The sequence below is a fragment of the Nicotiana tabacum genome, chromosome 13 (genome assembly GCF_000715075.1).
Source record: "Nicotiana tabacum cultivar K326 chromosome 13, ASM71507v2, whole genome shotgun sequence".
NCBI lineage: Eukaryota > Viridiplantae > Streptophyta > Magnoliopsida > Solanales > Solanaceae > Nicotiana > Nicotiana tabacum.
In genome coordinates this window covers 1,355,338-1,406,803 of record NC_134092.1, presented here as the reverse complement: position 1 = coordinate 1,406,803, position 51,466 = coordinate 1,355,338, and the positions used below count along the sequence as shown (strand labels likewise).

Below are 51,466 nucleotides of genomic sequence, written 5' to 3'. Positions count from 1 at the left end.
GCTAGCATTTTCACAAAACAAAGAGAGAAGAGAATTAACCAAATCAAACAAAGATGCCGAAGAACAAGGGTAAGGGAGGTAAGAACAGGAAGAGAGGAAAGAACGAAGCTGACGATGAAAAAAGAGAGCTTGTTTTCAAAGAAGATGGACAGGAATATGCTCAGGTTTTACGTATGCTTGGTAATGGACGTTGTGAAGCTATGTGTATTGATGGAACAAAGCGTCTTTGTCATATACGTGGTAAGATGCATAAAAAAGTTTGGATCGCTACTGGTGACATCATCCTTGTTGGTCTTCGTGATTATCAGGTAAAAGATCCAATTTTTACCTTATTTTTTCCAATACCCTTTTATGGTAGTATTTGTTTATTTTGTGTATTTCCAGACCCACTTGTAAGATTACGTTAGGTTTGTTGTTGTTTATTTTGTGTATTTGTTTTGTGAAATTCGTTGGGATTTTTTAAGGTTGTCTTTTGTGGAAAGAAGTTTGGTGTATTTTTTGTTCGGGCCAAGATGCTTTTTTGGGATGATGGTGGTGTTCGGGATAGCTCGCTCCCACCTCCCATCAGCACCAAGACTTAGGCAGATGGGCTGTGGGCGTGCCAAGATGCTTTTATTGGATGATGGTGGTGGTCGGGAACTTGGTAGCTTGCGCTCACCTCCCATCAGCACCAAGACTTAGGCAGATGGGCGTGCCAAGATACAACGACAACAACAAACCCAGTATAATCCCACAAATGAGGTTTGAGGAGGGTAGAGTTGTCAAGTTGTGAGAGATGCTCGAGGTTGTTAATGGAGGAAAGTTCTAGAAATGAATTATGTTATTGAGAATGAGCAAGTCTGCTCTCCACTATCACATACAACTGATATATACTAGAGAAGAAGAAGAAGAAGCTAATGACTAAAACACCCTTACTTATAACAACTAACTATCTTCTTAACTAACTAACTAATCATGGGACTCTCACGTGCTTATATCATAATATGCCCCCTCAAGCTGGAGGGTGCAAAACATTGAACACTCCAAGCTTGCCAAGTAGATAATCGTGTTGAACAGTCCCTAATGCTTTAGTCAACAAATCTGCCTGCTGCTCCTTAGTGCTGACATGTATTGTCTTGACCATCCCTTCCTTGATTTTGTCTCGAATGAAATGGCAATCGATCTCTATGTGCTTTGTTCTTTCGTGAAGCACAGGATTAGCTGCTAGTTGAATGGCTGACTTACCATCACTAAGCACTGTGACTGGTTGTACTATTTCCACACCCAACTCCTTAAACAGACCAAGTAGCCAAGTCAATTCTGCAATGCTTGCAGCCATGCTTCTGTACTCTGCTTCAGCTGAGCTCCTTGACACAGTCTGTTGCTTCTTCGACTTCCAAAAGATCAATGAGTTGCCAAACTTGATAGCATAACCAGTGATAGACCTTCTAGTATTAAGGCAGGCAGCCTAGTCTGAGTCATACCAACATGTGAGCTCCTTTGCATATTCAGATTGCAGTAACACACCTTGCCCTGGATGGGTTCAACTTTTAGGTTTCTTAAGAATGAATCTATTGCATTTATTGACATTTATGTACATAAATAGCTTCCGGTGTATTAGGATAAGACTGTTGATTGCATAGTTTTTAGATTGAAGGTATAGGCGGATAGAGGATTTGAAGTTATTGGAGCACCTACTTCTTTGTAATAGTATGAAAATACTACTGTTACAAAGAAGTAGTAGGTGTAATAATGTGTGTATGTTTGTGTGTGTAGCAGGGATGTCAGAATTAGGGAAAGGATATACCTTTGCTTCAAACTCCTTTAGGGTTAGTTGGTTTTTAGTAAAATAGTGAAGGATATTCCATTAGTAATGAAAAAATGTTGTATTTGTTTTAACGAAAAAAAAAGTCCCCTAGGGCAAAAGAATGTGTGTGTGGAGCTAGAAAGGATGGTTCTAGAAAAAAATAAACAAGAGTGTGGGTATATATAAAAGGACATTTTTGTGGTATGGCAGCAGTAGAAAAGAAAGAAGCTGTTCAAATCATGCTTTACCTTGAAAGGGAGCTGTGAAAAAGGAACTAAAATGACTTCCCTGCAATACCAAGAACACAGAAAGGCTTCAAAACTTTGGGATGGAAGGAGAAAAGAAACTGGGACTACGACTTGCTTAGTGCAACACTGCTTGCTGTAATTGGCACAGCAGAAGCCGCTGTATAATTGACAGTTGTGTGCCCGCACTGCTGCCTATGATATACATCTGCCCTTTTTGAAGGGTAAAATAGTGTTTGTAGTTGCTATTGAGTTCCAAGAGAAGTGGCACCGGTGTGTGTCTGAGCCTGTGCATGTGCATCTCCTTCCTCTGAAAAGTTTTTATTTGTAGCGTTCTACTTGTGGAATTGATCATATTATTGGTTTGCTTTGATATGCTATCTTTGTTTCTTATCCAATGTGGATATTGCTCTCTTTTAACTTTTGTCATTTTTATTTTGCCAGGATGACAAAGCTGATGTGATCTTGAAGTACATGCCTGACGAGGCCAGGTTATTGAAGGCATATGGAGAGTTGCCAGAGAACACAAGACTTAATGAGGGCATTACTGGTGGGCTGGATGAAGAAGAAGAGGGCGGTGGTGATGACTACATTGAGTTTGAGGATGAAGACATTGACAAAATCTAAATCTGAACGCAAAGCTGCTGTTACTGAGGTCCGTTATAGGCCTTTCTAATGTTTTTGTGGAGCTTTTTCCATAAACATTGAGAGTGTATCTTGTGTATCGTTTGAAGTTATGTATCAAACTTTGTGCATTGTGAGTTTTGTATTAGATTTATGCTTCCATGAAATGAATGCAATATTCTAGCTGGTGTCTACTCAGTTATGCACGTAATCTTGTTGATTACACTTCTTAAGCTTGGCTTCGAGGGATGGGGATGAATGGACTTCGATTGTAGGACCCCCTGGCCTCTAGGTTTTGTAGGGCCTCTAGGTTTGCGGCTGGACCATGGTCAGTGAACTGATTTACTTCACAGGTGAGAGGTGACTGGGTTTTGAGTTTTTACCTTTTCAGCGTAGTAAAAATGAAGGATTTGGATTCAGTAACATCTACTACCCGTCTTGGGATAGTTTTGTCGGGTGTTGTATGCTATATGTTCGTCTTTTATGTTTGTTGAATGGGATGATGAATTTGGTTTAGCAGCGAACTTAAATGGTGTGACTTGATTTTCTCTCTTCTTTTTTGTCTGTGTATGTTAAAAGTGTTTAGTCTGAGGGGCGCATCCCGTTTGAACAAATGGCAGTTTGAATTGGACCCATTTTTGGGATAGTGGGATTGTAGTTTGTACTTTGGAGTCCTTGTAGTTTGGGAGTGGCATATAATTCACTCCACAAGGTCTATTCTGTTTTCTTGACAAAGGCCAGGGGTTCCTACTTGGACAAATTCAAGAACTCCCAAGCTGTGTTATTCTCGGCTATTAGGGGGTTTATATGACTATCGTCTCGTGTTGCTTAAAAATGCACTCTGATCATTGATTAAAGTTTGTGCCATCTGTAATTTTTTAATGGTAGAAAAAGTGGTACGGAAGTGAAACACCAAGGCCTCAAATTTGTTCACCTTCTGCAGTCCAACATCAGTTTGCCTGCATTAGTTGTGTTCAACCTTCTTCTGCTGAAATAGATTTTTTTCGGTGGGGTCTGGGGAGGGTAGGGTAGGGTAGGGTGTATGCAGACCTTACCCCTACCTTGTGTGAGGTAAAGATGATGTTTCCGATGGGGAGGCTGAATCAAAGTCTTCATGGTTTAGTGGTCGAATTACCTATATATTGATTGAAAGCTGAATAAATCGAACTGAATTAAAAGTCACTACTGATGGAACCAATTAAATGCATAAAATAAATATGTCAAAGCATCACTATCTTTTATTCATTTCTCCTAGTAATAACTCGTGGTTTATTTTCCCTACACTTACAAGAAAATCATGTATCAACCGATAGGTTGAATATCACAGAATTTTTGCAGTGAAAATGGAGGATCAAAATAAGAACCATTGAGAATGGCATATGTAGTGAATTTGTTTGCTGCTTCTGTGGCATGTATCCCATCCCAGCTTACATAATTGTATGGATCCTCACAAGCTGTGGCTGTCAATATTTGTCCATTTATCTGTTTGGTATTTCCACAGAATAGTTGCTGGTTGAAGTTGTAGGCACCACCTCCTTGCCCACAACATGCTTTGGTTCCATATTTTAACCCTATAAAGACAAACATCATTATGGTAAACTTGAGCTATGACAATATAAATAACTCATGAGATTAGCTTAAAGACTAAAAACTAAACCTCAAATAAGAAAAGAGGGAAAAAAGGGAAAATTCCTAAGTGGAGTCTTTTGTTTTTCGGCTAGCTAGACATTGAAGTCTAGTCAGAGCTACATGCAAAGAGTTCAAGTTTTATATACTGTTAGCATATAGATTTTTATACTATCACGTTGATTTGATCTACAGTAACATATAACTTTCCATAGTAAGTTTAATGTGGTAACTAAAAAAATATAGAAATAACCTACTATAACCGATTAAAACGTACCCTGAGAAGTGGGGTGTTGGAAAAGCTCCAAGAGCACAGCATTAGTGTCCACATAAACTACATTTGCATCTGAAAGTTGTTTTCTGATTTGTGTCAATGCTTCTTTAAGCATATTGTTATAATCCACCACTGCATTGTTGTATGATATCAAGCATCCAAATTGATCAATGTCTGAATTCTCATGAGGTAGCTCCACTAGAAACATTGGGTAACATCCAATTGGTGCAAGGTTAAGTACCAAAAATGTTCTTCCTCCTAATCCATAGATTTCCTGGTGAAAAATCCATTACATATCAGCATGATCAGGTATCACACTATTAAGTTATACTTCTGTCCAATTTGTTTGGTATAGTTTGATTCTCCACGAAATTTAAGAAAGAAATGAAAACGTAAAAAACTTGTGGTCTTAAACATGTTATTTATATTTGTGTAGCTTTAAGGCTTCTGATGCTTGTGGCTTTTGAACATGATATAATATTTCTGTGGCTATAAAAGCTGCTCACTAAGGGTAAGTTTTTGGTAGGACGGATTTTTAATTTTTTCATGTTTGATTGGCTTAAATATTTTGGAAAACAGTTTCCTTATGAACTCATTGATTTCCCTTCTCCCCCCCTTCCAACCCCCTACCCCACCCCCACCCCCTGGCGCACCCAACCCACCTCTAACATCGCCACCGCCACTTCGGCCCTAGACCTCAAACTACCTCTCTCCAATGCTCTTATCCATTTCTCCCATATAGTATGCGCAAATTATATATTTTTCAAAAAATATTTTTTGCTACTTAACCAAACACCAAAAAATAAATAAGAAAACTACTTATTTTCCTAGAAAACATTTTCCTTCATACCAAACACACCCTAAGGGTAAAATGTAAAAGTTCAAAGTTAACTACTTACAAACATATAAATGTGCCATTCTTTTTTAAACGAACTAATAAGGAAATATTGCCAAAACAAATTGAAATGTAAAAGACAGCTAATTATGCTTCAAAAGTTAGGACCCAGAAGACCAAATTCTGTTTAAATTACCTCGATGGTGCTAGTAATTTGGGAAACTACTTTAGGTAAGTATTGCTTCACTCCACTTATTCCTATTCTTGCCAAATTGCCAGTGAAATCATTCTGACCTATGTAAAATGTATAAAGTGACTTCCCAAATATGTCTGGGGAAGGCAGATTAGTGTTCCCTGGAAACAAAGATATATATAAAGATTATGATAAGCTAAAAAAAAATATATGAATATTTCTAATTTGGAATAATATTCATATTACCTTTACTCTGAAGTTCATCGACTTTAACCTTAAATTCCTTCATTTGTCTGAGCTGAATTTCAAGAGAAAAGGGGCTAACTCCAGATACAAACAATGAAGTTTGTGGCAAGAGTACTGTGGATGCTGATGTTGCAAAGTTGGCACCATGTTTGTAATCTGAGTCAATTGATTGCAAATATGGACTCAAAAATGGATAACCTAATGCTTGAGCTGCACATTACATAAAACTTTCAGCAATCTTATACGTATGTAATATTTCCCACAATAGCTGCAAGGGGGACAATTTTTGTACTAAATATTTCCCACAATAGCTGCAAGGGGGACACTTTTAGTACTAAATCAAGAGATTATTAAGGAGATACTTCTTGAAATGAGGGAGCTCAATTAATCCATAAGAAGTGATCTTTACACAAATAGCCAACCAAAATCATTGTTTATTTTTTCTAGTCGGTAATACATAAATTATATACTAATTATATGATTATCCTGATATAATAATGTACTCCCTCCGTCTCAAATTATTTGACATATTTCTCTTTTACATGACCCTTAAGAAATATTAATTAGGAGTTTTTGACTATTTTACACTTATTTATGTCTTAAGATATAATCTATCTTCATTTGAATATTTATTCTATTTATTTGCCATCTCCATCTTCAAGAACAATTACTATTAAGGTTAAATGAGAAAAAAAATATTTTTTTTATCTTGAACTTCTAACATGACAAAATTTTTGAGACAACTATATATTTTTAGAAACCACACCAGATAATTTGAGAGGGAGGGAGTAAATCAAATTAAGCCATATGAAAGGTCACGCGTGCAATATCTAGGACGAGGAATTGAAAATAAACCTATATATGGACAAAATTAAACAAGAACTTCCAAGTAAGGACATAGATGAACCAACTAACAGAAATGGAGATGCTAAGGCCATTTTTGTCTAGTAAGAAAAAAGACATTATATTCAACTAACAGAAATGGAGATGCTTCTATGCCTTCTCAAGATTATCTGAAACTTGTAAGCTAAGAGTTTCACCTTTATAAACGGCCGGTGCACAACAATTTTTTGCGTTATCAGATCACTTAAATGATAACCATAAATGACTATCTATAAAAAGTGAAATTAGTAACCAAAAAATCAAAGCAACTTACCTGCTACAACAAGTTAAAATACATATCAATAGTATAAAAGTTTTTTTACGTTGACATCATGTATATAATTTAAATCTATTAAGAGTTTCGCTACTATAAACTGTGACAGTGTAAAAGAAAGATTCGTCTGAGAAAGTGAAAGATAAAATACCAAGAAAATCAACTATGACTCTGCCATCAGTTGGACGTCCGACTGGTTTTTTGAAATAAGTCATTCCATAAGGAGAACCCTGAGATGGGAAAGCAGCATAAAATCCACCAGTATCAGTATTTGAATCCCCAAAATTAAAAATAGCCTCAAATGCACATTTGCTTTCCACCAAATTAGAAGTTGCTATTAATAGAAAACAAACCACCATTAATGAAGACCACAAACTCATTCTAAATAGCTTCATTTTTTCTGTTGTTTTTCTCTCAAAACACAAGTATAGTATAGCTTATAGTAATGGATTCTGTTAAAGAATTGTTTTTCATCTTTATAGAAAGTGAAGCCATGCATGTGGACATTATCAACCGCTGACGCAATGAATTATTGCATATACAAACAAATACTGTTACTAATACTTTCAAATCCTATCCTATTCTCGTACTAATAATTATTTCATCAATCTTTATTCTTTTTCGGAAGGGAACCTTAAAGCAGTGCAACGGTAAAGTTGTTTTCATGTGACCTATAAGTCACGGGTTCAAGAAGTGGATGGGTAACACATGATGCCTTGTACACCAGGCTATCCTACCACCTTTTATTCCCCGCACCCCCAAGCAGGGGCGGATCTATGTAGTGAGTTTGGGGTGCCACGCCACCCAGTTGATGAAATTTTTTTTATGTATATATTGATATTTTACACAAGAAAATCTATATAAGTAAAGAGTGGCACCCTCAATCAATCACAAAGTAACTCTAGGTGCTATAGTTAAACTACCAATTTCCCCACGCAAGATGCAATATCAAGACTCTGTTCAATTCATAAGTCAATTTACTTACCCTTGATCCCTTTTCTAGTCTTTGCTTTTTGTACCTTTTCTTAGATTCCTTTATTTTTCCATCTTTGTATTTCCTTTCTTTTTGTACATCCCCATTTTTATTATTTATTAAATTATATATTTGATTCCTTTTTTCTTTATTTCTACATTTTCTCCCCATTTTTATTATTTATTAAATTATATGTTTGATTCCTTTTTTCTTTCTTTCTACATTTTCAAATATTTGTGATTTTAATCATTTTTTTCTTTTTTTATCCATATAATATTATCTTTTCCTTGGATTCATGTGTTTGTAGAATGATGACATCGATAGACATAATATTAATCCTGTTGTGCGTAAATTAAAAGAATTTGTTTTTATTTTATGTTTTTATGTTACATTAACAAATAGAATTTGAATCGAGAGAATTAGATCGAATTGGACAAAACTTATTTTGTTTGGTGATAATGTATTTATTCATGCATAAAAATCTTGTAAATCGAACTAAATTAATTTAGAATGAATCGAACTGAACCAAGCCGAATTAATTCGAATGAATCGAAATGACTCAGTATACACTATAATTCAATCTTCTTCACTAATGATAGGTTTAGATAGTGGCATCCATAGTCATCAAATCCTGGATCCGCCTCTGCCCCAGGTGCTTGCTCTTTTGTTCTTTGGTTCTTGCCTGTAGTTCACTTACATGGTTAAAAACAAGAAAGGAACAACTGTATCCTTCGGAAAATGCAATGAACTTATGTACGAGGTTGATTGTATTCTTTGGATTTAGTCTAAAAGAGGGGTAGAAATAAACAGTGTTTTTTTCTAATAACATAGCTAGCTATTATACAGCTAGCAGCAAACAATATACTCCAATGTCGATCAACTGATGACAATGGCTAGCATTGGTCTTTGGAATAACACTCTAACAAAAAAGTGGAAAGACTACAAACTACTACTTCTGTATCATGTTATGTGTCTTAGTTTAACTGATACGGGATTTCAAAGTGGATTTTTTTTGTTGTAATCTTATTGTCTTAAACTAAAAGAGTGTATAATACCAAAAATATTATTTGACTTTTGTGGTCGGTACTCGTGAACATGTCATGTCATTCTTATAAGAGAATGTTATTAAGGATAAAAGTGAGAATATTGGAATTAAAAACATACTAATATAAAAGTGACATCTTTTTTTAAATGAACTAAAAATGAAAGTAAGACAAATAAATTGAAAGGGTAACGAGTTCGAGACCTAGAAACAACCTATTGCAGAAATGCAGGATAAGGTTGCGTACAATAGACCTTTATGGTCTGGCCATTCCCCGAACCCTGCGCATAGCGGGAGCTTAGTGAACCGGCTGAATTTTTTTTATAAATTGAAACGGTGGAAGTAATTAATACTTTGATCGGATTTTGGAGGGGGTTAACTTGAAAGTGTTTGATTTCATTTTGGCTTTCACCAACCAAAATAACGATGTATTTGGGGTTGGGATGTGGAAACACACATGTTATCCCAATATGTGTACAATTTTTGATTGGTTTTCAATGGAATTTATGAATTGAGACTCACATCTCGAATTTCATCAGGGCTATAATGTTGAATGCGGGCATCCCTTTCAACACAATTGATTAGTAGGCAGAGAGCCAAAGTAAAACGAAAGAAAAAGTAAACAGATGTGATATAATGACAATTCAAATATCGACCCTAACTTGAAGGATTGAAATACCCAAGAATAATTTAGGCATAACCAACAAATTCAACAAAGACTATATAGAAGAAATTTATTAAACTAAGGAGAGAACGTAATATGAGTCTTTTTCACAACTCATTAACTCTTCAATCTCTCTACATCATAGCTACCTCTCTACGAGGCAACTGAAAAAGTAGACGGAGAACGTGGTAGGGGGCTTTTTCACAACTCATAAATTCTTGAATCTCTCTACATTATAGTTACCTCCCTACAATAGAAAATATGTAGTAGCACCCCTATTTATAATACTACAAACCAAATTTGACTAGACTAACAAAACGTATTCCAATATGAATTTGGTAAATAAAACCTAACTAAACATGAATTAAGTAACTTAGTAAATACCAAATCCTAGACAACTTAGGAATAATAATTAATTTTGGTTTAATTTTCAACAGTCTCCCTTAAACCAAGATATTCAGACTTGAGCATGTCATGAGTAACATCAAGTCTTGTAGAAGTCAAATACCTTACTCTCCACCAATTCCCTAAAATATGTTGCATCAACAAAGTCGTGAGTATCATCTTTAGTTAACTTAAATTTCTCTTCAATATTTGCCATATATGATTTGGCTTTAACCATGGTAAATTCCTTCAAAATATCATCAACATATTTTTTCTTTACTTTGAAACCATCTACTTCTCCAACTGCTTTGTGGGTAGTCTTGTACACCCAATCAATTCCAATTGGCAATTTTATAGGTTGTAGAATAATATCGTTAACGAACAGTTCGTCATGCTCCTTGAGACATGCAATTTCGAATAATGGCACGAAATTGATTACATCTTGAATATCTATAATCATGTGTTGTAGTTCTGAATCCCAAATTATTTCTGCTTCAATCTTGGGTAGATTATCATAAATTTTCTCTTGATGAATCATCATGCTTTTTTCGTAACTAGGTTTATCTTCAATACCATAAAATAACTCTTCTTGTAAAATACCAATCTCTTTTGGATGGGCATCTCTTGCAACAATCACAAAAATTCTTGGCAGATCAATTTGAACATTATTTGACTTCTCTTCGCTTTCAATGGAATCTATATCACAACAAAAATTACATGTACCTTCTCTTATTTTTCTCCTCTATTTCTGAATTTTGGCCTTCTTGATTTATTTTCACCATTATTGGTGCGCCTTCCTTTTCTTTTGGTTGATCATCCTTTTCTAGCGATGCATTATCTAGTGTCTCATCTTTCTGTTGATTCAGTGATCTCTCATATGTCACCAATTCCCCTTGTAAATCATCAAGTCTGAGAGTGCTAAGATCTTTGATAGCATCAAGAGTAACTTTCTTGTTGTTAAACTTTAAACTGAGAGACTGCACAATACTTCTCCATTGGTCCTTAGACAATTGACTATTTCTTCAATTCTTGTAAAGAATTCTTTGATAGACTCTGTTGGTTTCATACGAGCCAACTTAAATTAACTCCTAAACTCTTGCAAATTCTCCTTCTTTATGTCAGTAACTTTTCGATATGACTTCACCAAGATTGTCCAAGCCTCCTTTGGTGACTTTGCATGCAAATATTTTTTTAGATACATACAATTCGACCTTAATGGCGAGATAGTAGCGTGCCTTATAATCTAAATGTCTTTTCTTCTCCAATTGCGTAGCTGCATCACCCGTCAACGTTGTGCCTTTGGTTCCTCAAATCCTTCATCAATGATGGACCATAATCCAATATCCTTATAAAAAAATCTTCATCTGTTGATACCAAGTTTCAAAATTACTTTTGCCATCAAACACAAAAGCGGGACAATTAGGTAATAGAGTATCCATATATTTTTGTTAGATCTCACACAGGCTCTGACAGAATCTCATACAAGGCTCTGATACCAATCTGAAGGATTGAAATACCCCAAGAATAATTTAGACACAACCAACAAATTCAACAAAGGTTATATAGAAGAAATTTATTAAACTAGGGAGAGAACGTGGTAAGAGGCTTTTTAACAACTCATAAACTCTTGAATCTCTCTACATCATAGTTACCTCTCTACAATAGAAAATATGTAGTAACACCCCTATTTATAATACTACAAACCAAATTTGACTAGAGTAACAAAACCTATTCCAATATGAATTTAGTAAATAAAACCTAAATAGACATGAATTAAGTAACCTAGTAAATACCAAATCCTAGACAACTTAGGAATAATAATTAATCTTGGTTTAATTTCCAATATAACTAGATTGATATTGAGCAGTTGTTGTGGCAGTTTATTTCCTCCAACTTACAAGAAAATGGTGTATCAACCAATAGGCTGAATATCACAGAATTTTCGCAGTGAAAATGGAGGACAAAATAAGAACCATTTGAGAATGGTATATGTAGTGAGTTTAGTTGTTTGCTGCTTCTGTGGCATGTATTCCATCCCAATCCCAGCTTACATAATTGTATGGATCAATGACGAGCCGTGTCTGTCAATGTTTATCTAATTTTAACCCTGAAAATTGGAGAAAACATCATTATGGTAAACTTGAGTTATAGCAGTATAAATAACTCATGAAATTAGCACAATGACATAAAGCTAAACCTGGTAATAAGATTAAGGGGAAAGAAAGGGGAGAAATTCCTTAGTGGTGTCTTTGGCTTTTGCAGCTAGCTACACATTGAAGGTATAATCGAGATATTGACAAAGAGTTTAAGTTGTTTTGTACACTGATTGTACGCTTTTTATACCATTATGTTGATATGACCTACCATAACATGTACTATTCATAGTAACAAGTTTAATATTATAACATGAAAATATAGTAATAACCTATTACAACCGATTACTTCGCATTGATAGTGTGCGATTCATGTAATAACTTGCTTATTCAACAATCTCATTAGAAGGCAGGGCAGACCAACGAACAAGGTATCTCGTGTTCACGCAGGATCTAGGGAAGGGCCGAACCCTAAGGAGTGTGATATATATATATATATATATATATATATATATATATATATATATATATAGACAAGAACTTCTTGCAAATATTAATGGCTGCTTCCACGGCTCGACCCCGTGAACTATAGGTCACATGCACGGAGACAACTTTACTGTTGCTCCAAGGCTCCCCTACTCAGCTCAATGTAGAAACATCCAGCATTCACACAGGGTCCGGGGAAGGCCGCATCCCAAGGGAGTGTGATGTAGGCAGGTTATGTTGAGATTTTAAGTTTGTGTAGCTTAAAGAGGGTGAATGAGAAATGAAGGAAAAAATAAAATATTTGAGTTTCCCTCCTTGGCAAAGGGACATTGTCCCATATTGGAGGAAGAAAAGACTTTTGATGGGTATATATATAATTGCTCTTCTTCTAGCTCTTAAAGAGTTAAGAAGAAGGCAAGTCTCGCGCCGTCGTCGTCGTCGCTCGCTCGGCTTCGGATTCGGCTTTGGTCAAAGATTGATTGATTAATCTTTTTGGACAAAATTTCTTTCAATTATTTAATTAATTAATTAAATAATTAACGAAAAATTCAATCCGGAATAACCCATGACCCGTTTCTGAAAGGTTGCAAACCTTTTCAGAAATAATACCAGCAACTCTATAAATAGAGTTTGAATCCCAGAGTCTTTCCTTACGAAATTTTCTGAGCTTCTTCTTCTTCTTCTTCTGCATAAAAAAAAAAAAGCCTTCGAGTGGCTCACTGTTCACCGGCGTTTGGTACGAACACTCCAGTGATTTAAATCGTTCTATCCTGGGAGGATATATTCAAGCACCTCGGGTACTTTAGGGGAATAATTTTCTTAAGGACACACTGTGTATTCAGTGGGCTCGATTTATTCCTATACTGTTTTTTGTTTTTCAGAATCTATTTCGTTAAACAAGTATTACTAACTTTCTGTTTTGTTTTTTCAGAAAGTTTAATTATTTATTACAACAATACAGAATTATAATATTCTTAAGAAAATTATTTTATTATATTTTGTATTTTGTTTGTGGAGATTAAAACCTGTGTGGTTTTCTACTCCTTTTGAATTTTACTATTCTGATTTGAAGATATAAAAAACTTCATCAGAGTATTGAAATTCATAAAACGATTTGAAGAACATAAAAACTTCATCGTTTTCTGTGAAACGGTATATAAAAAAACTTCGGTTTTATTTATTATACATATTTTTTTTGTTAATAACAGTATTGTTTACTGTTCTGGTTTTGCCATTAATTGAATTCTTCTATTGTTTACAGTGAGAAATGGCAATTAATAACGAAAATTCTTCTGCGACTATTGCGGCAATGACGATAGCCTCGTCAAGTCGGACTGTTGTTCCACCGGCAGAGAAATCGGGGAATTTTTCCGGAGCCAACTTCAAAGGATGGCATCAAAGGGTGTTCTTCTGGCTTACCACACTTGGTATGCGGAAATTTACTAGTGAAGATCCTCCAGTGCCTGCTGCGGACATGCCGGACAACGAGAAATTCATGATTGTTGAGGCGTGAAAGCAGGCAGATTTTCTTTGCAAAGGCTATATCTTAAGCGCTTTAGAGGATGACTTGTACAATGTGTATAATGCGATGAATACTTTGAAAGAATTATGGGACGCACTTGACAAGAAGTACAAGACTGAAGATGCATGCTTGAAGAAGTTTGTGGTTGCCAAGTTTCTAGACTATAAAATGATAGACAACAAAACTGTTGGAACCCAAGTTCAGGAGCTTCAACTTATTTTTCATGACGTTATTGCTGAAGGTATGGTCGTGAATGAAGCATTTCAAGTGGCTGCAATGATTGAAAAATTGCCTCCTTCGTGGAGAGATTTCAAGAACTATCTTAAGCACAAGCGCAAAGAAATAAAGTTGGAAGATCTTGTGATTCGTCTCAAGATTGAGGAAGACAACAAAACGGCCGAGAAGAAGTCTCGTGGAAATTCAATGATCATGGAAGCTAATATCTTTGAGGAGACTGCTCCAAAAAGTAAGAAGAGAAAGAGGTCTTCTGGACAGACTAAGGAGCATAACAAAAAGAACTTCAAGGGCAGCTGCTACAATTGTGGAAAAACCGGTCACAAAGCCCCTGATTGTCGTCTCCCGAAAAAGTATAAGAAGAAGGGACAAGCCAACATAGTGGAGAAGAATGATGACATTGATGATCTGTGTGCAATGCTTTCAGAATGCAACCTAGTTGGAAATCCGAAGGAGTGGTGGATTGACTCTGGAGCCACTCGACATGTTTGTGCTGTCAAGAAAGCATTTGCGACTTACTCTACTGCTGGCCCCGAAGAAGAGCTTTCCATGGGAAATACTGCCACAGCCAAGATTGAAGGTTATGGGAAGATATTCCTGAAGATGACTTCCGACAAGGTGTTAACGCTCAACAATGTTCTTCATGTTCCTACTATTAGGAAGAATTTAGTTTCTACTTCTTTGCTTGTTAAGAATGGATTCAAATGTGTATTTATTTCTGATAAAGTTGTTGTAAGCAAGAATGAAATTTATGTTGGAAAGGGTTACCTCACAGAGGGCCTCTTCAAACTAAATGTAATGGTTATTGACAGTATGAATAAAATTTTAGCTTCTTCTTATTTATTGGAGTCAAATGATTTATGGCATATTCGTTTAGGATATGTCAATTACAAAACCTTACGGAAGTTAATTAATTTAGAAGTATTGCCTAAATTCGAGTGTAATAAATCAAAATGTCAAATATGTGTTGAGTCTAAATTTGTAAAACATCCTTATAAGTTTATTGAAAGGAATTCAAATCGTTTAGACTTAATTCATACTGACATTTGTGATATGAAGTCGACACCATCACGAGGTGGGAAAAAGTATTTTATTACTTTTATTGACGATTGCACTCGATATTGTTATGTTTATTTGCTTAATAGTAAGGATGAAGCAATTGAAGCATTTAAGCAATACAAGAATGAAGTGGAGAATCAATTGAATAAAAAGATCAAAATGATTAGAAGTGATAGGGGTGGAGAATATGAATTTCTGTTTGCAGAAATATGTTCGGAATATGGAATTATCCATCAAACTACTGCACCTTACACACCTCAATCCAATGGAATTGCGGAAAGGAAAAATCGGACATTAAAGGAAATAATAAATTCTTTATTAATAAGTTCCGGATTACCGCAAAGTTTGTGGGGCGAAGCTATCCTTACAGCTAACCGAATACTCAACAGAGTACCCCACAGCAAAACGCAATCTATTCCATATGAAAAATGGAAAGGAAGAAAATCCAACTTGAAATATTTCAAAGTATGGGGGTGTCTAGCAAAGGTACAAGTTCCTTTACCTAAAAGGGTTAAAATCGGACCAAAAACTATTGATTGTGTTTTCATTGGATATGCTACAAACAGTAAAGCATGTCGGTTTTTGGTTCATAAATCCGATAATCCCGAAATTCACATTAATACGGTAATGGAGTCAGATAATGCTGAATTCTTTGAAAGCATCTATCTGTATAAAACTGAATGTGAGTCGTTAAGTGAAAGACCTAAACGACCTCGGGAAGAACCAAAGGAAAATACTCCAAGTATAGAAGATCCAAGGCGTAGCAAACGTCAAAGAACATCTACTTCCTTTGGACCATATTTTGTGACATTCTTGCTTGAAAATGAGCCTTAAACTTTTAAAGCAGCTATGTCATCTTCTGATTCAGCGTTTTGGAAAGAGGCAGTCAATAGTGAGATTCAATCAATTTTGGATAACCATACATGGGAATTGGTAGATCTTCCTCCGTGAAATAAGCCTTTAGGTTCGAAATGGATCTTTAAACGGAAAGTGAAAGCTGATGGCACTATTGACAAATATAAGGCAAGACTTGTTGTCAAAGGTTATAGACAAAAGGAAGGCCTTGATTACTTTGACACTTACTCGCCAGTAACGAGGATAACATCTATTAGGGTGTTAGTGGCACTAGCGGCCGTGTATGGTTTTGAAATCCATTAAATGGATGTTAAAACAGCTTTCTTAAATGGAGAATTAGAGAAAGAGATTTACATGGAACAACCTGAGGGTTTTGTGGTAACTGATAAAGAAAAAAAAGTGTGCAAACTTGTTAAGTCGCTTTATGGACTTAAACAAGCACCCAAACAATGGCATGCCAAATTTGACCAAACAATGTTGGCAAGTGGGTTTAAAATCAACGAGTGCGACAAATGTGTTTACATTAAAAATACTCCAGGTTATGAAGGCATTGTTTGTTTATATGTTGATGACATGTTGATAATGAGCAAAAACATGGCAGATATAAATGCTACTAAGCGCATGTTGGCTAGCAAATTCAATATGAAAGACTTAGGAGTTGCTGATGTGATCTTAGGAATCATAATTCACAAGACTCCACAAGGTCTAGCATTATCACAGTCTCACTACATTGAAAAGGTACGTCAAGTATTTGGATTTTAAAATTGCCAAGACTCTAATTGACATGAGTTATGCACTTCAAAAGAATGAAGGTGAAAGTGACTCACAACTTAATTATGCAAGAGTATTGGGAAGTTTGATGTATATCATGAATTGTACGCGACCAGATATAGCATGTGCTATTAGTAAACTGAGTCGGTTTATAAGTAATTCCAATCATATACATTGGATGGTAATGAAACGAGTTTTGGGGTATCTCAAACATACCCAAAATTATGCTTTGCATTATAACAAATATCCCTCCGTGATCGAGGGATATAGCGATGCAAATTGAATCACTGGATCATTTGAAGTTAAATCCACGAGTGGATATGTTTTAACAATTGGGGGTGGAGCAGTGTCTTGAAAATCATCCAAACAAACATGCATCGCCCGTTCTACAATGGAATATGAATTCATAGCCTTAGATAAGGTCGGTGAAGAAGCTGAATGGCTCCGGAATTTCTTGGAAGATATTCCATTTTGGCCCAAACCCTTGGCACCTATTTGTATACATTGTGATAGTCAAGCGGCAATAGGCAGGGCAGGAAGCGTTATGTATAACGGAAAATCTCGTCATATACGACGGAGACACAATACCGTTAGACAACTACTCTCTAGTGGTGTTATCACAATTGACTACGTAAAGTCAAGAGATAACGTGTCGGATCCACTTACAAAAGGCCTATCTAGAGAGGCAGTTGAAAGATCATCAAAGGGAATGGGATTAAGGTCTAGGATAAGTCATCATGGCGGTAACTCTACCTAGCAGACTGGAGATCCCACGAGCTAGGTTCAAAGAGATCAAACAAAGTTATGAATGATGGTTCAACATTGTCAAATAACTCAACCCATTCTCGTGATGAAGACAGTGTTCAGAAATCGAGGTAAAACATTAAGGCTTTTTGATGAGTCAACAAAGCTTAAAGGTTTTTTAATGATTTACTAAGTCTGGCAGGATATGATCAGATAGTGTGTCTATAGGATTACACGTTTATAAATTACCTATGTGAGCGTGAAGTGTAAGCCGCTTCAAGGGGAATAAAAGTAAAGGCCCATTCTCCAAGCACTCATGAAACCGGGCGGTGTTCATGGCTAAAATGAACACAACCATGAGAACCATAGATGGTTAAGGATTGATTGTGTGACTTATGTTGTCTAGGTATACAACAAAGCTCGACGGTTCAAAGATATCAAATCTACCGATTGACCGAGTATATCCGATATAAGTTCACTGCGAAAAGTTCAAAGGAAAACCTACTTATCCAGATGCAATTAATTCTTGCATGTAAAACATACACGCGTCCGTGCATTCCTTTATTTTTTAGCCATTCCCCATTCATGTGGGGGATTGTTAGGATTTTAAGCTTGTGTAGCTTAAAGAGGGTGAATGAGAAATGGAGGAAAAAATAAAATATTTGAGTTTCCCTCCTTGGCAAAGGGACATTGTCCCATATTGGAGGAAGAAAAGGCTTTTGATGGGTATATATATAATTGCTCTTCTTCTAGCTCTTAAAGAGTTAAGAAGAAGGCAAGTCTCGCACCGTCGTCATCGTCGTTCGCTCGGCTCGGATTCGGTCAAAGATCGATTGATTGATTAATCTTTTTGGACAAAATTCCTTTCAATTATTTCTGTTTCTGAAAAATCTAGTGTGTTTTACAGCCCTCGAGTTGCTCGCTGTTCACCGGCGTTTGGTACCAACACTCCGGTAAGTTAAATCGTTCTATCCTGGGAGGATATATTCCAGCACCTCGGGGTACTTGAGGGGAATAATTTTCTTAAGGACACACTGTGTATTCAGTGGGCTCGATTTATTCCTATACTGTTTTTCCAGAATTTATTTCATTAAACTAGTATTACTAACTTTCTGTTTTGTTTATATATTTCAGAAAGTTTAATTGTTTATTACAGCAATACAGATTTATAAGAGGTTACCCTAATGCAAATATCAGTGATTGATTCTATAACTCGAACCCGTGACCTATAGGTCACACGTAGACAACTTTACCCTAATACAAGCATCAGTGGCTAATCCAAAATTGTCAGTAAATGACAAAATTAAACTGAAAATTTTGTCCATAAACACTTATAAACACTATCATAAACAGTTATCCGTCCATAATTATCCAGCAAACAGAATAATACGCCATTAAAGCTAATGACGATGATATCATATCCCAAGAATTATATTATTATCAGTCCACACATTAGTCTCAGAAGAAAAAATTTCGACCGTTATACTTGAAAGTAACTCAATCCAAGGTGCTACACAGCGAACTATAGTAAAGGAGATGACATTGTCATCTACTTTACAAGCAAATCCAATATATGGATCTTTTATTCTGATTCGAGTTCTAGGGATATCAAAACGCTGCCTCGTGGCAGGATTATAAACATAACAAATCCTCTGTCTGCTTCTACGCTTATCGCAAAGAAGAAAACCATTGGAAGATGCAACAATATTAACTCTCTCGCCAATAAAATGGACTGACTCATCTAAACTGTTACCAAGTAATAATGGCGATACCTGATACGAGAAGAAGAAACGATTTTTTTGATTTTGTAAACGAGTACGGGTATCCACAAAAAAGAAACCAATTAAGTAAGGTAGACACCAGCATTTTTTAGAACGGTAAACTTCAGCAATGCACTTTCGCCAATTCTTAGATACACATGTAAACCTAGCAAGCAATTTTAAAGGCAAACGATTCAATATGTTGATTATGATTTCCTCACAAACAAACGAATTGTTTACACGTTTCATTCTAATACTTGCAAACTAAAATTATCTCGAATAGTATAAGATAATCACAAACCTCAACTCATAGCTTTCCTAATTAAATAACAACAATATCAGTGTAATCCCACAAGTCGGATCTTAGAAGGGCAGTATGTACTCATACCTTACCATTATCTCGCGAAGGTAAAAAAGTTATTTTCGAAACACCCTCTCCTCTTACCTCCTTAAACTCCTTGTTAAATGGAGTGCTGTCTTTTCTCTCAGTAGGGTTTTAAAAGTGAAAACCCTAAAAGTTAAAAGTTGGATTATTAAAATCTTTTTAAATAATTTAAATACACTATTCATTACTTTTAAGAAGAAAAAAAAAATATTAAAAACTGCCACATTGACTCATTGAGTGACAATGGTTAGCAAACGGGAATCAACCAATAGGCTATCATCAACGCGTTACAATATAATAACTCGTGGTTTATTTTCCATCACTTACAATAAAATCGTATATCAACCAATAGGCTGAATATCACAGAATTTAAGCCATTGAGAATGGCAGAAGCAGTGAGTTTATTTGCTGCTTCTGTGGTATGTATTCCATCCCAGCTTACGTAATTGTACGGATCATCACAAGCTGTGGCTGTCAATTTTTGTCTGTTGCCACAAAACACTTGAGGGTTAAAGTTGTTAGCACCACCTCCATGTCCACAACATGCTTTGTTTCCATATTTTAACCCTACAAAGACAAACATCATTATGGTAATCTTGAGTTATATTGGATAACATCCAATTGGTGCAAGGTTAAGTACCATAAATGTTCTTCCCCCTAATCCATAAATTTCCTGGTGAAAAATCCATTAAATCAACATCATAAGCTTTTCACACTAATAAGCTATACACTAAAAAAAATAGCTAATTATGCTTCAAAATTTAGGACCCTGAAGACCATATCTTGATCGCCGAGGGTCTATCGGAAACAATATCTCTACATTCGAAGACTGTTTGTTCTCTACTCAGCCCTCAGATCTCACTTGTGAGATTTTACTGGGTATGTTGTTGAAGACCATATCTTGATGATAGTTCTAAAATTATATAAACTGATAGTGTAAATTTTGGTTTCACAATCTATAAAGCAAGGATTAGGCATCTCTTAACAACTAGGAGGCCTATTTATCTTTTTTGTCAATTTTTTGCCTTTTTTTTTTTTTTGCAATGAAATTGACTTTCATAATTGAATTTAGATGCAAATAGAATTTTTGATGAAGATTTGGAGTCACGTACATGGGGTGTACGTGATTTCTTGGAAGATCACTGTTGATGGCCTTGAGAAAAGGAGTGTATATGTTTTCATTTCGGGTGACTGATTAGGGTTTTATTTTTCTTTCAAAGAAAATTTTAAGACGCGGAAATTCTTTGGTGCATAGTTGTGATTTTGGCGTACTCCGTCCCTTTCATCGTTTCATCAATATTTGCTTTTTAATTTCATCAATAGTTGAGGTGCACCCATCCCACTTTCTTCTTAGATTTTTTCTCCTCTGTTATTTTTCCTCATTTTTTTCTTATCTTATTTTAAATTTTCAAAAGTCTAAAAGAGTATAGTTAGTAATAAAAATTATTACAATGATTATTGATCTTATGACCAACATTTAAATAGCAATAGAAGGAGAGAAGACTTATGTAAGATTAAAAGTCTCTAATTATGATAAGAATTAATGACCTATACACATAGTCACTAATAAATACCCCTTCCGGTCCACAATAAGTGATTTTTTGACTCATTTTTTGTGGTCTAAAATATTTGATTTTTCCAGATTTTAAGAATTAATTAATTATTTTTTTCCTACATTGCCCTTGGAGTAAATAATGTTGGAGTATGTGTTAGGAGGGTTTTTATGTGAAGAAATAGCAAAAGTTAATATGGTCAATTTCATTACTAATTAATGTTAAAAGGTGAATTTTTTAATCTGTGTGAAAACAACCAAAAAATCACTTATTATGGATTAATAAATATATATTATTACTTGCTTACTATTTCGTAATATCTTTTAAATAGGGAGAAGTCAAGAGGATTCTTTTATGAGTAATAACTTCTCTTCTCTAAGGTATGTGATATTCTTATTTGAATCTTTCTATTTTATTTTTTCCGTATAAAATTGATTTTAATTTAGTGTTTCATCTTCTCCCTGAAATGAATCCAGCCTGAGCTTCATTGATAACAATGGTGATGACAGCTTGTAGTCGAGATGCCAAGCAACATGCTTTTTCACTTCAAAATAAAAGTGAAGTACGTTGCTTATTTCACTTTTAGCCCGCGCCAGAAATTATTTACATTCGGTAGCCGAAAAAGTATATAAAATTTGTATAGTTTTTATATATAAAAATATATACAAAAAATATTTTAAAATTATATATTTTTCTGCTATTATTTTGAGAGCTATTATTTTGAATGCGACTATATAATATCATTTTTCCTTTAAAAAATAAGCCTCACCGCGCGAAACGCGGCCTATTTAACTAGTTATTATATATTAACATGTTATAGCAGGTAATTACTATTTTTACAAGATTTCCAATTAATGCTTAACTATCATATAGAGTTACCCGTAATTACTTTACAAGTGACCGTAAATATTATTTACAATGTCAATATACAAAACTTAAACTCTTGATTATATTACCTTGATGGTGCTAGTAATTTGGGAAACTACTTTGGGTAAGTATTGCTTCACTCCACTTATTCCTATTCTTGCCAAATCATCAGTGAAATCATTCTGACCTATGTTGAATGTATAAAGTGACTTCCCAAATATGTTCGGGGAAGGCAGATTACTATTCCCTGGAAACCATAAGATAGATAGATCATGAGTAACATCAAAAGTATATTACGATGTTCAATAACAATATACCTAGTATAATCTCACAAGTAGGATCTGGCAAAGATAGTGTGGGCGCAGACCTTACCGCTGCCTTGTGCGGGTAAAAAGGCTATTTCCGATAAGATATTTATAAAGTGAAATTTATACTTTACCTTTACTTTGAAGTTCATCGACTTTAACCTTAAATTCTTTCATTTGTCGAAGCTGAATTTCAAGAGAAAATGGGCTAACTCCAGATACAAATAATGAAGATTGTGGCAAGAGCACTGTAGATGATATTGTTGCAAAGTTGACACCATGTCTGTAATCTGATCCAATTGATTGCAAATATGGACTTACAAATGGCAAACCTAATGCTTGAGCTGCATATCAAAGAACACTAAAAGTTTCAGTAATCTTTATAGAATTTGGACCAGAACACTTTCTATAACAACTAGCTCCCGCTATGCGCGGGGTCCAGGGAAGGGCATTACAAGGGTCTGCACGCAGCCTTACCCTGCATTTCTGCAAGTGGTTGTTTCCATGGCGCGAATCCGTGACCTCCTGGTCACATGACAGTAACTTTACTAGTTACGCCAATACTACTCTTAAAAAAAAGGTATATTAACTATATAAAAAATAAGACAAGGCGAAGCACCGGATCTAGATCAAGATCTCCATTACGTCGTACGATATATCGATCCGGAGAACTTACTTTCAGTTTAAGTCATCGATTCTGCTCCTATCTAAAGTGATGCTAGGCATAAAAGAAACCAAAGAAAGGTCCGCGACAAAGCTGTCCCCTCTCTCCATATCTCTATTTACTGGCTGGGTGCAGATAACACTGTAATAATAACAAAGCCAGATAGAGATACTGTTTGTTCAGAATTGATTCAGATGTCGAGGACCCACGGAAAAATCCACCTTATTCATGCTCCGAACAGCAACTTTCCCCTACCTACTATATGTTAAAACTTGTAATTTTATTTTTTTTTACAATGTGGTTTGTGCGTATTAAGTTAAATTAATCCATTAGTCAAAGAAAATAGAACTTCTAAACTTACACTTGACGTTCAGACATTATCACATTAAAAGACGTCGATACTACTAGTTGCATTTTCTGGTATCTACTCTATTGCATAAACAACCGTTCTTCCTACAGTAAGCAATCAAATCTCTAAAGCTAAATGATGGGGAAAAAATGACTTGTTAATCTGCTTTTTGCAAGAAAATGAATGGAGATGAAAAATACCAAAAAAATCAATTATGACTCTGCCATCACTTGACCGTCCGACTGGTTTTTTGAAATAAGTCATTCCATAAGGAGAACTCTGAGATGGGAAAGCTGCATAAAATCCACCTGTATCAGTATTTAAGTCTCCAAAATTAAAAATAGCCTCAAATGCACATTTGTTTTCTACCAAATTAGTAGTAGTTGCTATTAAAAGAAACCAGACCACCATTATTGAAGACCATAAGCTCAGTCTTAATAATGGCCTCATTTTACTGTTGTTTTTCTCTCAACACACTAAAGTATAGCTCAATGTCGGCTGAAGGTTAACAACTTGTTTGGATGGTTGTTACCCATTATATTGTATTGTATTGTATTGTATTGTATTGTTATCACAAAACAATGTTTGTTTTGATTGTTTAGTTAAAATTGATTGTATTGTATTGTTAAATTTATTGTTCCGTAACAATGAAAAGTTCAATTTTTTGAAATAACCGATTTGGTGTGGTGGGATTGTTTCCTATTTTTCTTTCCAGTTATGCCCTAACTTATTACTGCATAATTATTTTTAACTCCAAATCTCAACCTATAACCTACTTCGTCTTCGTCTTTTTTTTTTCGGAACTGGTTCTGGCGTTGCCAACTCCACAATCAAAGATAACAAGAATAAGTTTCGCCCTTTCTTTGTTCCCTTCTTTGTTTCTTTGTTCCTTTCTGCTCTTTTTTTTATGCACACAGTGCAATCGAGTGTGAACAACTCTAGGAAATGAAGAATTTCGAAGAACAGTTAGGCTAGATCAGGGTATCAACCGAGATGTTAGCTAAGAGAAGAACAGTTAGAGGAGAAGAAGAGTGTAATTTTCATGAATGAGATCCAAATGTGTATAATGAGATCTATATATCTAGCTAGATTTGATGCCTTCTCTTTCCCGTCTATGTAAATAACTTTCTAACAGCAACTACCTTCCTAACTGCTTCTAACTAATTTTCGGAATCTTCCAACTAATTGGCACATCACCTTTTGAAGCTAATTATATTCATTACTACTAAACATTGCAACAATACCCCATACAGAAGCACAGTCTTGTCCTCAAGACTAGAAGGAAGGAAATCGATGTTGCAGCTCAGAGACATATTCCCAAGTAGCTTGATAGACATCAATGCCTGTCCATTTGACCAGCACTTGTACCACAACTTTATTGCCTCTCTTCACCATCCTCCTAGCTAACACTTGTTCATGTAATGGACAGTAAGGACTAGAGAGATGAAATACATGAGGGTGATTGATGTTGGTAGGAACTTCATGGCATTTCTTCAATTGAGAGACATGGAAAGTAGGATGAATCAGAACATCAGCAGGAATGAGCAGCTTGTAGGCAATGGTTTCAATCTTAGAAATAATAGGATAAGGGCCATAGTACTTGACATCAAGCTTGTTAAATGGTCTAGTAGCGACAAACACCTGCCTATAGGGTTGTAACTTAAGATAAACCTAGTCCCCCACTTCAAAGTTCCTATCAGATCTATGTTTGTCAGCTAGATCCCGTATTCTCTACTGTGCTCTTAATAGATGGAACTTCAGAAGATGGATGATTGCCTCCCTAGCAGCCAAAGATCTATCAACCATTTCTAAAACAACTTCACCAGCTAGATAGAGAAGATGAAGAGGTGGTTTCTGGCCATATAAAATCTCATAAGGACTGCATTTGATAGCAGTATGGTAGGTAGTATTATACCACCATTCAGCTAATGGTAGATACTTAGGCCAGTCCTAAGGGCTGTCAGAACAAAAACATCTTAGATAGGTCTCTAAAATTCCTTTCAAAACTTTAGTTTGGCCATCAGTTTGAGGGTGATATGATATTGATCTCTACAGCTGAACACCTTGCATAGCAAGCAGTTCTTGCTAAACGTTGCTGAGAAAGATTGGATCTCTATCACTGGTTATGGTAGTAGGCCACCCATGTAGTTTAAAAACATTGTCCAAGAAGGACCGAGCCAATGTCTGGGAAGTATATGGATGTTGTAGGCTCATAAAATGACCATACTTGCTAAGTTTATCAAGAACAACCAAAATGACGTCCTTACCATGGGATCTAGGCAATCCTTCAATGAAATCTAAACAGATGTCAGTCCATACCCCATCAGGAACAGGTAATGGTTGCAATAGGCCAGGAGAGGCAGCAACATAATACTTATGTCTTTGGCACACATCATATTTGTTGATGAAGTCTCTGATATCTGTAGCCATTAACTTCCAATAGAATAGGGATTGCAACCCTTTTAAAGTAGAATCCATTCCAGAATGCCCAATTGTGTGGTTGAATGCCACAATCTAATAATAAGTGTTCTGAGTTATTGATCAGCACCAACCACCAGTCTACCCTTCCATCTCAGCTGGTTATTACACCAAGTAAATGAGTAAAAAGGTTGAGTTTGTAATTTGGCAATCAACTCTTGCAAATAAGTATCATAAGTCCAAGTAGCTTTGATTTGATCGTACAGGGAGTCATTTGGAGATAGTAAAGAAATAGCTAATAGTTCAGAGTCAGGTTTCCTGGACAATACATCAAAAACCTTATTCTCAACTCATTTTATATACTTAATAGAGAAATCAAAGGTCATAAGCTTGGAAATGCCAGCTATTTGAAATTCAGTGTGGATTTGTTGTTCCAGCAAATGCTTCAATACTTATTGATCTGTCCTGACAATGAATGGCCTCCCCAAGAGGTAGTGTGACCATTTAGTAACAACAAATATGAGAGCTAATAGCTCCCTGTCACAGACAGACATGACCTGATGTCTGGGTGCTAGAGATCTACTGATATAAGCTATTGGATACCCTTGATGCATCAACACAACACATATGCCCTTATCACTTGCATCAGTCTCAACCAAGAAAGGTTTTGAAAAATCTGGCATTGCCAGTACATGAGCAGAAATCAAGGCTATATTGTGAGTGTCACCCATCCTCAGCTGATGATAGCCTTCCCTGAGATTAATTTTAGAGAATACCACTGCACCACCTAATTCATCCAGTAGGTCCGCTATAATAGGTATAGGGAATTTATCTTTAATGGTCATTTGATTCAACTCTCTATAGTCAATACACAATCTCCAGCTCCCATTTTTTTTTTCCTACCAACAGAACTGGTGAAGCATAGGGGCTAGTACTATGTTATATAACCCCTTGGTCTAACATCTCTTTTACCAACTTTTCTATGATGTCCTTTTTAATTCCAGGATATCTATAAGGCCTTTTGTTGATTGGATTTGCTCCTTCAACTAATGGAATTCTATGATCAAAAGCACCTCTATGAGGTGGCAAGGTACTAGGCACAGGAAATATGCTAGCATATTGGTCAATTAAGCTATCTAGTTTAGGAGCAATGGAATCACCTTGTGTAGCTTGAATATTATGGCAGTAAATCCTTTCATCTTCATTAGTGGCAATAGTTAACATAAAAACTGAGTATTGTCCCCCTCAATCTTATTAATCGTTGATGCCTTAGTTGCTTTCAACTGATTAGTTGCTCCCCATAGAATATGCTTTTTGCCCTGATACATGAACTCAATAGTTTTATTCCTGAAGTCAAACAGTGTCCTACCCAAAGTATTCAACCATTGAACAACCAAGACAATATCCACATTACCCCAAAGGCAACAATAATAAGCTAGAACTTAATGTAGTACCTTGCAGAAGCCATTGGAGATTCTTGCAAACTGAAGTTGTCAGCACTTTCCTTCCATCAGCTACACTGACAGATTGAGCCATAATACTATTGGCCTTGCATCCTAGCTTCTTGGCCATATCTTGATCAATAAAATTATAGGTGCTTCATGTATCAATAAGGACCTGTAGAGGCCTTTTCTTATGGTAACTAGTTACCCTGATGGTCTGATAACCTATTACACCAGTGAAAGCCTGCAGTAATATTGTCATAAGTTCATCCAATTCTTCCACAACTTTTTGCAATGAATCCTCTATGGTTTCATTTACACCTATATCTCCATCCATAACCTCTACCATATAAATCTGTCTATTGGAATTGCATTTATACCCTACAATATACTTCTTATCACAAAAGAAACAAAGACCCTTGGCTCTTTTTTTTCATCCATTTCTGCCGCAGTCAACCTTCTTCCTGGATCTTATTAGGCCTAACTTGCTGTGATTATTTGGTTTCCTGAATGTAGGTTGGGAAGTATTTAATTTATGTAAATTATGAGATTTATAGTGGTTTGGAGTGGGTAACAGACCATTCTAAGAGGGTCTATATATAGGTTTCAATCCCCATGTTTTGGCTTGAGCTTCAAATACCTCTTCTTGTAGCCTTGAAATCTTATAGGCTTGCATTAATGTCCTCGGAAATTTCACTTTTACTGCCTTATTGAGTTCAGGTTTCAATTCTCCAAGAAAATAACTGATAGTGTTCTCATTAGAGAGGTTCACACGAGTTAGCAATCTATCAAATTCAGCTTGATACTCCTTCACACTACCAGTCTGCACCAGATTTTTGCGAGACTCCATATTATCTTCAAATTCTTCCCCAAACCTTTCATTCAAAGCTATTACATACTCAGTCCAAGTAGGGTCAATTACTGAGTTTTTAGCCTTGATGTAAGCTCTATGCCAAGCAATTGCCTCACTTTCTAAATGAATTGAAATTACCTCGACTCTTTAATCAAAAGGAACTTCGTCCATAGCAAAAAATTGATCCACCTTATACAACCATGTTTTCAAATTATGTCCAGAAAATTTAGGAAATTTCAACCTAGAGTACCTAGTGAAGAAACTACCAGTAGTTTGTTGATTAACATGATTGTCTTTGGCTTTCCTTTTAGGTTCGACATCAGCAGAGCAATCTCTGTTATCTGTTGAAGATCCAGCCCTAAAGATTTCAGTTCCATTTCCCTTCTTGCTGAAGTTATTGATGGTAGCTCGCATCTCCATCAATTCCTTATCAGCCACTAGATTTCGTTCATTCATATTAGTCATCCCTTCCATAAGGTTTTGCAATTGCAATTGAATCTGAACAAGTTTTCCCCCATATATTCAGACTGTTGGTCTTGACTTCTGTTTCTGGTCACAATCTCATTGTTTTTAGTCATGATTTAGTGCCAAGGATCGAGCAACTCTGATACCAATTGATGCACACAGTGCAATTGAGTATGAACATCCTAGGAAATTAAGAATTTCGAAGAACAATTAGGCTAGATCAGGGTATCAACCGAGATGTTAGCTAAGAGAAGAACAGTTAAATGAGAAGAAGAGTGTTATTTTCATAAATGAGATCCAAATGTGTACAATGAGATCTATATATCCAGCTAGATTTGATGCCTTCTCTTTCCCGCCCATGTAACTAACTTTCTAACAACAACTAACTTCCTAATTGCTTCTAACTAATTTTCGGAATCTTCCAACTAACTGCCACATCAGCTCACCTTAGCTAAGTATTTACAATTGAAGCTAATTACATTCATTACTACTAAACATTGCAACATTTTTCTTTATTCATTCATTATTTTCTTTATTTCTTTATCAGCCACCAGGTTCTTCCCTTTACTACTTTACCCTTTACTTATTTTTATGCGTAATTCATAATAAATTTTATATTTAAAATAATTGAGGGTATTTTAGTAAACTTATCAATTGCGGTACAGTATGATACAGTCAAACCAACTTCAAAAATATTATTTAACAACAGCAAACAATACAATCTATCCAAACGTTGTATTCATAAAATGATACGTTACAATACAATATAATATATTATAAAATAATGGGTAACAATGATCCAAACAGAGTGTAAGCAAGTAAAATAAGAGCTTTAGGGTCCAAAATGATCTTAAACATGTCATAACACTCTTATAAGAGAGTATCACTAATGATAAAATGAAAATATTAAAATTTAAAACTTACTGACTAAATATAGAAAGGTGATATACTTTTTTAAATAGGCTAAAAAGTAAAGTAAGATACAAATTAAAATGGAAAGTAAGTTAATACTCAATCGGAGTTTGGAGAGATTACCTTGCAAAAAAAGTTTTGACTTCATTCTTGTGATGACCCAAAATGTCATCTTTAAATTTTATAAGTAATTCTGTATTCTAAGACCTTAAAAAGTACTATTTAATATTCCTCAACTTGTGTGTGCAGTCCGTATAATTTTTCGGAAAGTTTTTATGTGAAAAATGGATTGAAATGTGAAATAGAGCTTTAAAACTCAACTGAGTTGACGTTGGTCAACATTTTGAGCAAACAGACTCGGATTAGTATTTTGACAATTCCTATAGGTCCGTATCGTGATTTGGGACTTGCGCGTATACCCGGAATCAAATTCCGAGGTCCCTAGCCCGAGATATGGAATTTTGATAAAAAATTAAAAGCTTGAAAGCTTAATGATTTTTAAGAATTCATTGATGTTGGATTTACTGATACCGGGTCTGTATTTTTGGTTTCGGAGCCGGGTATAAGTCCACTATAATATTTATGACTTGTCTGCCAAATTTGGTGAGAAACAGAGTTGATTTGACGTGATTCAGACGTCCGGTTGTAAAAATATAAGTTTTAAAGTTTTCTTGAAAATTCCATTCGATTTGGTATTCAATTCGTAGTTCTAGGTGTTAGGACTTGGGTGCATGTTTTGTTTGGAGCTCCGAGGGCTCGGGTTGGTTTCGGGTGATTAACGGATCATTTTTGGACTTAGAAAAATTATAGAAATCTACTTTTGGTATCCTTCTTTGCGTTCGCGAAGAAGAAACTGGAGGAAGACGGAATTGTGCTTTGCGTTCGCGACAGAGGTAACGCGTCCGCGAAGGGTCTAGGTGCAAAGTTTCGCGTTCACGATTGAATCCTCGCGTTCGCAAAGGGGAAGAGGCTGGACAGAAAAATTTGCCTTCGTGTTCGCGAAGGGCATCTCGCGTTCGCGAAGGCCAAGCCAGGCAAGAATCGTGTTCGCGAGGTAGCCCTCGCATTCGCGAGAGTAAAATTGGACAACACAAATTTGTGCTTCGCGAATGCGAGGCACTGATCGCGTTCACGAAGGGTAAAAATCCCAAAAACAGAACTTAAGTTCAGGAAAATGGGATTTGTCCCATTTTCAACCCTTTTCCATTTTTGAGCTCGGGTAAGGCGATTCTTGGGCGATATTTACGGGAAAATATTGCGGTAAGTATTCCTTATCCTATATTGATTATATTTCATGATTCCATACTCATTTACATCATGAATCCGTGAATTTATGGAAGCAAAATCAGATTTTTATAAAATCTTCCAAAAACAAAAATTTAAGATTTGAAGGTCCATTTGACATCGGAATTGGATAATTTTTGTATGGTTGAACTCGTAGCAAAACAGGTATTCGGATTTCGTGAGTTTTTTCGGGATTTGAGACATTGGTCCCACTGTCAAATATTTAAATGAATTTTGGATTTTTATCCGGAAAATTAGTAAATTCATATAGAATTAATTCCTACGATTCGTATTGAGTATATCGATTTGTTTGTGAATAGATTTGAAACTTTTGGAGACAAATTCAAAAGGAAAAGCTGTGGTCGAATAAATTATTGAAATTTGCAAAGCGAGGTAAGTGTCGTGGTTAACCTTGACTTGAGGGAATAGAATCCTTAAACTATTTGTTATGTGAAATGCATGTGAACGACATATAGGCGAGGTGACGGGTGTCTATACGTCGTCAAATTAATTGTTTGCATATTTACTTGAAAAATCATAAATTATTTTAATTATGAATTAATTGTTATAATAATTATTTCTTTCCTATTTTTGACAAATATTAATTCTTGAATTCCTGCAATAATTGTTACATGCTATTTGATTTATGTGTATTAATTGCTACTTGACATTTAGCATATTTAACATTAAACTGCCTATTTTCTCCCTGATTTCCTAAATAAATTGTTATTTGTCATTGTTTGTTTCATAATTAAATCATAATTATTGTATGCTTGTTGTCTTAAAAACTTTATATTAATTGTTGCATTCATTGGGGTAATTTCTTCTATAAGAATTTGTAAATGAATATATTGGAGGAGCGGGTTGCATGCCGCAAAAGAATTGATTGAAATGAATATATTGGAAGATCGGGTTGCACGCCGCAACAGACTTATTAAAAGTCTATATTGGGGGATCGGATTGTACGCCGCAACAGACTTGATTAAAATGAATATATTGGAGTAGCGGGTTGCACGCCACAACAGAATTGAATATGAATATATTGTGAGAGCGGGTTGCACGCTCCAACGGAAATTGATGAAAATGATAATTGGTTATGACTGCTGAGTTGGCTTCAATTATTATAAATGAGTTATATTATTTATTTTTTTTATTTGTTGTTGTTACTAATATTGCGTACAGGTTTATGTAAGTGACTCGCCTTATCCTCGTCACTACTTCGTCGAGGTTAGGCTCAACACTTATCAGTACATGGGGTCGGTTGTACTGATACTACACTATGCACTTCTTGTACAGATTTTGGAGTTGGTCCCAGCGGTGTACCATAGACTTGCTCGGATTTCAGCTACTAGAGGAGACTTGAGGTATAACTGCACGACATCCGCAGTTTCTGAAGTTCCCATCTACTTTACTTTAGCTGTGTGTTTATTTCCAGACAGCTTTATTTTATTCAGACCCTTATTTGTATTATTCTAGAAGCTCATGCACTTGTGACACCAATTCTGGGATGGTATATAGACACCGTTGTTTTTGATGGATTATTCACTATATTTTAGACTTTACTTCCACATTTATTTCTTTGATTATTAATAAATTTTAAAAAATTATTTTAAAAATGGATAATATTATTCTAACATTGGCTTACCTAGCAAGTAAAATGTTAGGCGCCATCACGGTCCGAAGGTGGGAATTTTGGGTCGTGATAGATGGTATCAGAGCACTAGGTTACATAGGTCTCATGAGTCATGAGAAAGCTTAGTAGAGTCTGAAGGATCAGTACAGAGACGTCTGTACATATCTCTCAGAGGCTATGAAGTTTAGGAACAACATCACTTCTTTCTTATTCTGCCGTGCGAATTTATTCTATCATCGATGATTGAACCATTCTACTCTTATTCTCTCGCAGATGGTGAGAACATGTAATACATCTACCGATGGACAAGGACCAGAGCCCCCGGTGGGAACCATGGCCAGGGGTAGAGGTCGAGGCCGAGGCCGAGGCAGAGGCCGAGGTAGAGCTCAGTCCAGAGCTCGAGCAGCTGCACCTGTTGTAGAATCTCAGGTGAACCTTCAGGAGGAGGTTCCAGTTCAGAATGTACCAGCTGGACCAGTTCAGGTCCCGGAAGGATTCATAGCTACTCCAGTGCTTCAGGACGCTCTAGTCCGTTTGGTGAGTCTTATGGAGGGCGTGGCCCAGAATGGTACATTTCTAATGGCATCAGCCGTTTCACAGGCTCGTGGAGGAGCACAAACTCCCACTACTCCCTCTCCAGAGCAGATGGCTCCCCAGAATCAGGTTCCAGCAGCCCCGCCAGTTGGGGTAGTTCAGCCAGTTGTTGTGGCACAGATCGATGATAGGCCCGCCATGTCTTTTGAGGCCTTATTGAGACTGGATAAGTTTACTAAGCTCTTTCCAGTTCACTTCAGTGGTACAACTTCTGAGGACCCATAATATTATCTTGAACGTTGCCATGAGGTGCTGCGGAACATGAGTATAGTTGAGACCAATGAGGTTAATTTTGCTGTATTTCAGATGACGGGTTCCGCCAGGATGTGGTGGAGGGATTATACATTGACTAGACCAGTTGGATCGCCTGCACTTACCTGGGAGAGGTTCTCTGAGCTATTTTTGGATAAGGTCCTTCATATCACATTGAGAGAGGACTTCCGCAAATAATTTGAGCGTCTACTGTAGAGCAGTATAACTATTACTCAGTACGTGTCCCATTTTGTGGATTTGGCTCGTCATGCTATCCTTTTACTACCTACTGAGGGAGAGAGAGAGAGAGGAGGTTTATTGAAGGACTCACTCACTCTATCAGGCTTCAGATGGCCAAGGAGACCGGAAGTGAGATTTCTTTTCAAGCGGATGCTAATGTCGCGAGGAGGATCGAGATGGTTCCTGCACAGGAGAGAGGACAGAGGTATGATAAGACGCCTTGTCAGTTCGGTGGTTTCAGTGGTGACTCGTCTCGAGGCAGGGGTAATTTTGGTAGGGGTCATCCTCCCAGACCGTTTCATTCAGCACTTCATGCATCTCACGGTGATTCAGGGAGTCATGGTCCTATTATGCCTTACTATGGACAGCCAACATTTAGTACATATTCAGCTCCTATCAGTGCACCGCCACTCCAGAGTTACTACAACGGTGATCCGGCCCATTTGGGTTAGCTTCGGTTTCAGCAGCCACGACATCATGATGGGTGTTATGAGTGTGGGAACATTCTTCCCATCTTTCTTTCCTTATCGTGCGACATTGATTCAGCTTGAGGTGTAACTCTTTGAATTCCTTCCACGCATTCGTATGCGCATGTGAACGCTCGGTATCATCTGTGCACCGATAGCTTGTGATTCCATGGTTAAAGTGTGATATGTGATTTTGGCGTGCTGATGATGGGCCAGTCTGGAGGACTTGAGATCGGGTTTTGATGGTAGCTTGAGCACGGAGATTTCAATTGTGTGAGCACGTGCTTTTTGGCACTTATAGGTACTTTGGTGTCCCCATTAGTGGAATTTGTGATTTGATGACTATGTGGTGAGTATGATGTGACTGTGAGATATGTTCAGATTGTTCGAATGTGACGAGAAGACTTTACTTAAGATGTAGCAAGGACTATGAGGTGTTTGATTTCTGTCTTTATTTGGCGTATGGTCTCGAGTTATGGGTGTGTTGAGGGATCTCTCATGTTGTTTAGTTGTGGAGTGGGGTAGATTATCATGTCTTGTTAATGCGTTCAGAATCGAGAAGATTAAGTGATTGTGCAGTAGTCATGACTGTAGAAGGGTATAGGGAGATGTCAGTTTGAGGCAAAGCAGGTGGGTTATCTCCTGCGAGCTGTCCTGAGGTTGTGTGATCCCTATGATATTTTGTAGAGAGTTCTCTTTTAACAGTGAATGATATATGTTGCAATTTTGTTTATTACTATGATTTTATAGAATTTTCTTCTATTCTTAAAGTGCTTTTTAGACAATTTTTCAATCTCAAACTAATGAAATTGTCAAAGAATTAGATATGGAAAAGCATTTCTTAATCTTGAATGTCTTTTAATGCATTTTTTTAAATTTTGGCTTTAGGCCACATGTAGGGTTGAGCGGCCTCTGTGTTCGCATGGGCAAAATTATCTAGTTTCTTTAGATGACTCGAAAAGCTTACAGAATTTAGATTGGTTTGAAATAATTGTTCTTTTGGTGTATTTTCATTATTTTTCTGCAAAATTGCAGATTTACAAGTTCAAACGAGATATTAGAAGAGTTTACCATATACGTGTATAGGTTAAAATCTTCTCTAGAATATTTAAGACAAGATAATGCTAAATGAAAAGTCTTTAAGCCGTTACTAGTCGAGGTCGACCAGGAAGCAGCGAGATTCGTGGCCGAGATGTCAGCCAGGGGCGGACCTAAAGCATTGAATATGGGTTCCCGGGAACCCAATAAATCTTGCATAGACCCTGTATTTATATTAAGAAAATCACTAAATATTTATAAATATCTAACTGTGAACCTAGTTATTATTGCATATTAATTTGAAATTACGGTAGGAACCCATAAAGCTCAAATCCTGGATCCCCCTCTAATGTCAGCAAAGGTCGATGTCGAGCACCGTCGACAAAGTTGTAATGGCTAGTTTTCAAAATAGGATATGAAAGGAAATATTCTAGTGGATATTCTCTTTACTTGTACTATTAGGGTTTGTTAAGAAAATGTCTCTCTCTTACAAAGTTACAAATACTACATTTTCGTCTAGATTCTTGTTGGTATTATCCCACTCTCTTCCGTCAGATCCGAGAATAATTCGAACATTCTGGGATTTGTCTGTCACTCATCATTGACATGAGAGATAATCAGCTAGTTCATACTTTATTGGGTGAATCACTCTTTCTATTTACTTAAATACCATTTATTGTTATTTATTATTAGTTATTGCTACATTAACGCTCATACCTTTTAGAATAGTTAATGCATATAGTTGTCAATCCTCCATTAGATCTGACCAACACTAGTCACTATTTTGAAAATAACATCTAAATATATTATTATTAATTAAGTTTAACCCATTATTATATAAATAAATTATTTAAATCGAAAGTTATATTTTTTGGTGAAACAATATGCTCAACACATCTGGCGAAATTAATAGGCTTCTAGGCTGACAAATATTTTTTTTTTTAAAAAGAAAAGAAAGGGAAGTTAGGCTAATTCCGAATCGGAAGGAATGAAAGAGAAAGGAAATTTTTTTTGTAATACATACCATAAATTTGCATTTATGTATGCTTTGGACCCGATAATATATGTCGTTGTCAAAGAACAAATTCGTAAGGTGTGTTCGGCCAAAAAGAACAATACGTGTCATGAAATTAAAGTCGTAATAATGATTCTAACTTATTCGTACTATAATAATTGAATATAAGAAAGATGATTTTTTCCCCTCGCATTTGAGTTGTCCTTGTTGGCAAAGATTCTTGATGTAGTTTGATATTCTCACTTGCGTGGCCTGCGCTAAGCCGTCCATCAATCTTCACCATTCATTGCATCCAAATCTAGCTCTGGACCCACATTGATTTTCTTACACGTGTTCCACTTTCTGTATGATTAAGAAAGTGCTAATAAAGATTCAAGAGTATTAAATAGTGACAGTTCAGATTGGTTGTGGCAACTAAAAAAATGCTAACTAAACATTGTATTGCTAATACTGAAATTTATGTACGTACTATACTGCGTAATACAATCCCGACCCTGGATAGAGAGACTGTTTCCGATAGACCCTCGACTCCCTCCTCCAAGAACTTCTCACATTGCTCTTGGGGTGACTCGAATTCACAACCTCTTGGTTGGAAGTGGAGGTTGCTTGCCGATAATATACTTGCAGCCAAATGACCCCTTAGTTTATGGTTTATGTAATTGTAAATGAGGAAAATAGAGAAGAACCGCACCCCAAAAAATATAGCTAGCGTTTGGCCATACATTCTCAAATTTGTTTTGAAAAACCTGATTTGGGTGAAGTTTGATTTGAAGATGAAAATGTGTTTGGACATCAGTTTTCAAAACATATTTCCCAAATTTATTTTGGAAAAATATGAAACATGACTTATACCCACAAGTTCTAAAAACTATCACAAATACCCAACAGTACTATTATCATTAACATTCATTATATTATCGCAAGCCATAGTCCTGAACATAAATAAATTTGATACAAAATTATCATTTTTATAATGAATTACATGATATACTATCATGTGACCGAGAAGACGAAGCAACATTGTTACAAAATAATAAATGGTGGGCTCTTTTATAAAATATAAAAGTTTGGGGCAATTTTAGAAAAATACAATAGTGATATTTTGGCCCAAAACCAGCTATGAGCTGGTTTTGGGATTTGAAATTTGGGATTTTGCCAAAATATAAGCAAAATCTATGACCAAACATGTATTTACCAAATAAAACCCAAATTTATTTTCTCAAAATCTATAGCCAAACTGGTCCATAATATAAATAGCATATTTTAATACAATCATGACTACTTTCACAGCTGAAATTGCTCCCCTTCTGATTTATTTATCATTATGTTGGCTGCAAATACTTGTAAGATGCGTTTACAATATTACATGGCGGATTTGAAATGAATAATCCAATAAGGTTAATTTTCTCATTTTAAGTAATTTTCGGAGAACAAACCACGTCAGACACAAAACTAGTGGTACAATTAATTTAGCCAACAAGATCCCACGCTAGAAACACGTAAATCGAGTATGCAAATGACACGTAAAATAAATAGCTGACATAAGAATAAATAAATAAAATACACGAATTTTAAACGCGCCACCTCACCCCTTACAAAAACAACTCAGTACCTTTACCAACCGTATGTACAAATAATGTATACGTATACGTGAGTAAGCTGGTTTAGATACGTACACGTGTTTGATGACGTGGATGTTGCCTTGGCTCTCCTCTTTCCTTCTTCTTCTTCTTCTTCTCTCAATTTCTCTCTCTACAGTTTTCTCATTTTCTCTCTCTTTATCATATTCTCAGGTATGTTCATATTTAGGAATTATGCAAATTTTTCTTTTTATTATTTTGTGAAATGTTTTGGCTTTTGAAGGTGAATTCTGTTGAATTTGCTGTACTATTATTTCCTGACATTTCTGTTGAAGAGAATTTTTGAGTTATCATTGTGAAAAAGAAGAAACTAAATAACTAAAAGTTTAAGTTTAAGTTATACAAGCCGTCTGTTTCAGAAACTTTTAATTATCTTTAGCTGTGATAGCAGATTATCTGTCTTATTTTCAATATGAAAATGTTTAGAAATTAAGAAAGTTTGATAGTCCAAGGAACGTAATTTAGACTTCATGGAACAATGTTTTATTTTTCTTTTATTTGTTCTTCTCTAGTTGTAAATTAGGTGGATTGATGAGCACTAGTTTGTCATTACATCCTAGGTTGTTCTATAGATTCTCAAGTTTTGTAAACTTTTTCCGTTTACTTTGTTTTGGATGAGGACTGTGAATGGACTATTATGCCCCTGTTTCTCTTTCCTGAATCCCGCGTTCACGCAGGGTCGAGGAAGAGCGCACCCCCAAAGGGGTGTGATGTAGGCAGCTCTCTCTCTCTATATATATATAAGAGCAAATTGTAAGAAAATGAGTGAATTTTGAAAGGACAGGAGGTAATATTTGAAAATCATTTTTAAGGTGTTAGTTACAAGAAAATAAACTTTGACCATGCAAATCATTTTCAGTTCTCCAAAATGGACTTATTTTATACAGTAAGATTTTTTCAAATATAGTATGCAATCAAAAGTTTAAGAGATGTAGTATAGAAGATGATGCAAAGATGTATAGAGACGTAGTATAGCTTCCACGTCTTCGTCCATTTGTTCTAACCACAATGTGCTAGCAAAATTAATCACAAATGCAAAGATAATGTTACATTTTTCTGTAATACGTTAGGATGGATAAAACTTCGCAAAGTTCATTTGCTTCCTTAGCTTTGGATGGTTTTCTGCCAATATCCTTTAGATTAGACCATACTTGTATTAAGAAAGGGGGAAACTTTTTGTTATTCCATCTTTGGTCTTGTGAAATTTTGTTGCTCATTGTTTAACACGGCTGTATTTTATGCAGTTGGCATAATAATCTTGGTCAGTACCTACAAAAGGAAGTAATCATTTCAGCTGTGAATTAATATAGCATTTAGTTGCTTTCTGATACATGGGAAATAGTGAGGACGGGAAATCTTGTAAGCCTGAGAAATCATCTTCGACCGCACCAGTAAGCAAATACAGTAATGGTTATTGTTCAATTTTGTGTTGTATGTTTGACATTTTTCTCCTATGCTTCAGAGTATCTGTGATTATTGTTAATCTCTTCTTTGAAGTTAGTCTCTGAGTAGTTGGCAAATTTCTTCTTGTATTGACAGGACCAGAGCAATATTCACGTGTATCCTGATTGGGCGGCTATGCAGGTTAATCATTTTTCGCCTTGCTGCTAAATATTCTTACCGTAGCTCTAGTGGTTGTTGATATTTACATATACCAGTTAAATCTTCAGGCATATTATGGTCCACGGGTAGCTGTACCTCCATATGTTAATTCTCCTGTTGCACCTGGTCAAGCTCCTCATCCTTGTATGTGGGGACCGCTACAGGTAATTTCGCCTAATGTTTCTTAATAATTTTTGCAATTTGTTTAATCGAAGTGTTAGGTATTAGATTATTTGGTTTTGACTGCACGAGTGCTAACCGGGATTCTCCTTCTTTTTTAGCCTATGATGCCACCTTATGGTGCACCATATGCAGGAATCTATGCGCATGGTGGTGTTTATGCGCACCCTGGAGTTCCTATCGTGAGTCTCCATTCCAGCATTTCGATTCTTTTTTCGATATCATAACTGCTTTCTAATTCTTACTTTGGGGCATTGGTAAACACCTTATAACATATTGAGCTAGGCCCACTAATTTCTTAAAGGACTGAGAAGTATCGGGGACAAATATGAAGGTATAACTATTTTAACAATAGATCGAGAGTGAAAAACAAGCAGCTAACTGATTTAGGAATTAAGCCCTACAATTGGCCAACAACAAATTCCAGTATCCACACTACTGGAAGTTGTAAAAAGTTGCCGTATTTGCTCTGTTATGGAGCAAGTGAACTCATCTTGATTTTTAATGTTAAAGATTAGTTAATGGATTGGCTCAAGTGAATAGTGATCATTGGTAGAGGGTATTATATGAAAACTTGAACCACCTTTACCAGTTCCTTTTTCTTTGCGCGATTGGGATTTTTTCAACTTGGTCGGATGTATGTGTTATCTCTTGATAATTTAATATTTTTTATGGACATAGGGAACTGAATTCTTATAAAAAATAAAATAAAATAAAATATGGGGATCTTATAATCTTATAATTTCTAATTATACTTGGTTTTATCATCTTCATATTAAATCTGTGACTGTATGTTTATGGAGAGTTACTGTAACATGTAACGCTAGCGACAAAGAGTTGTGGCTAAAACGTGGAACAGGCTCATTTTACAGATTATTTGCTTATCTGATTCCAGGTGTCTCGTCCTCAGGCTCATGTAATGACATCATCTCCTGCTGTCAGCCAAACCATGGTATATATGACTTTTTAGTTCTTACAGTGTTTATGAACTTACCATATTTGTTTCCGGAAATGCCGACAGTGACAGATTATTCTTTTCTCTAACTCAATGTAGTATACTAGTACCTAATGGTGGGATTGAAGCTAAACCATTCTACATTGTGTAGGATGCTGCTTCTTTGAGTATGGACCCTTCTGCTAAGACTTCGGGGGATACGAATCAAGGCTTGATGAGTAAGTTAAAAGGTTCTGATGGGCTTGGAATGTCAATAGGAAATTGCAGCGTTGACAATGGCGACGGTACTGACCATGGACCTTCTCAGAGGTTTGTGCAATACCAGTTAATGCTTGGGATCATATTCAGTTATTTAAGAACCATGCTCGACTGTGTCATAGATAGAATATTTGCAATTACTGTAATCCAGTTAAAGATTTTGACTAATTATTAGGTTTCATGTCAGTGACAGTGGGCAAACGGAAGGTTCAAGTGATGGAAGTAACATACACACAGCAGAGGTATGATCTTCTGAGATTTATAAATCCATTTGTCTCATCTAATTTATTTATTTTAATTTCTATTGGGGAACTGATACTTTCTCTTCATACCCTAGGTGGGTGAGAAGAGTAAGAAAAGAAGCCGCGAGACGACTCCTAATACCTGTAAGAGTTTGGTCTCATTGTGAATTTTAAGGGTTCTTGCATCTATTCATTGTCTCGTATTTGCTTCCAATATTTGTTAAATGAGAAAACCCCAGTTTGAAAGTAGTTTGCCTGATTTCATCTTGTGATCTCACTGTTCTTCAAACTTTTAACAGCTGGTGACGGAAAGAGTCGGACACGAAGCAGTCCACAACCTAGGGAAGTAAATGGGGCTACCAAGAAGGAAACTTCTATAGCTTTTAATCCTGGTAACATAGCAGAGAAAGTAGTCGGAACAGTATTTTCTCCAACCATGACTACTACTCTGGAACTGAGAAATCCTGTCGGTACACTAGTGAAAGCTAGTCCAACTAATGTTTCACGAATTAGTCCTGCAGTGCCGGGCGAAGCTTGGTTACAGGTACATACATGATCCAGGTTAACTTTGCTTGCTATTTGACATAAACTTTGGTGTTTGCATTTTTGTACATGAATTAGGCACATGCCTAATACTTCTTCAATGAGATGGACATCATCAAAATGAAACTATAATTTCAGAATGAACGTGAGATCAAGCGGGAGAAGAGGAAGCAGTCTAATAGGGAATCAGCAAGGAGATCAAGGTTGAGAAAGCAGGTAACATAGCAAATGTGGACTACGTTTTGATTTAATCTTATCATATGGCCTACGTTTTACTGCTTTCATTTACTAGTTCTGATGCACATACTTTCTTTATTTCCATCCTCCCTCCAGGGAGAAGCTGAAGAATTGGCAATACGAGTTCAATCTTTAACCTCCGAAAATTTGGGACTCAAATCAGAGATAAATAATTTCACTGAAAATTCTGCGAAACTAAAGCTTGAAAATTCCGCTTTAATGGTACGACTTTGTTTCTTTGTTAAGTATTTTTCTTCAATTGTTAGTGGTGACATCTATATGCAATGTTCGGGCTTGTCAAATATGGTCTGGCTTGCGCAGGAGAGACTGCAAAATAAACAACGAGGACAAGCAGAAGAGGTAACTTTAGGCAAGATTGGTGATAAGAGGCTGCAACCTGTTAGCACAGCAGACCTATTAGCAAGAGTCAACAACTCTGGTCCGTTGGATAGAACCAACAAAGACGATGAAATTCATGAGAATAATACTTCAGGAGCAAAGCTTCATCAACTTCTTGATGCTAGCCACAGAACTGATGCTGTGGCTGCTAGATGATAAATAGTCACGACCGTGCCCGCCCCCTACTTTGAGATCTTGAAGTATAGTTTGATTGTGTAATTTTGGTGCAAGTTTCAAACTTACTGTTAGCGCGCAGAAGTACAGTACAGAAATGCAGAATAGGGCTCTGAAACTTCAGAAATTCTAATTTTACCTAATTGTAATTTAGCAATGGACGAAGCTGAGGAGTGCCTTTTTTTTTTTTGTCCCCTTCACTTCAGAATGCCATATTGGACGGTCTTATGTAAATTGCTAATGTTAGTCATACTAGAAAACTTGACTGAGAAGTGAAAAGATTTTGGTTTGGATGTCTAAAAGTATTGGCTTTGGAAGCAGTGAACAAGTGATCTTTGTGATATGACTGATGCCTTTGTTGGAAAATATATATTGTCAAAAATGCTTGTTATAGTTAAATTTTTGGTAAAAATGCATGTGTTATGCATATTCTAATTCTTATGCCTTTTAACTTCTCTACCATTGCTTCTTGCTATTACTCATTTTCCCTCCCACTCCCAATTATCAATGTAATAACATTGGCCTGTCAATTCGGTTTCAATTTTAAAATTAAGCTTAATCTTTCATCTTCATGCTTCTATTTAAACCTAATTAATTAGAACCTATAGGTTCAATTCCTGTCGAGGTAATTCTTACAACTACTCCTAACAGGAATGATTTTTAATCTCCCTACGTTTAGACAACGAAGGGGAGCCTTAGGGTAATGTTAAAGTTGTTTCCTTGTGACCTATATGTAATGGGATTAATTGGTTGGATACTTGAGACACATAATCTTTCTAGGAACAAATTCTACAACGATAGGCAGAAAGGCATGATTAGTTCTACAAATCTCACTACACTGACCATAGTAAACTGGTCCTTCTTACGGGACTATCCTTTGCATTAGTTATGATCCATCTAAGGAATGAGCATTCCCCGGAGTCAAATTCCATGGACTATAAGGAAAAGATAGAATCTTGCCCGGCAACAGCAGCTGATTCAATAGCAGATGGTCTTGGAAAGAATCTTTCATTAGATGCTTCTGATTCGAGCTGTGTAATTAGCCACTGATACTTGCATCAAGGTAAGCTGTCTATATCACATCCCTTTAGAGTATGGTCCTTCTCCTGAACCTGCGTGAACACGAGATGTTTTGTGTACCGGCCTGTCCTTTTACATTTAGGCGATATCCGATCATCTTGACCTCGACAAAAAGTCACCACATTGATCATTCATAAAAATTGTATATTTTGTTATAATTATTTACTCAAAGTCTAATAATATTGATAGTACGTGCTGACAGACTAGCAAAATAAAGTTTGGCCGAGGGAAAAAAAAAAAGATAAGACTTTGGGGATAGAAAATTATATTCATGTTTCTTATTTGTTTTAAGTTTGTTAATTTTTCATTAATCTACTCGAAACCTTGCGCGTAAATCTCGGCAGTTTAATCTTTATCCCCACACCATTATCTGGTTCCTGTCTTTGTCATTACCAGAAACCTTTCTCCTCCCACCTTTGCTTCTCTTTTTCCTCCATTTCGTCTTTTACCTCATCAGAAATCCTACAAAAGAAAAAGGAGAAAGAAAAAAAAAATTCTTCTCCAAAACCCAAGTTTATTCTTTTATTTGTTTTCCGCAATTATTACCACCTGAGATTCACATTTGATCTCTCAAATATATATAAAGGTTCAACATTTACACATGATATCTTTTCCAAATAAAATGCAACACTGAATTCGACTCCCAGGTTTTATCTCTGATTCATTTTTAGAATTGTTTTAACCCCACATTTTCATCTTTAATTTCTTTGGTTTGATACACAATATTATTTGCTATATTCTTTGACAATTTACTTTCCCTCAACAATTCCGATTGCATCCATTACAATACTGAAAACAGAATTCAACAAAATAAATGCTTCTTCATTCTATAACAATATATTTTTCATATCATGCATATTTAATTTGACGCTAGTATATACAAATTTCATTTGAAAACTAACCATGTCATTTGAAAACTTAAGTTGCTAAAATAACCACATGACTTTTATTTTCTCAATAAAGTTTTCAATATGTACCCTCACGTCTCATTTTTTTTATATCATGTGGCAAGCTTTACGTGTGAGTTTGTTCTTTTTCATACCTCAAACACGTGAAAATTCTTTTTTGATACTAAATAAAAGTGAGATTCTAATCAAATATCTCTGTCGCGCTGATATCATGTTAAAGAGTATAATAACCTAAATTAAGTTTTCGACGTTTCATACCTGAAAACATGATGATTAATATCAAATTTGAATCCACATGCAGAAACAGATAGAAACAAAGAGGAGAATTTTGAAGAATGTCAATGAGAAAACCTTTGCAGAAGCCACCTGGTTATAGAGAAACTGGAATACCAATTCAAAGGCCACCACAATCATCATTCTACCCAGAAAAAAATAATTCGCGCAGAAGGAGTTTCTGCTGTTGTTGTTGTTGTTACTTCTGCATCTTCTTAATCTTCTTAATCCTCTTATTAATTGCTGCTGGTGCCATTCTATATCTCTGGTTTGATCCAAAGCTCCCTATTTTCCACTTAAAATCCCTCGAATTCACCAAATTTAATATCACTGACAGTCCAGACGGGCCTAAATTGAATGCACAAGCAACAGTTAGTGTAGAGCTGAAAAATCCAAATAAACAGCTCAAGATTATTTATGGAAAAACAAACATAGAATTGAAAGATGAAGATGGTGTAAATTTGGGTAATGGAAACGTTCCAGGCTTCGTCCAGGGGACGAAGAATGTGACAGTGGTTAAATTTGGTATTAAAATGAATGAATTGTTATACGTTGAAAATGTCGCGAAAGTAAGAGATGGATTAAAGAACAAGAGTTTGAAGGTTTCTGCTGATGTTGGAACTGGTTTTGGAATTGGATTTAGTGGTTGGAAAAGTGAAACAATTGGAGTTAGAGTGAGTTGTGGAGGTTTGAGCTTGAAGCAAATGGAAAATGGTGCTGCACCAAAATGCCAGATTACTGTGCTTAGCTGGTAAGTAACAAGATTACTTGTAGTTAAAATAAATTGAGAAGAGTATTATAGATGAAGTACATAATAAAAATAGAACACAATGTAAAGAAAAAGATATCTATGTAAAGGATATTAACAAGTTGAAGTTAAACCTTAGTTCTGTTGGTACGTTCATATTAGTTCGAAATATATTTGCTAAGAGTCTTTTGATATTGGAGAGGATTTGTATGTCAGTAGAAAATATAAAGAACGTCAAAATAGATCGGAGCTAAATGGATAGTAATGATTCATATAGGACCGACTCCGACTAGCTCGAAATTGAGGCTTAATTGTTGTTGTATGGGATTTCGTGAACCAATTATTGTAGTTTTTATACATTTAGTTAAAAGTTATTTTTTAGTGAAATATAGTTACTCCGCCTACTATATTATTGTAAAGGCGTTCTCTTAACGAACCTTCATTGTTTAATTTGCATGATTCATCAGAGGCGGAATCAGGATTTGAAGCCAGCTCCGTCCCGGGCATGCATATAACCAGGCAGGAGGAATAGGAGTTACTACAGTGCTACGTTATACACAACATACCACATATATTTACTTTTGTACATATTATGATTTATCTATATGATTTTGGATAACTCAAGCCAAAAGATATAACCCTATAGATAGTTAAGATGCATATAGTGCTTTAAACACCTGGTATATATATTACAGCCTACAGGTGATGAAGAGAAATGGTAAGAATGAAAGGAATGAAGTATAGTATTAGTTGAATATATAGAAGAACTAGAGGTGTTTGTGCAAAATTGTCAAGCCCCTATGTATACTCGGAATGACAATATGAGTATGTACTATGACTAACTTGTAATATAGCAGTATCTTTTTAAGCAAAAAAGAAGAAGAAAAAGAAAAGCACTATGGGTGTTTATGTTAAGAAAATATATGCATTCATCATTTCTGCCCAGGGGTGTACGTGGACCGAGTTGGTTCGGTTTTTATCTAAATCAAATCAAACCAACTATATCGGTTTGGATTGGTTCGGTTTTGTCGAGTTTTTCGAATTTTTTGTTATATGAATATTATTTTAATCTTACTTTGTTAAATTTTTGATAAGTAAATACTAGTATATGTTTAGTAAAAATTAAAAAAATTGACAAATATATGATAGCACATGATAGTTATTTTTTAGTCGTCTGATAATAATTTTACGTTGATGTACACTTTCAAGGTTAACCAAATTTAATAATTAAATATAAAAATAAATATGAACTTATATAATGATATGTTCTATTTAATTTTAAATTATCGAAATACCATTTCAAATTCGAAAAAGATATAAGAATTTAATAGATCTTGACATATGAATATGGAAGAACAAAGAGATTGACAATTTCATTAACACTTGACAAGAAAGTGATCATACAATCCATTATTTAAAATTAATAAATATGGAGCATTTCATATTTAACTAAATATTACATCCCATAAGAGAATCACAAATATTTTTAGATATTTTTTAAAGAAAATTCTATAAAAAGTCTTAAAAGTATACATAAAAATTATATATATATTTATATGTCGGTTTGGTTCGAAATTTTTACTCAATACCAAACCTAATCAGATTTTTTAATCGGTTTAGTTTGACTTTTCGGATTTGTGCGACTTTTCAGTTCGGTTTGAACACCCCTAATTTCTGCTATTTGATTTGGTTCTTTTTTTAATTTTTTTTTAATTACATCAAGAGGAGAGGAGGGGAAAGGAAAAATGAAAGGGAAAGGGGATGTTACGCTATTGATGGGGTTTGAATCCTCCACCTCAATTGTGGAAGACAGAGGAGCTACTAAGCGAGCTAGTCGTCAACCCCTAGTAAATACTTACCAATTCTCACAACAATTTAAAAGATTTATTCTTCTCCCTAAGACACAATTTTAAATATTAAAACACTCAGCAACAACAATGTATTTCAGAAACTTTAGTACGTATCCAATTTTTTTAAAGCAGCTATAGAGATATTATTCATCCATCCAAAACTGCAGATCTCCAATTCAAAGTATCTGAATATCATCGGCATTGGTCGATTGAGCCGAGGCCATGTAATCTCCAACACCAATCTTGCTTTGCACTTCTAATGTATGTACAGTTTGGCATGACGATAACCATTTGTTGAGGATTTGTTCCCTCAAGATTGTGTTGCTCAACCTTATGTCCAAATTAAAAACTTCAAAATCAGCCTCTAACCCAACAATGAGAAGGACGACTCTAATTTTTATTTTTTTTTGTGTCTCGATAGAACAGAGAAAATAACTCGATATAAACGGGACTGACATAATTTTTTAAAGCAAAAGCAATTTTAAACAAAAGAGTCTTAAAAGGAAAAAGTTATATACGATAACTAAATAAAAAAATAGTTACTAAAGCCTCACAAAGTTACTTGTAGTATCTCAAAAAGTTGTTCACAATACATAATACCTGGACTTGTATATAAATAGGAAAGGCGTAAAGTTGAGACTTAAGTACGTCAATAACATCATCACCTCACTTTTCTTATCAAGCCACTCAAGAATATAAGAAAATGTATGGCTAAGGATCAGAATTCAGTGGCAACAACCATATTCATGGAAAAGGAAAAATATGTAAAAAAAAACCTGCAAAATAAAACTGCCAAGAATAAACTTCCAATTGACAGCGTGAAAACTAATATATGTTGTTGCCTCTACACAAATTCTTTTCCAAAACTGTTTTCCAATAACAACAATAACAAAATCATTCTAAGAAAAAAAAAAAGGATCTCGAAAGAGAGTTGATAATAGAAGAAATTATGGAAAAAATAGTGTAAGTGAAAAATTGATCTTGTACGTCTAAAATGTAAGGTTAGTGATACGAATGTAGAAACGTAATGAATAAACTCCATAATATTCACAATACACATGCGAAAAGCAAGTAAAGAATGAAAGAATCTAATCATTCTGAATATTGACATGGTTGTGAAAACTTTGTGCATCGAATGTCCCTGAGACAGTGCAAATATATAGTATAAAAAATCCCATGTTTTGGACAAAATTTTAATAAAATAACAAAATAGATGCCAAAATATATGCAAAGGTAAATCTTTAAAGACACTTAGTGCATATAAATGTCCTTGGGACACAAAAAAGAAGCACCATATTTTGAACAAAACTTTAATAAAATAACAAAATAAATGTCAGAACATATGCAAATTTAAAGACCAAGAGGAAAATGTTGTAACAAGATAAAAGGCTTAATTTCTAGTTACTCTCTTTGCATTGCGTTCCAATCACAGAAGGCATTTGATCGGTCAACTCAGGCACAAATGATGCGAACCTAAAACAAATGTGGGAAATAATATACTGAAAAAGATTATGTTTCCTTGATCTGGATAGAATGACTAACACGCTTATATACCTTATTTTGTCTTTTATTCGCTTGTTTTGTTGTCTTATCATATCCTAGTTGATTTGTTAACCTATATATGAAGTGTTGGTTCAAATGATACCTATTACCAAAACAGAATATTATCAGGACATGAAACTTGGTTCAAGGTTATAATACAATTAGCAGCATGAACTAAAAACAAGTATACGGTCGAAATAGATTTCGGTCCTCGTATATTTGATCGAGTTCGAATGGTAAGCAACCTGAGTGAGACTTCGAGATGAGTTACGAAGATAGTACTAACAAGCTTCGAGCTCCAAGTCCGATCGAGGAGTCGGCTCGGTATCATTATCGAGCCCATGACCAAATCGAACCGCAAGGCAACATGAAGGTAGTCGGAGACGCACAGACCGATTGACACTCACCCCGAATGTCGAAGACACACAGACCGATTGATACTCACCCCGAATGTCGAACTCGAACCAAGGCCGAGGGCTCGACCCAATACCGAGCTCGAGCCAGTATCGAGTTCGCAGACAAGAGTCGTTGCAACCATACTAGGGGAGAGAATCTTGGCGGGAATCGAGGAAGAGACAATTCATCATGGGTTCTCCACTATATATTTTTTATTGTAAATAAAGTAAGATCCCTCTACTATAAAAGGGGGAATCCCTGTAAGCACAGGGCAGGTGAACACATTGTAAGAAAAGACTACTTCTCCGATGGAAGAATAAATCTCTTGAGCTTGGTTTACTCAGCATACTCACTCTCCTTATTCAATAATTCATATCCCGTTTTTATAGCCAAGAATCTAAACATTTCCACTTCTAGTACGATTTATGTCAAGTTATATTACATATTCTTAGAACTACTAATAAATTCAACAATATTCGATTTTTCGGGTAAATGGTTTGGCGCCCACCGTGTGGCTAAGGGTAACAGTGGTTGTTTGATACAAATCTGCAATACACACCAGTTTACAACTTCAAATCAACAATGGCAAACCCTCGATTGATGGCTTTATATATCGACCACGAAGCCGGCCTTCAAGATGAAACCAACAACTTGATACCCAGGGCCGGAAGGCTACTTAACGATGTCACCGAAGCTCGAGTCGAAGTGCCACTAGATGTCAATTCACAAGTGGCTCTTGAGGCGAACCAACGTTCCAAACTGGAAAAAAACATTCAGCACGGTACTCGATCCGTAGCTCGAGATACCCATAATGTGGAGGAGATCGGAGTCAGCTTACGGATGATCTTCGAGATGTTATAAGCCCAGCAAATAGCGATAGCTCAGTTGTAGAGCCAAACTCAGGTACAAAGCAGACCGGAGCCCAATTCGCTTAAAGAAATCACCCACAGAACGGAACCAGTCATAGTGAAGTCAAACGAGCAAGAATCGGGGACTACTTCCGAAATTACTAAGCTGCTAGAGGAACTCACAAAACGAGTCGAAGACAACGATAAAAAAATAAAAACATATAATTCCAGGGTCAATCAGATCTCGGGAGCTCCACCAATGATAAAAGGGCTGGATTCAAAAAAAAATCGTACAATAGCCTTTTTTCCCGAGTGCAGCCCCAAAACCAATCCCCAAAAAATTCCGTATGCCCCAAATTACCAAATATAACGGTACGACCGATCCTAACGAGCACGTCACCTCTTACACGTGTGCCATCAAGGGTAACGATTTGGAAGACGATGAGATCGAATCCGTGTTATTGAAAAGGTTCGGAGAGACCCTCTCGAAGGGAGCGATGATTTGGTATCATAATCTACCACCAAATTCCATCGATTCTTTTGCCATGTTAACGAATTCATTTGTAAAGGCACATGCTGGTGTCATAAAGGTTGCAACAAGGAAATCGGACCTCTTCAAAGTAAAACAAAGGGGTAATGAAATGCTGAGAGAGTTCGTGTCCCGATTTCAAATGGAACACATGGAATTGCCACCGGTCACAGACGACTGGGCCGTCCAAGCTTTCACCCAAGGGTTAAACGAACAAAGTTCAGTAGCATCACGTCAGCTGAAGCAAAATTTGATTGAGTATCCAGCAATAACTTGGGAGGATGTACACAACCGATATCAGTCAAAAATTAGGGTCGAAGACGACCAGTTGGGAGCTCTTTCCGAATCCATGCATCAGAACAGGACAGCTATTAAAAACCAGAGGGACATCGACAGAGAGCAAAGGTCGAACAGAGACCGATATCAACCGTACATGGCAGATCGAATGAATAACGGTTCAACATGCAATGCCACTCGGAACAATCGAAGGAATGATCGAGGACAAAATTCTCGGGGGCTTATGAGCAAGAGTGGATTTGATAAATATGCCGATCCTATAGAAGCACCTCGTCTATCGGAGTACAATTTCAGCGTCGACGCATCGGGCATTGTATCGGCGATCGGAAGAATCAAAGATACTAGATGGCCCAGACCCATGCAAACCAACCCTTCCCAAAGGAACCCGAATTCGATGTGCAAGTATCATGGTACGCATGGCCACAGGACCGATGATTGCACACAATTGAGAGAGGAG

The 51,466-nt window shown here is 35.9% G+C and overlaps 5 protein-coding genes across 7 annotated transcripts in view; 2 read left to right on the top strand and 3 right to left on the bottom strand.

Moving 5' to 3' along the window:
* Positions 1–2,849, top strand: part of LOC107806523 (eukaryotic translation initiation factor 1A) — a 2,899-nt gene extending 50 nt beyond the window's left edge. Inside the window, exons 1-2 of the mRNA XM_016630687.2 lie at positions 1–308; positions 2,476–2,849. The exon at positions 1–308 is cut by the window's left edge and continues 50 nt beyond it. Coding sequence (XP_016486173.1) covers positions 54–308; positions 2,476–2,658 — 438 coding nt within the window. The 5' untranslated portion in view covers positions 1–53 and the 3' untranslated portion in view covers positions 2,659–2,849. The remainder of the gene's footprint in view (positions 309–2,475) is intronic.
* Positions 2,850–3,871: 1,022 nt separating this feature from the next.
* LOC107806519 (GDSL esterase/lipase At4g01130-like) lies at positions 3,872–7,439 on the bottom strand. The gene is made up of 5 exons (XM_016630682.2): positions 7,137–7,439; positions 5,830–6,039; positions 5,587–5,744; positions 4,559–4,829; positions 3,872–4,226 (listed from the first exon to the last, which is right to left on the bottom strand). Exons 1-5 carry the CDS (start codon positions 7,378–7,380, stop codon positions 3,958–3,960), a joined length of 1,152 nt encoding a protein of 383 aa, XP_016486168.1. The 5' UTR covers positions 7,381–7,439; the 3' UTR covers positions 3,872–3,957.
* A 12,347-nt stretch (positions 7,440–19,786) lies between these two features.
* On the bottom strand, positions 19,787–24,159 carry LOC107806517 (GDSL esterase/lipase At4g01130-like). The gene is made up of 4 exons (XM_016630680.2): positions 23,896–24,159; positions 22,817–23,026; positions 22,467–22,624; positions 19,787–20,524 (listed from the first exon to the last, which is right to left on the bottom strand). Exons 1-4 carry the CDS (start codon positions 24,143–24,145, stop codon positions 20,519–20,521), a joined length of 624 nt encoding a protein of 207 aa, XP_016486166.2. The 5' UTR covers positions 24,146–24,159; the 3' UTR covers positions 19,787–20,518.
* Positions 24,160–24,970: 811 nt separating this feature from the next.
* LOC142168430 (uncharacterized) lies at positions 24,971–26,125 on the bottom strand. Its single transcript, XM_075229105.1, has 3 exons — positions 25,923–26,125; positions 25,431–25,574; positions 24,971–25,340 (listed from the first exon to the last, which is right to left on the bottom strand). Exons 1-3 carry the CDS (start codon positions 26,123–26,125, stop codon positions 24,971–24,973), a joined length of 717 nt encoding a protein of 238 aa, XP_075085206.1.
* An 11,765-nt stretch (positions 26,126–37,890) lies between these two features.
* LOC107806524 (transcriptional activator TAF-1-like) lies at positions 37,891–42,965 on the top strand. 3 transcript variants are annotated; one of them, XM_016630691.2, is made up of 13 exons: positions 37,891–38,101; positions 39,193–39,339; positions 39,488–39,532; positions 39,619–39,714; positions 39,832–39,912; positions 40,626–40,682; positions 40,837–40,994; positions 41,137–41,185; positions 41,281–41,329; positions 41,485–41,729; positions 41,867–41,944; positions 42,062–42,187; positions 42,287–42,965. In XM_016630691.2, exons 2-13 carry the CDS (start codon positions 39,280–39,282, stop codon positions 42,518–42,520), a joined length of 1,278 nt encoding a protein of 425 aa, XP_016486177.2. In that variant the 5' UTR covers positions 37,891–38,101; positions 39,193–39,279; the 3' UTR covers positions 42,521–42,965.
* The last annotated feature ends 8,501 nt before the right edge of the window (positions 42,966–51,466 follow it).

Coding starts and splice junctions, on each gene's coding strand:
- LOC107806519 (XM_016630682.2), bottom strand. CDS start 7,380: ATGAAGCTATTTAGAATGAGTTTGTGGTCTTCATTAATGGTGGTTTGT. Junction 6,040..7,136: donor AGTCATAGTTGATTTTCTTG/GTATTTTATCTT, acceptor TGTAATGTGCAG/CTCAAGCATTAGGTTATCCA. Junction 5,745..5,829: donor CGATGAACTTCAGAGTAAAG/GTAATATGAATA, acceptor CTTTGTTTCCAG/GGAACACTAATCTGCCTTCC.
- LOC107806517 (XM_016630680.2), bottom strand. CDS start 24,145: ATGAGGCCATTATTAAGACTGAGCTTATGGTCTTCAATAATGGTGGTC. Junction 23,027..23,895: donor AGTCATAATTGATTTTTTTG/GTATTTTTCATC, acceptor TTTGATATGCAG/CTCAAGCATTAGGTTTGCCA. Junction 22,625..22,816: donor CGATGAACTTCAAAGTAAAG/GTAAAGTATAAA, acceptor TATGGTTTCCAG/GGAATAGTAATCTGCCTTCC.
- LOC142168430 (XM_075229105.1), bottom strand. CDS start 26,125: ATGGCTACAGATATCAGAGACTTCATCAACAAATATGATGTGTGCCAA. Junction 25,575..25,922: donor GTTCTTGATAAACTTAGCAA/GTATGGTCATTT, acceptor TATCAAATGCAG/TCCTTATGAGATTTTATATG. Junction 25,341..25,430: donor TTCCATCTATTAAGAGCACA/GTAGAGAATACG, acceptor ACAACCCTATAG/GCAGGTGTTTGTCGCTACTA.
- LOC107806524 (XM_016630689.2), top strand. CDS start 39,280: ATGGGAAATAGTGAGGACGGGAAATCTTGTAAGCCTGAGAAATCATCT. Junction 39,913..40,625: donor CGCACCCTGGAGTTCCTATC/GTGAGTCTCCAT, acceptor ATCTGATTCCAG/GTGTCTCGTCCTCAGGCTCA. Junction 40,995..41,118: donor GACCATGGACCTTCTCAGAG/GTTTGTGCAATA, acceptor ACTAATTATTAG/GTTTCATGTCAGTGACAGTG.